General features: G+C 34.3%; 3 protein-coding genes and 2 pseudogenes across 3 annotated transcripts; 2 read left to right on the forward strand and 3 right to left on the reverse strand.

Moving 5' to 3' along the window:
* Positions 1 to 8,419: 8,419 nt before the first annotated feature.
* On the reverse strand, positions 8,420 to 9,394 carry LOC100725014 (olfactory receptor 52N1). Its single transcript, XM_003465328.1, has one exon. It carries the CDS (start codon positions 9,392 to 9,394, stop codon positions 8,420 to 8,422), a length of 975 nt encoding a protein of 324 aa, XP_003465376.1.
* An 11,701-nt stretch (positions 9,395 to 21,095) lies between these two features.
* On the forward strand, positions 21,096 to 22,058 carry LOC100715113 (olfactory receptor 52N2-like; annotated as a pseudogene).
* Positions 22,059 to 44,775: 22,717 nt separating this feature from the next.
* On the reverse strand, positions 44,776 to 45,853 carry LOC100724734 (olfactory receptor 52N2). The gene has a single exon (XM_003465327.2). It carries the CDS (start codon positions 45,807 to 45,809, stop codon positions 44,838 to 44,840), a length of 972 nt encoding a protein of 323 aa, XP_003465375.1. The 5' UTR covers positions 45,810 to 45,853; the 3' UTR covers positions 44,776 to 44,837.
* Positions 45,854 to 49,618: 3,765 nt separating this feature from the next.
* Positions 49,619 to 60,046, forward strand: LOC100724453 (olfactory receptor 52N2-like; annotated as a pseudogene).
* An 8,363-nt stretch (positions 60,047 to 68,409) lies between these two features.
* LOC100724175 (olfactory receptor 52N2-like) lies at positions 68,410 to 69,360 on the reverse strand. The gene has a single exon (XM_013147563.3). The coding sequence runs from the start codon at positions 69,358 to 69,360 to the stop codon at positions 68,410 to 68,412; it is 951 nt and encodes a 316-aa protein (XP_013003017.3).
* Between the last annotated feature and the right edge of the window lie 2,729 nt (positions 69,361 to 72,089).

The following is a 72,089-nucleotide window of genomic DNA, read 5'->3' on the forward strand; positions in this document are numbered from 1 at the left end:
ATTTTTTATTTTAAAGAGGTGAAAACAATAAAAACAATAAAGAATTTCCAAACAGGATAATAGGAAATTTACAGTGGTTAAAATGCATTGCATTTTGTTATCTTCAAAGTAGTTGCTCAGATTACAAGATATAGGTATGCAAAATTGATCAAAGAGTATAAGCACAAACTATTCTTTTCAATGAACTAATTGAAATAAGTAGCATAATTATCTTAGCTATCTTATGTGTGTGTATATATAATTTTTTTCTTTTCCTTTCTTTCTTTTCTCCTTTCTACCATCCCAGTTGTTCCTTCCTTTTGAGCAGTTTCTTTCCCTTTCACACTATCTATTGTACATCTTAGATCTTATTTCTCTTTTAGTTCCTCACACTAGGGAGACAATATGATGTTTGCCCACGTGAAGCTGATTTATTTAACTTATGAGTATAGTCTTGAGTTGCATTCATTTACCGACAAGAGCCTCAAGTTTATCTTTCTTTATGGCTGAGAGTATGCCAGGGCATGAAAATACCACATCTTTTTTTTAATCTATTCCTCATTTGATGGACATTTGAGTTGTTTCCAAGATTTATCTATTACAAATTTTGCTGCTATGAACATAGGTGTACATGTGTCACTGTGGCATGATGTTTTTAATTTATCTGGGAAAACACACAGAAGGCGAATAGCTGGGTTAAGTAGGATCTTTAATCTTAGGTTTTTGAAGCACATTCACACTGATTTCCACAATGGTTGTAATAGTGTATACTCCTAACTGTGGAAAAAGAAGGGTTCCTTTTTCCCACAGCCCCTCTAGTATTTGCTATTGGTTGATTTCTTGATGATAGCCATTTTTTTTTGGAGTGAGATAAATTCACAGTGTTGTTTTAATTTGCATTCATTTATAGAATGATCAGGTATGTTGAAATTTTTTTCAAATACTTATTTTCCATTTGTACTTCTTTATCTGGAAAGTGTGTATTCATATCCAGTGTCCATTTTTGGATTGGGTCTTTGTAATTGTATATTGGCAATATTTTAACAGCATTATATATACAGTGCAGAAACAATTAAATGTGACTTAAGTGTACATTTTTAAAACGTCATATGATAAATTTTGTGAAGTATGATTTTAATCTCAATGAAATGGGAAGATGTGCTTATATTTTTCTCTCTGTATGTATGTTTTATTTTTCCTGCAAGATAAAAAGCAAAGAATAGGAAACGTAGTAACATTTGACATAATTTTATTTAATTATTTTAATATATTTGTTACAATATACTCAGAACAGTGATTATTGCAATAAATATTGTAATAACTCACTTATAAAATAGAAAATAATGGAATTAATATCAGAATAGTGCTATCAAAATGTGTTATCAGAATGTTACATAAGAATTATTAATGTGAGAAAAGTAGAAATATATTGGAAGTTACATTACAGAACTTAAAAATTATTTTTCCAACTTTATTTTTATTTTTACACTTAAAAATCACAAGCTCTATTTCTCTATTTAAGTGTATGTGGAACTTGAATTATTCATTGTTTTATTGTTGTTGTTATCAAGATCATTATTATGATTTTAAAATATGGCATCTTTTTCATCCCTAAGATTTGCATATGTACTTAATATTTGGAGAATTTCTATGATGTCATACCATTCATTACCAATATCATTTGAAAATAAATTTCTTGAAAACCAGCACCCATGTTATCTAATACATTTTCCATGATTAATAGGCCATCTTGAAGAAGTACTAAGCACTGAATGTCTTTATTCATGAAACACATGAAATCGTGAAACGAGAGAGGAATGTGAAAGTGTGTGAATGTAAAGCGCTGTGTATTTTAATGAGTTCTACTTGTTTCCTGCATGATCTTAAGCAGAAAAAACAGTTCTGAAATAGAAAATCATGATTAGTCATTTAAATTACTAGGTCTTCGTTACCGAGTCCCACCCCCTGCATGTGGCCACACACACGCACGAGTATGGGCCTAAGCATATGAAGATCACACATTAATCAAATATGGAAGGTAGTAAGGATAGAAATCTCTCACTTTTTATTTCCTCCAATAAATACTATATTTAGTCACATACTAGCATTTATGTCCCCAAAGCTCTGAAATAAACCCTTGGGGTTTTCCTTTAAAGGTTTGTTTCTGTCCTATGAAAATAAGGGATTTAGGCTTCAAAGGTCTTCCCTGCATATGTGTATGTTGCTGGATTCTTCTGGGGAATTTTTATGTTTATCTTGAGGACCTGGGTCTGACTGAATTTGGTTTATGATTTTAACACCAAATTGAGTACTGAAGCACATAAAACAGGCAAATGAACTGCTGCCAGATTTTACTGTGGTAATTAGTTTTAGGCATATTAGCTAGAGGCTTTGTTATAGTGCATAGAAGCTAGAATATACCCTAATTTTCTTTAACATTGTCAGAAATCCAGATTTTTATTTCTTTTTAATAGTCTTATTTTTAATCTGTATACATGACAAGGGTTTATAAGAGAAATACATGAATTGGATTCTGGCAAAATACAAGGATGGTGGAAAATAAAGAACAGAGATGTGTCACAAACGTGTATCAACTCCCGAGAACCAACATGATTATTACATACTGCAAACACATACCAATAGAAGTTTTAAAAAAAGGCAGTCATGAATTCAGAGAAGAGAACTAAAATGAGTGAGATTTCATAACTTTCCAGCAAAAAGGGCTCCTAGGGATTCGAGTGCAACGCAAGTGTCAGGGCCTTTGCATTCTGAGTTCCACACAGTGCTGGCTTCACTGAGAAGTGGACACCTGATGTTTCCCATAGACAAATTTATCCAAGAACCCACCAACTTTCACCTTTTCTCAAGACCAGTGTGCCCATCTTACCTTAGGCTTTCAAACTTTCCCTACTGTCAAGTTCAAATTGTACCTCTTAGACATTACATACTGTCTGATTTTGTTGCAGAAAGCTTTTTTATTGATATTTTATTAATCATATCACTAGAAAAATGTCTCAACCTATCTAGTTCACTTATAACTCTAGTTTTGGGTGTGGTCAGCTTACACAATCAATCCTACATCAGAGAAGTGTACATTCTTCCCTGATATGTTGGTGCCTGTGTTCCCCTATGCAAAATTATTCGGAAGAGTACTTATTATTTTCAGAATCTATCTTTATGTGGACCTAGGGATGGTATGTCAAGCCAGTATGCTCTCACTTATACTCCACTCCTCAGCCCCTTAAGATTTAGTCGAGGATTACAGTTCAATAATACATTGTAAAGTAGAGATCCAATCTCAGATAAAATGTAAAATTATATCACAGTGAATGCTTCTGGAGGACCACTTGTATAAACAATAGAAGTCACCACAGTGACCTTAATTATAGCTTATTTAGGACTTGTGTCCATGTTTTAAAACATATACATGCACATATATAATTCTATCGAACTGAGAAAAAGCCACATGATGCATGAACAACTGTAACAGTCATTTGAAACAGGGTCTCATCTTGTAGTTCAGGTTGGCCTTGAATGCACTAGATAGTCCTGGCTGGCATTGAACTCATAGCAATCGTCCTGCCTCAGCCTCCTAAGTGCTCAAATTACACATGTGCACCCCAACATGCAGTTTACAGTGAGTGTTTAAAAAAATTTTTTAAATGCTATTATTGTAAAAGACACATTGCCATTAAACTCCCTCAAAATATTCTCCCTCACTTTAAACATTCTTATCCTGTCATTCTTGCTACTCTCAGACACATTTAAGTCCTCTTTGTGAGTGTATTTTCATGTACGCCTTAATATGCTAAACACATTCAAACTATTTGCAGCAATTTCTGTCAAAGAAGATTACAACATGTCCTCATCTACCTTATTTATCAGATCAGCAATTTGTGGCCTCTGACTCTTCCCAAAGTCAAAATATTGTGAATTGTAAATATTTTAACTGATTTCAAAAACTGAGGAATCCTGGACTATGACATTACGGATACTCAGGGAAGAGTTTCTCCAGAAATGCTTAAGAAAGTTGCAGCAGTAATGGATGTGATCACAGTGAAAGGGAGGATTTTGAAGGAAATTAATAGCATCGTGCTTTGGCTGAAATAATTTTAAAATTTCAACTTTTTAGATTGTGATCACACATCATAAATAGACTTTTGATAATGCCATGATGTTAAAATATCAAAAGAGATGAATTCCATTGATTAATATATCTCTTAATGCAAGCCAGCTTTCCTAATGGCATCATGTTACTGTGATTCAAAGGGGGATATCCATCCTCTTCCTGAGTAAGTCTGTATTTCTGATGAGAGTGAAGACTGAAAGTAGATTTGGTGGAGTAGGGCATAAGAGCACAGCAAAGAATGGAGCATTCCAAGATCACATAGTAGACAATGCCAGTGGCTAGTGAGTGGAAAATAAGAAACAACTACACAAAGTACTGTGATCTAGCAGAATAAAAACCAAGTTTCAGTGCCAAAAGCATTTCTCCTTTCTTTTTAGAAAATATTCCTAAATGGCTAGTTGCTATTTGTATCCACTTCTGTGGACTAAATCATTTTATTATTACACGGGTTGAGATATTTGAAGAATACCAAATAACATGTTCATTCTGTGTTGCTTTGCTATTACCAGAAGTTGTCTTCCGTGCTGTCTCTTACATCATCCTTCAGTGCAAAACAAGAAGGTAAACAGAAAAGATGAATAAAGAGCAACTCGATGCCTCTTATTTATCCATCACCTAAATAATGTTAACTCTTGTTATGGATTAAGAACTGGTGGTCAACTTAACACCAGCTGAATTACACCAGCATGGCATTGAGTGAACATGCTCCACCTGAGGAGGGTTGGCAGGATAAAAAGGTGGAGAATAAGGGAGGTGCTGAGGGTTGAGGCCTTAAGGAGGCATCGTGGGTTCTCCTGCGAGTTGCTGTCTGAGTTGTTGGTTGTAATGCCTGTAATCCCAGAACACTGGAAGCCTAAATTCAAGGCCAGCCTGAACTGCATAGTGAGACTCTTTCTCACAAAGATTTGATTTGGTTAAAGAGGTAACAAAGTCAAATTGTATAAAAATCAAATTAAAGTTTTGTGTAGTAAGAAAAAAATAAATAATAACTCTCAGAAACCAAATGAACAAGGATAAGTACTGGTGCATGATGTCTCTCTCACACACACACACACACACACACACACACATACACACACATACACACACACACACTCACACACACACTTTAAACACTGTGCTGATTGATGAATGCCACACATAAAAGGCTACCTGTTCTAGAACTGCACTTATGTGAAAACTCAAAGCAGGTAAATCCATAAAAGCAGAACACAAATGATTTATTGCCAGATGATGAAGCACAAAGAGAGACTCAGTAATGGTTGTTGAGGGGTTTTTTTTTAGCATTCCTTTAAAATATTCTGAAATTATGTACTAGTGATAGGTACATAGCATTGTGAACATACTGAAAGCCACTCAATTGTGTATTTTGAAGTGGTTAACATTTGAATTTTGTGGTATGTGCTAACATGGCTTTTATTTTAATAAAATGGAAAAATGAGTTAAAATTGTTCTCTGTGTAGTTGGCCATATGATTTCCTGTAAAGTGAAAAAATAGTTGTTTAAGAATATGAGGGGGCTGGGGATTTAGCTCAGCAGCATAAGCACCTGCCTTGCAAGCAGGCAGTTGTGAGTTCACTCCCTGGTACCGATAAAAAGAAAAAAGACAAAAAAAAAAAAAAACAAGAATATGAAAATAGTTTTAAAATGTGTAATTTTAGCTGAGAGATGAAATAAAACTAAGTGTTTGTCAACATACAATTCAACAAAGAAAATATTATATATCTGTATACAGATTATGGACTACTATGCACCTATTAAAGGATGAAACCCTGTCACAGCAACCTAGATGCACCTAAAGGACACTGTGTCAATTTAAATCACCTCGCCACAAAAAGACAAGTGCTGCCACATTTCAAGTCTGTGTGGAATCTAAAAAAGCTGATCCTTTAGAAATTGTGAATAGGACAGTGGCTACCAGAGACTGGGAAAAATGATGGAGGCTTGACAGGGGGCAGGCTGTGGCCAGGAGTGTTCTGCTATATCCAGGTAGTACCAGTGGCACTCACAGCTCTACTACAAAACATGCTGGACTTAACAGGCATGTGCTGCGCAGTTTCCAATCGTTGCAAGAAAGGATTTGAAGTGTTGTCATCAGTAAGGAATGGCAAGTGTTTAAGCATTTGATCACAAAACAATATGCACACATTGTACTCCCAATATCACAAACACACCTGTTACACAACATTCAAAAACAAAATTTAAGTTAAAAACATCGTATACTTGTTTGGATGAATTATTCCATTTTTAATTTAATGTAAATTCAAATGGCAACATTTGGCCTCTTGGACATATAATCTAAATGTCTCTGCTTTTTATCTTTAAAAGATTTTTTTTCTTGTTTGTTTGTTTTGAGACAGACCATGACACCCTCAGTTAAAGTTTTGACTTTAAACTAATAATTACCCTGCCTCAGTCTCCCAAAAAGCTGAGATTAAAGTCATGCACTATTATGCTTGGCTTTAAAAACTTCATTTTCTTTTTCTTAGGTAATTTTACTAGAATTTGTTTTGTCTGTGATAAAACTGATTTTCTATTCATTTATTCCCTTCTTTTCCACACAAATCCTTTTGTATTTGATCAGTACTGCATATTCTCAGATATCTCTGAAAAATATTGATCCTGGAAATATTTTAGGAATGATAAAGATGACGGTATGGAACCAAGAGAGAAGAAATTATAATCTGATCTGACTGTAAGGTAACCAATATTTGTATTCAGTATGTATATAACCATGGTAATTCAAGTATTATTTAGTAATGTTTAATTGTTGCAACCAAATTATAAATACATCCAGGAACACTTACAGAATCATAGCAAGTAGCAAACACTTGAATACAGAAATTAGAAATATATAAGTAATAAACTTTTAAATTTGGAGAAGAAAATGTATACACAAGTAATTTGTATGTGATTATATATGTATTAAACAATATCTTAATAGAGAATAAAAATTTGATTAAGTTTTATTGTGTATAATGGACTAGTTTGCTATCTAAGTAGAGTTCAAACAGATTTTTTTATTTTAAAAACAAACAAACAAAGGATAAAACTGATATAGAATTTCAAAATAAAGGATAAAATGGTACAGAATTTTTAAAAATTAGAAATTAATATATTGCATATTGTTATCAAACATAGACTGAAGTACAAAATAATCACTAGAAAGAACTGCAAAAGCATATATGTATACACACACATTTTTAAGAAGTCATTTCTGGAAAAAATAAAAGGACATTTTCAAGATAGAAGTTGAAATTTTTAATGTGATACTGGTTTTATTGCTTGTGTACAAATATGGACATAAAATGTCTACCAAGTATAACACACTTCTGAAAGAAAAGAACATATACATACTTTCTAAGCCATGTACCAAAAGTATAGGAGGCAAGAACTATTTCACAGTTAGGTAGTCACACTATGTGTTCAATACGAGTTGTGATCAATAAACATTTCACAGGAGAGAACGCGTGCACAAAAAGCACACATCCAAAGAGCAGCTTCATGTGTAAACGCAAAAATAGATACATTATTCCTGTTGTCTAGGTCAGGAACTGGAGAATGTCCCCCTTCTCTTGTCTCTCATTCTCAAACCTAAACACTGTCCTAAAGTGTGGCCTCATTCTATGCCTTAGATAAATGAAAATATATAGCATACACTTCTTGCCTCTTTCAATTATCTATATATTTGAATCAACCACAGTTTGTTTGTTCACTAGTTAGTTGAATGTTGATGGACAATGGAATTATTTCTGGTTCTTGGGCATTATCAATATGCTGAAATTTAGATCTGTTGCAATGTTTTTGTGAAAATATATCAAAATACACTAATTTGTTGATATACATGAATTGCATCTAGATACAGCTGGAAAACTTGGAATAGTAAGGAAAAGATAAAACTGAAATGCAAGAATAAATTTCAAATGAGTTCAGCAGGAGGAAACTGAGATAAATAAACTACCACAGATATTAATAAATATGGATTATATGTTGCCAGTGATTTAAACATTTTTAAATATTTAACTCCATTCTTAGAGACCTAACCACTATGTCACAACGAGTGCTTATTATCTTTCAGGACAGGTATACTTGTCTGTGAAGATTAAATGAAGTGAACATTGAAGTCCTCTATGAGGTCCTCTAAGAGCCTTTGAATTTTGCAACAGAAAACCTTTACTGGCATAAACATGGCTGTAGAAACATCTGAGCTAGGTGAATGTACTCCAAGTGGCCATGTATACAGTTTACTTTAGAGGATTCCTTATTGGTGTGGTGATCTCAACTTGGTTAATGCTAACTTCTCAGAATAGTCTATTTAAGTCTATAATCTGAAGAAAGATTATCCCTTTCTTTAAGTAAGAACCTAATGACACACTCTCGTATCTGCTTCGTTTTCACCCCATACACAATAGGGTTCATTGTGGGAGGCATGAGTAGATAGAGATTAGCCATAATGATGTGTATATGGGAAGGAATAGTGTGTCCCCCAAAGCGATGTGTGAAGAAGGTAAAGAAGGCTGGGACATAGGTGATGACAATGGCACAGATGTGAGCGGTGCAGGTGCTGAAGGCTTTCTGTCGAGCATCTGCTGATGATAAATTCACAACTGCCCGAAGAATCATAGTGTAGGAGATTGTGATGCACAGGATGTCAAAGCCCCCAATTAGGATGGCAACCATCAGACCATAAATGGCATTGACTTGAACATTCCCACAGGATATCTTGGCAACAGACATGTGGTCACAGTAGGTGTGGGGGATGATATTGCCCCTGCAATATGGCAGACCCTTGGTGAGGAAAGTGAAAGGGATGATAAGCATCACACTTCTGAGAAAAGTGAGGAGCCCAGCCTTAGCAATGACCACATTAGTGAGGATAGTAGCATAGCGCAGGGGATAGCAGATGGCCACAAAGCGGTCCAGAGCCATGAGCATGAGCACCCCAGACTCCATCCCTGTGAATGTGTGTACAAAGAACATCTGCACCAGGCAGGCTTTGAAATCTATTACCTTGAGGTTGAACCAGAATATGCAAAGAGTGTTGGGAACAGTGCTGGTACACATGAGCACGTCTGTAAAGGAAAGAAGGGCCAGGAAGATGTACATAGGTTTGTGCAAGGATGCTTCTGTGTGGATGAGGTATATAAGTCCAAAGTTTCCTGTAAGAGCAATGCTGTACATGGTGCACAGGGGAAGCGAGATCCACAGGTGAACTTCCTCCAGACCAGGGATGCCATTTAGGATGAATGAAGCTGGAGTAAAGCTGGTCCCATTTAGAAATGACATAATGACTGTTGGAAAATCATAATAGAGCTACTACTGAACTATTTCTGTAAGTAGAAAGAAAATAAAAAACAGAGCATAGCTAACAAGGTTATGCATAATTTTCTCCAGACTGGTCAAGTTTTTTTTATTGTGGATCAGTGACCATATGTATTCTAGATTTAATATTTGATACACACTCTGTTTGAGTCTATGTCCTGATCATGAGATGTTAACAAGACAAGTTGAATTTGGTCAGTTTGTCTGGATCTGTCTGTGTCTAGTTATCATGTAGTCCATTGCCCAGGTTGAAATAGATCTCTCACTGAAAAACAGGATGAACAAAGATTTTAAACATTTACTGTGTTCCAAGTGCTCTCATGTATGTTAGAAATTCCTAGACAATTCTGAAATGTTAGCAGACTTATGGGGTTCATCACTGAAAGCTAATCAAGTGGAACTAATGAACATATTTGCATGGCTTCAATATAGTTTGAGCTCTAAGTATCCTTTTTAAAAAGTTTCGAAAATACATAAATGAAGAAAAATATAAATCAACCCTTGTGCCAATAGCTTCCTTTAATTAAAATCAGTGAATGATCTTAAAAACATATTCCTCCTTAATGTCATTACAGACTAACTATCTGATTAGTGCTGAAGTAAATAGGTGATGAATCATTGTAGTAAATACATGAGTAAACAAAGTGTTTCTAAGATTAGTGAGTAGTCCAATGGACTCTGGAGTCCAATTCAATGAAAATAAAGATGCTTATCAGCTTTAGTGAAACCAAGGACATGCCATTTAGAACATGGTTCTTTATTTTCTAACCATATAACAATTTCAGAGAGCCATAGAGTCTAATTTTTCTGAAGGCATGTAATTTCTAAAAATAAGTTTTCTGAAATAAAGAAGAAACTTAATATATTTTTAAAAGTCTACTGACTAAGAGGTATTAAGGAGGTCAAAGATATTCATGAGTAGTAGAATATTTGATGTGATGTTATGTGATGAGGAAAAGCAAAGCTGTGAATGTGCAATGGATGTACACACAATGCAACAGTTTGAAGATGTGGGCTACACTGAGCCAGAAGTTGCAGATCAAAAGTAATAAAAACAAATAAAGAAAAAATAGTGTGATGATGAGAATCATCCTTAAAAGAGGACACTGGAGGAAAAATAAACAGGCTGATTTTTTAAAAATCAATGTTGATTTATAATATCTAATGACATAGACAATTCTTTTTAAGGAAACAAGAGACATTTTTGATAACCATTGGGATAACCTTGTACTCTGTTTTACATCATGTGCTATGTCTGTCCTTGGTTTTGACTGACAGCTTTGTTTTGCCATATTTGACTTTATTCTCTTCCAAAAAAAGTAATAATAACTAAGGAGTAATAAAACCCAAAATGTGTAAATTTCATTGTAAAAAAGAGAGGGGGAAAAAGAGTTCTAAAGGATACAACAGCAAGTGTATTTAGGGGTGTTAAATAGCTGACCATATTAATGTTTTTGGTTGGATCATTGAACACAACTGTTTGCAGTCTCATTGTTTGAATATCCACTTTGTATGCTTTGATACTGTGATTTGAGCAACTATCTCTAAGATGATAATATGTAATCTATTAACTGTGATTTCTTACTTTCTTTTTTTTTTGTAGTTCTGTATTACTTGTACCCTTGCACCGCTTTGTTTTGTTTTTTCTCTTTTTCTTTTTAAATAATTTTTTAAAAAAATCAATGTTGAAATTTATAGCACATCTTAGTACATAAGAGGCACACCAACAGGATTTCTATTTGAAATTTAAGGTTGTACAAAATTGCCTTTCCTTTCATAATGTGTTTATTGATTTTATAGCCTTATTTTTCAAAAGATATATACTAAACAGATTACTTATAGGTTCATTTTGAATTGAAAAGTCATTAAAACATCATGACTATAATGGAAGTAATTCCCTGAAATTAAGAGAAGACAAGAAATAGAAAATTATGGAATAATACCTCATCACTCTCCTATTTATGCTAAGATAAATTCTTTTTTCTCAGGAGTGTTGTTATCTGTCACATTCAGCAGTATTACCTTGTAAAATATATTCCCTGTAGTAGTTGTATTTCAGTAGTTAAAATGTGAACATTGTATCCAACGTTTAAAAATAACCTACATACCAGAATATAAAATCAATCTTTATGCCCTATTAAAAGTTAGGAGGTAACATTATATGACAACTCTCTTATTCATTCTCCCATTCCTTTAATGTACCCAATTCCCTTAATAAGAAGAATTCAGCTCCATTTCAGAAATCTGCTTACCCTGAAAGCTACTGAAGTTTCTCAACAAACTGTTTGTATCCAAGGATTAAGTTACATTCATGTCTGTCTGAAGATCTTGATCCTGCAGGAAAAATACAAGATCTATATTGAGACTTTGGAGGGAAAATAGAAGAAACATTCTATTTTCTGTGAGTGTTTTCCAATAAGGAAAACTCAGTTGTTACTTTGTCATTCTACTATAATACCAGAGAACTGACTTCCCATAGATATGTGCATGTATAAATGGCTACATTATGAGAAAAAAATAAATTTGAGAATCAGATATATCTGGAAGTTAAGGGCACTGAGCCATTGGGAGTTGTCTTAAGATTTGTCCCTCCTTACAATCTAGAATTCCAGAGGGCATAACTCTTAGATAATTTAAATAGCAACCATAGGTCTGAATTGGTTTGAACTTTCAGAATTAAATCTATTGGGGAGATAGACTAACATCTAAAAGTATAGTTCAACATCAGGCACACAATTGGTACTAAAATGTTTCTTGAATATAAATGATGACATACTAGCAATTGAAATGTGTATGTATATGCATATATATACACTATATATTCATCAAGGACACAAAGAAACCATATATATATGATTGATAAATTCCTTTAATTATAACAGTTTAGGTATAAATTATTTGGGCAAAGCTAGATATAAACCATCAAAATGTCTGTGAAAATGAACATTTTGTTTTCTCCTTTGCTGTTCTAATGTGTTTTTTCTTGCCTTTTCAGTGGTTGGGATCTCCCTCCTGTGCAATATTTTCCAGGAGTGAAATAATAGATAGCTGTGGTGATTCCAAATGACTCAGGAAAATTAAATTTACTGAGGGTAAAGAAACTTGACTCCAAAAGATCATATGAAGATGTAGATTTGCAGCACAAGCAGAAGCACAACAGTGCAGCAGTAAAACTATTGTGAAATAATAGTGTATTCCTTATTCAGGATGGATATTTGGCTAAATGCCTATGGCATTCTTATTTGTATGCACCTACTGATAATAAAGCATCATCTTTATTTTCAAATATACTCCTATATATAACCTTGAAATGTCATTTAAAATACTTATTGCTGCTAAGAAAATCCTGGATTATATAAAATGATTAACCATTGTGTATAGGGTAGATTATTATGAATATCTTTATTTTTTTGTTTACAATATTGGTGATCAAATCTTTCCCATACTAGGCATACACTTTACTACTGAGTTCTACCCTCAGTCTTAGAGACTGTTAATATTTTTATGAATGGACTTTGAATTTTATAATATATTCTTGTATCTACTAACATGATCATATGATTATTCAGTTTTGTTAGAAGCATTGTTTTATGTTTATTTATATGAAATTCCCATGAAGTAAGACATTATAAAAATGAAGTTTATAAAATTTTAACATGTATATGTTTACCAATATGATATGAAATGTCATCGCCCCCAAATTTTCCTATACCCCTACTCAGTCAATCTCAACCACATTTCAAGACCCAAATATACACTGATTACTGTTTTGATAATGGATTGATATAAAAAGAACATTATGATCTACTCTCTCACATCTTGTTTTTTCATACAACATCATATTTATAATATCTATCCATTTTTTACAGGTGAATTACTCTTTCTAAATTCTTTTTTTTTATTATTATTTAAGAGGAAAAAGAGAAAAACACAAAACAAAACAAAGCAGTGTAAGGTTACACATAATACAGAACTACAAAAAAAATAACAGTAAGAAATCACCTGTTAATAGATTACATATTATCATCTTAGAAATAGTTGCTCAAATCACAGTATCAAAGAATACAAAGTAGACATTCAAACAGAGAGACTGAAAACAGCTGTGTTCAATGATCCCCCCCAAAAAAGTAATAAGAACTAAGGAGTAATAAAATCCAAAATGTGTAAATTCTTTATAGTAAGCCATTGTATGACTATACCATACATATTTATTGATTGTTTCACCTGTATTGACAGGTGTTCATTTGTTCATTTGTTTCCTGTTGCAGTTATCACAAATAAGCCTGTTGTGAATATTCATGCTACATTGGGGGTAGAATAAAAATGAGCACAAATAAACAATCCATTCTGCATCTTGAACACATAGACCTCTCACAACCTTCCAAAGTAATGGACACACCTTCAGTTCTGCCTTTAAAATGTCATGTAAACTCCTCCTCTGGACCTCTCCAGCTCAGTCATGTAGGAGAAGGAAGTTCTTGGACATATAGTTTCACCCTAAGCATAACAACACTGTGCTAATCACTACTGAGTTACTTCCTTTCATGCAGCATAACTGCAGTATTGAAAGCAGCATCAGCTAACATAAAGAAATTATTGAAGAACTTATGAAATTATTGAACTTATGAAATTATTGAAATTATTGAAGAACTTATGAAATTATTGAAGAACTTATTGAAGAACTTATGAATTTATGAAATTATTGAAGAACTCAAAACAGAAATACTAATAGAAATAAAGCAAGATATAAGAAGTTTAGTAAAATAAATGCTAAGCACATCTAAAGAAGACACAGATGGAAGAATGGAGGAACACAGAAAAAGGAGGGAAACTTTTGGTGAAGAATTTTTAAAAATCTAGAATACATGAAACAAATTCAAAGAGACTATCAGGAAATTAACAATCCATTGAAAGCTGACAAAATTGCTTGAAAGAAACTAATGATAGACTATCAAAACTTGAAGACAGGTTTGCAATGCGTGATTGCAAAAGGGAAGATCTCTTAAAAATAACAAGGAACATGATAGGAACAGCCATTTGGAGAAAACAAAACATCGTAATAGGTAGTGCTGATTTAATATCCTCTTGTTTTGAAGTCCCATCAAGCTTTTGTTCTTCTGTCTCCATCGGTTTTAACATGTTGTACCTTATTGGGTTTTATTATATGTGATAATATAAACAAAAACTTTTATAGACAAGGAGATTATACAGAAACAATTGTTCATTTTCTGTTAGTTCATTCTAAATACCCTGTAATACTGTCATTCTCTTGAATGGTTTTACATTGTCTTGATATGTCTGATGCTACAATATACGAAGTTATACCCAAAGATTTTAAGGGAAGAGACACTATGGTAACTACTATTATGTCAAGATTATCTTGTAGAGAAACACTATTTTGCTTAAATGGCTATGTTTTGACCTGCGCTGTTTTGTTGTTATGCCTTCAAATATCTCAATCTCCTTTTTATTATCTACTTTTTCTTGTTTATCCTTTTAAGTAAGGGAAAAATAAATTAAAAATAGTAGGATATATTATAGTAACACACTTTGATTTCCTATTAACTTGATTTGAAACTCTGTATTGCTCTCACCATCTTGTTGTGACTGATTTTCCTCTATTCTGTTATGCTTGATAGTACCAAGTTTGAAAGTACAGGCAACAACTATGAAGACAATACGATTCATTGTGAAGCCCATTCTGGTTGACTATTATCTTCTTTTGAAGTCCTCTAATATCTCCAATGTTTTGGTTTTATTGGTCTTATTCTTTACTGTTTTGTTCAATTTTATTATAACTGTTGATATAGGCAATTCTTTTTAAGATAACAAGAGGCATTATGGTAACCATTGTTGATCACCTTGTATTTTGTTTTTACATTATGTATTATGTCCATCCTTTTGATTTGACTGACTCTGTCCTGGTATGTCACATTTGGTTTTACTTTCTTCAAAAAAAAGGAATAAGAACTGTGGGAGTAATAACCCCCCCAAAAAAAAATAACAAGGAACAAGGAAGTAACAATACAAAGGTAAGAAGATGACAAGAGGATCTATAACTTAAGAATAAAAAATGTGAGTGAAGAACCTGGGGGTCAACACAAGTGAAATACAAAGGCTATTCACAGAAATAATTAAGGAAAACTTCCCAAGATTACCTATAAAGGAAAATCCATCAAAATCATGACAGAGTTCTCAACACAAACAATAAAATCAAGAAGACTTTGGAGCAAAGTATTCCAAACCCTGAAAGAAAATAACCTCTAATCCAGATTGTTGTACCCTAAAAAACTGTCTTTCAAAATTAATGGAGAAACAAGATGCTTCCATGAAAAAGAAGAACTGGAAAAGTTCATGACCACCAATCCAACCCTACAAAAAATACTGAAGGACATTCTAGAGAAAGAGCAAAAAAACACGAGGGTTTCAGAGAGGCCTCAATGACTTGAGCAGACAGTGGAATGAAGGGGAAAAGTATACAACCAATGTCAGAAAATAACATAGCAGAGTTGAGGTGGAGAAATCATGTGCTATGTTCATCAAAACATTGCCATGATCAGAAGTTGGGATGAGTTTTTCCAGTACTTCAATAAGAAATGAGCTCTTTTAGAGACAATAGAAAGAGAAACATGCTTAAACTCAGTAATGAAGCTACATAACTCATATACAAAATTCTTGTGAAGACATAAAAATAAAATTTTAGGTCCAAAACAAGACTCATGTTACTAAGTAAATCAATCAATGCATTTAATGCATAGTAACACATAGTAAATGATTTACTTTGAAATATAATTTCGTGATGTTATTTAACCAACTGACAATTTTGCTCTTCTGTTAACATAAGAAATGAAAATTAATGTGATCATATTTATATGAATGACTGCATTTAATAGTTGAAGCAGAGTTTTAGACAACCACTATAATCATTCATCAAATGAGGTAACTTAGCAGCAGCAGAAGGTTATAAATAACAAATTTAACATAATTCATAATTTCATTTTACATACAATAGAAAAAAAACTTCACTGGTATCATCTATCAAAAGCTGTTATTCTAAAGGCAGTAGGTGACTTATGCCTTCTGTCATGTTATAAAAAGTCATTAAACCTAGCGTCAAATGCACAAGTCAGCACTTTAGGAGTCTCATTTCTGTCAAGGAGATTTGCGCTCTTAGGAGATTCTGTTGATCAGTTGAGTATCTCAGGGAATGGTGCTCAAGAAGGAGTTCAGGTCAAGCCTGAATTGGAGAGCCTTTCTCAAAGAAATAGTAACATAAAGGTCTGAACCCTCTCACACCCATTTTATCTCACTTAACACTGAAAATTCTGCCTTTTATTTACCAGGAAACTATCCACAACTTTATATTCCTTTATTATTAATTAAAACTCATCCATTTCTCACTTTCATAAATACATAAAAGTTTTACTAGACAGGTTGGCACAAATTGTCATACTTTCTAAGCCAATGCACAACTTATAAATTCTATATGGGTAACTGACTGTTTTAATCTTTCATATCTATTAGTACACAGTATAAAATGTGCTAATATTTATAAGAAGTTTTACTTGATTTTTTCCTGCTTTTCATTAGAAAACATGAAAAAGAATTGTTTAAAGTATATGGTCATTCCAAGAGTTTTCAGCTTGAGAAACTTTCTACTAGAGCCCAGGATTTGGAATTGTGCAAGTCATTTGTTAGCTTACTTTTTAGTTTAAGCACTTGTTTACTAAACTCTACTAATATTATAACTCAACTAATTTCAAGAGAAGAGTTTGCCTACAAATTTTTCATGTACTCTGTACTCAGAAACGAAGATACATAGCTGAACGGCACTGCAAAATTTGTATACTCTTGCTCTTGGAGTCAGCTTTCTGATATAGAAATTTTATGGTATGTGTGTGCGTAAGTGTGTGTGTGTGTGTGTGTTACATCTTGAGTAAATGGGTTGGTTCCCTGCCAAAGGGAAAAAATATTCATGTTTTCTGTGTTTCTGCCCACTGTGGCTGCCTAGTCAAGAAGAAGGTTAATAGGAGACTAGATTTCTTCTCACTGCTTTCACATTCCTACAACTGCCACTCATTTCTACAGATACAATGGACCATATGGAAGAGAGGTCATGCTGTTCTTTGCTTCCCATCGAGAAATATATTCACTTTGGGAGAATTTCAGTCCAGTATTCTATGTTTCCTTAAGGGTAATCAAGATTTGCTGCATGAAATCACAACTGTATTAAATGGTGCATTTCTGCCACTGAAGAGAGGACAGGCAGAGAAGCCGTACATGTGATTAGTTCAGGGCTCACATAAAATGACCTACTTGATGAATGTGTACTGAGATTATTTACTATATTTTTTGAGACGGCTTTGAAACACATACATGCCATAGGAATACAGCTAAGACAAAAGCATGAAACTGAAATTGAGGAACCCTGGGGAGTCAGACATAATTTCATGTTTATAATTCAGTAGTTGGAAGAGACTATTTGAAAGACTCATCAGGGGAAATCTGTGAGTTTGTTTTCCCTACGTGCAAATGTACATAGGAAAATATAGACCTAAATATAATTTCCAGAAAACTAAATTTATGTACTAAAACTAAATTTACAAACTATCTGACACTTATGAGATATTTACCTATAAGCCCCTAAGGAAATTTTGTCCTTTTGACTGGAAAATCCCGGGAGAAAATATTGTTTATTTATTAGAATTCCTCAGTAGTGTTTTTCCGCACAAATTTTTTTGTTTTTGTTTTTGTTTTTGTTTTTGTTTTCATTTTTATCGGTACCAGGGATCAAACTCATGACTGCCTGCTTGCAAAGCAGGCGCTTATGCCGCTGAGCTAAATCCCCAGCCCCTATAAATGTTTTTTTTTAATCAGTAATGAATGGGAATATAAAAATAAATGGCATTACATTGATTTTCAATCATTTAGGAAATAAAAAATATATAAGATGATCAAAAATGTTAGTAAACAGAAGAAATTTGAGGCAAAATTTGAGTCAGAGTGACTGAATGTAGCAGGTAATGTATTATCGCTTCATAATTATGGAAGCAAAGAGAGGTGCAAATTTCTTTGAAATGAGAGAAGAAGTGTAGAGAAATCAAAAGCAGTCCAGGCAGAGGAGAAAAGAGATTCCTTGATAAAGATATGCCAAGTACCAAAGAGATAATGTTGCAAGAAAGACTATTTCTCATCTTTCTATTCAATAACAGTACAATTTTACTGCTCTTGGCAGGTGGAGTCTTTCTTAGGAAATGGTAAGTCATCTACTAATGGCATCTACTCATGAAAATGAATTCTAGATTAACAACTACTAATGAAAAGGAGTTCTAATATCTTCATAAGCTCATAGGTACTGTTCCTTTCGTTCAATCATTTCTAATGGCAATCAACTATCTTCTTAGGATATTTTATCTGCATGAATGAACAACATTGCTTCACCCAAGTATATAATCCTGTATCATTTGCTGTTCATTATGTTTGCCTTCGAGAATATTCGAATTAATAGAAAGACAACTATATCCATCTATTTCCTATACTTCTTAGTGCTTACCTGAATTTCATTTTTAAAAATCTTTCAAGTTGAAGGCATCTGGAAATCATATTTTCTTTCTTTAGGATACATTCTTACATTTCAATGTGTAGTTTAGAGGTTTTATGCACTAGATAAAAGACAAAACCTAAAAAGAAGCTTTGGAATTTATTTATCAATTCATTTATTACCCAATATTATTTCTTACATTGAGATATAGCCAAGAAGAAAATAAAACAAAATTCTGTGTCTAAAAATTTGCAATCTAGTAGGTGGGTACATAAAATTTTACTGTGGGATATAGAAAAATGTGGAAAGGGATATTCTATGTCACTATGAGTGAAAGCAAGGGAATTATGATTTCCTATTGGATAGTGGGAAGGTGTTACTTCTAGGAAAACTGAGCAGAGACCCGCAACTGTAGAAAGTGTGCACAATGATCATCACATGAATACACCAGGATGTGAGAGTGGCAAGCGGAAATGTCCTGACACACACAAGTTTGTTAAGTTTAAGAAACCTCCACTAGGTATGGGTGGGCAGGCAAAGGTAGAGTTATGAGACTGGAGGGAAATTGAAAGATTTAAAAAAATTTTAATGACCAGGGAAAATAATACATTGTTTATTTTGCTTTGAGTTAGGCATGAAGAAGTAAGGCATGGCTGCATACAGTTTTACTTTACATACATCTTCTAGAGTAAGATCATGATAACCTCATTAACAATACTGAAGGATAGCAATACATGTTGTGATCATTATATTACAGGTTGTATTGAAATTTTCTGAAATTTATTAAATATTATTTTGGGCAAGCTTTAAAAATAATCTGTTCTCATTTCATCCTGTTTCTAGATTTTACATTGTCTCTGTAGTATTTTAAGTTACCTGTATGTTAACATTTTAAAACTTATTTCAACAGCTATGATATGCACATAGAAAGAAAATAATACCCAAACTCTATGGTAAAATTGACGAGAAGGAGTGAGAAACAATAAAAACTGGGGAAAAATTACATGGGGATTCCCAAATATTGAAGTAAATGACATATATGCAATCATGTATGCATTTGTATGAAAATAGGTGCCTCAGATCAATAATATAATACAAAAATAACAAATATAAATTTTTAAAAATGTTAGTCAAAGGAGAATTTTCATAAAAAATCAAATGCTTAATATAGATGACCATATTATTAAGTTTTTGTTGGATCACTGAACACAACTGTTTGCAGTATCACTGTTTGAATGTCCACTTTGTATGCTTTAATCCTGTAACTTTAACAACTATTTCTAAGATGACAATATGTAATCTATTAACTAGTGTTTTGTTACTTTTTTTTGAAATTCTGTATTACTTGTACCCTTATACTGTTTTGTTTTGTTTTTTCTACTTTAAATAAATTTATTAAAAAATCAAATGCTATCTTGGCGTCTCCTTTCCTGTAATGGAAACCACTATCTGTAATTGTCACAAGCTTCCTCTTCTGTGACTCTGGAAATTGCGGATCAGGAAACTGATACAAATAATATTATGCCAGCTAATGCTATTGCTGTGGGTAATAATCTATCTTTTGTTCCTGAAAATAACTGAATTCTAGTATTTTATAGTTTTCAACAGAAAAGATTTAAGATTGACCAAATTTCAGAGTAAAGAATAAAAATGGAAAGTTCTTTATTTTCAAAAAACAGACTATAAGTGCTAGACACATGTACTAATTTTAAAAAGTTAATAAATTAAAAAATTGATTCCACTGTCTGAGTAAAATTGTTTATAGGTAAAATAAAAAATTATAATTGAATATATAATAGATGGATAAGTATCATGATGTGTATTTAAATTGCTTACAACTATTATAAGTATATGCATATCATACTCATTCACATAGAGACTTGAAAAGAATTAGTAGACAGGAAGTAAATTAAAGCTTAACAGTGTCACTGGCTAAACATGAATATTACAAAATTCATTCACATTGATCAGCTATAAACAGATACCACATAGAATGTATAACACATGCTTTTTAAGTTATAAAACTTGCATGCATTGTTTCTGAAGAAAAACAATTTCCCAACCTTCTCCTACACAGGATTCCTGCATTGGGACAGAAAGTAATGTGTCTCCTAATTGATCACCATGCATGAGGCCAATAGCTCCAGGCTGACACCAAAGTGCTTTATCCTCAGTGGGATTCCTGCACTGGAAGCTGCACATATTCTGGATCTCCTTGCCATTTTGTTTCATGTACATTGTGGTTGTCATAGGGAATTGTGGCCTCATCTATATCATTAGTCATGAAAATGTCCTGTACAGGGCCCTGTGTTACTTCTTAGCTTTGTTGTCTCTTACAGATGTTTCTGGGTGTACTTCATTTGTCGCCAGTATGTTATATATTTTTGGTTCAATCTCAAAGAGATTGATTTCAGTGCCTGCCATGTGTAGATGTTTTTCATCCATATGCTGACAAGCATGGAGGTTGGAGTGCTCATGCTCATGGCTCTGGATCACTATGTAGCCATCTGCTACATACTCTGCACTACTCCACCATCCTCTCCAATACTGTAATTAACAAAGCAAGGGTGGCCACTTTCATTCGAAGTGCATTGCTCATGGTACCATTTACCTTCCTCAGCAAGTACCTTCCCTCCTACAGGGGCAACCCCTTCACCACACCTACTGTGACCATATGTCTGTGGCCAAATTACCCTGTGGCAATGTCAAGATTAATGCTATATATTGTCTCATGGCTGCTGGGTTGATTGGAGGCTTTGATATGTTTTGCATTGCCATGTCTTACCCTATGATTTTCCATTGTGTACTGCATCTGTCATCTGAAGATACTCTCCAGAAAGCCTTCTGAACCTGTACAGCTCACATATATGCTATTGTCATCACCTACGTCCCAGCTTTCTTCAGTTTCTTCACTCATCACTTTGGAGGACAAACCATACCTCATCATATTCACATTTTATAGCCAACATCCATCTGTTGCTACCTCCTTCCTTCAATCCAATTGTGTACGCAGTGAAGACTTAGCAGATTCGTGAAGTAGTGATGAGAGTATTTTTCATAGAGAAAGATATTTTGCATATAAGATAAATCCATTATTTGAGTCCTTCATTTGTTATGAAAGATCAAGAAACTTATCAAGGGAGAGAAGAAAAGCAAAACTGAAACACCTGAGCTTATGAGAAAACACTATCAATAAATGTCCTGGCATAAAATTCATAAATCAGTTGTAGCATATTTCACCCAAAATGTCAAAAATGATGGAATTATAAGACAAAATAATTTCTCTCTTCACACAATTTACCTTTTCTTATGTTATTTTTTATTTTTAAATATAAAAGCAATGATACAGAATTTAAAACAGGCTAATTGTTAATATATTGTATAGTGTTATAGTCAAGGTAGTTGCTCATATTACAAAACATAAGCATGAAAAATTCATCAAACAACGTATGTAAAAACCATTCTTTTCTTTTTGAAAAATTGTATTTAAAGAAAGACAAAACAAAATAGGAAATGGGTAGAAATAATACATACTTTCAAAGAAAAAATAAACAGTAGTAAATCACTACTTGATGTTTACATATTGCCCTCTTACACATAATTGTTCAAGATACAAAAGTGGAACATATAAATGGGAATTCAAACAGCGAGACTGCAAATAGCTCTGTTCAACTATCTAATAAGAACTTAGTAATATGATTATCAATCCTATACACTAAAACATGCACACTTTTATTCATATCTTCATTTATGTTGAGATTAAACAAATCAAAGTAGACTAAAATCACTCTGAACAAAGAATAATAGTATTTCTGGATTTCACATCATGACACTGGAATCAGCACTGGGTACCGTAGTGTCTTTTTTCCTTCAAAGTATTTGTTAATTTCATCATGTGTCATAAGATCAGTTCTTGTAAACTGTTTATAGGTTTTACACAACCATGAGTCTGAACATGTATTTCTATCTTTTCTATATAACAGAGGGAAACAGAACACAGCAGAACAGAACAAAACATATTCCTATAGAAACATAAAGCTAAAAAGACATATAAAAGTGTTGTATCTTATTGGATTTTAATATATAAGTAAAAACTTTTATAGACAAGGAGATTATACAGAAACCATTGTTTATTTTCTGTTAATTGGTTCTAAATACCCTGTAATAATGTTATTCTCTTAAATGGTTTTATAATGTCTTGATATGCTTGGTGCTACAGTATACGAAGTTATACTCAAAGAATTCAAGGAAAGAGACAATATGGTAGCTATTTTTATGTCAGAATATCTTGAGGTGAAACACTATTTTGCTTAAATGGTTATGTTTTGACCTGCGCTGTTCTGCTGTTATGCCCTCTTTTATCTCAATCCCCCCTTTTTTAATTATTTACTTTTTTCTTTTTATCTTTTAATTAAGGGAAAAATAAATAAAAAATAGCAGGATACATTATAGTAACCTACTTTGATTTCCTATTAACTTGATTTGAAATCCTGTATTGCCCTCACCATCTTGTTTTGACTGATTTTCCCCTATTCTGCTTTGCTTGATAGTACCAAGTTCGAAAGTATAGGCAAAACTGTGAAGACAATAAGATTCATTATGACACCCATTCCGGTTGACTATTACCTTCTTTTAAAGTCCTGTAATGTCTCCAATGCTTTGGTTTAATTCTTTACTATTTTGTTCAATTTTATTATAACTGGCAATTCTTCTTAAAATAGCAAGAGGCAGTATGGTAACCACTGTTGATCACCTTGTATTTTGTTTTTACATTATCTATTATGTCCATCCTTTTGATTTGACTGACTCTGTTCTGATATGTCACATTTGGTTTTACTCTCTTCAAAAAAAGTAATAAGAACTGTGGGAGTAATAAACCCCAAAATGTGTAATTGTCATTGTACAAAAGAAAAGAAAAGAAAGTGCCCTAAAGGTTGTAACTGCATACATGTTTAAGAGTATAAGATAGATAACTATATTACTGAGGTTTTTTTTGGATCATTGAACAAAACTGTTTGCGCTCTCACTGTTTGAAAGTCCACTTTATATGCTTCAATTTTGTAACTTGAACAACTACTTCTAAGATGAGAATATGTAATCTATTAACTAGTGATTTCTTGCTGTTTATTTTTTAAAGTTTGTATTAGTACACTTTTTCTGTTTTTTCTTTTTCTCCTTAAATAAAAAAAGAAGTGCTGTACAAGGAGTTCTACCATGGTTACTGTATTGTCTCTTGTTATCTTCAATAGAATGGTTATATCACCAGATATAGTACAATTGAATATATCAGTACATGACAATATTAATAGAAATACAACATTGTAGATAGTGTAGAACTACAAAAACAGGTAGCAACCAAACCAGAATGGGTATCATATAGTGAATCACTGTCATTTTCAGTATAGACTTGATACTATCAACCTTAACAGTTTTGAATAAAATCTGTCAATAACAAACAGCAATCAAACAAATCAGATTTAACTAAGATCAGTCATGATATAACAGTATAAGTTATATAGGGATCCAGATTAATAGGAAATTAAACACGTTTACTGTGCTATATCATGATATTTTTTGGATACCTGGCTATGCCCTCAGATCTAGTGCTTGTATACAAACTGGGACAGAATAAGTTCTATCTAAGCAGAGTGGTGAGAGTAATATGGGTTTTAATTCTGGGTACACTATTAGCAATATCTTATGCTGTCTTTTAAAAGACTGTTATTCCCATTTCACTCTCCCAGGGTGTACTGTGCATTTTTGGGTCTCCTCCACACCCTCAGTTTTATATTGGGGGAGCAACCTGCTATTTAACTAAGTGGTTCTGAACCTTCTCACTCCTGGACTTGATCTCTAGTTATATTTCTTTACTATTAAAGCCTGTATTTCCAACCTATCCATAAATACTGGTATCCTATTACTCTCTGATTCCCTGTCACATAGAGTACTGTTTTCTCATATTTGATTTTTAGTCCATATTCCCTTCTTCAGGTTAATTATATTTCCTATAAAAAGCATCTTGGTAGACTCTACCTCTTGATCCACTCTACCTGTGATTCTCTCTTTATTTTTCCTTAAGTTAGTGTATCTAGGCCATCTATATTAGAAATTATATCCAACCTTATCTGCCTCATTTCTGTTGTGCTCTTTTTCTGCCTTTTTTTTTCTTTTTGTCTTCTTCATTTCACTTTCTTCCCCATTCATTGAGGCCTCTCTGCCACTGTTCCCGAAATCCTGGTACTTTCATCTATCTTTAGAATGTCCTGCAGTATTCTATGTAGAGTATGATTGATGTTTGTGAATTTCCCCCAGTTCATCTTTATCTTGGAATCATCTTGTCTCTCCATTCATTTCTAGAGACAATTTTTCAGGGTACATCAATCTGGGATGGAGGTTATTTTCTTTCAGGGCTAGGAATATTTCGCTCCATTCTCTTTTAGATTTGATGATTTGTGAAAAGAAGTCTGCCATTATTCTGATGGGCTTTCCCTTGTAAGTAATCTGTTTCTTGTCTATGACAGCTTTTAATATTCTGTTCTTATATTGGATTTCTGGGATCTTGATTATTATATGTCTAGGTATGGTCCTATTTTGGTTGTAGGTGGCTAGAGTTCTGTATGCCTCATACATCTGAATATCCTTTCCTTTTCCTATGTTTGGGAAGTTTTCCTTGATTATTTCTGTGAATAGTATTTGTAGTTTCTTTGTTTGTCCCCCTATTTCTTCATTCACATTTTTTATTCTTAAGTTATAGATTCTCTTGTCATCTTCTAGCCTTTGTATTGTTACTGCTTGTTTCCTTGTAATTTTTAAGAAAATTTTCCCTTCATGATCCCACATTGTAACCCTGTCCTCCAGTTTGGATAATCTATCTTTAGTTTCTTTCAAGCAGCTTTGCCAACTTTCATTGTAGTTTAACTCCCTGGTAATCTCCTTGAACATGCTTCATGTATTCTAAGTTTTTTTATACTCTATCTCTTTTGTTGTGCTCCTCCATTCTTCTGTCTGTGTCTTCTTGAGAGGTGCTTAGCATTTCTTTTATTAATCTATTTAGGTCTTGCCTTACTTGGTTAAATATTTCACTTTTGAACTTCTCTATGAGGTTCTGAAGATATCTCTTTATATCCGCTGTTGCCATGTCTGATATTGCATGTTTGCTGTCCTCAATCTACTTTACATTTACCATTCCTGGATCAATGTTCTCAGGGTTGGGGGCTGAGGACCCTTTCTTGTTGCTTGCTCTTCTCATGCTTTTTGTTCCTTCCATTGAGGTGTATATAGGAGGCCCCAATTTCTTTCTTTGTTGATTACAGTTCATCTAAAGCATGCTGATTAGGTGCTCCTGCCCATTGCAGTGTACTGTGGAACTACAAACAGGAACAGCATATGCTGGGCTCTCCCTTCTGGCTTAGTCAAGCTGCTGAGGGCTTCACTGCATTAGGGTCTACTGCCAGATGTAGGAACTTGGTTTGGGCTACCCTGTTGGGTCTCAGCCCAAGACATGACCCAGGCTAAGCACACCCCATCAATCCTGCTTGAGAAAGGAGCAACTGACAGAAGTCATGGCTGCTCCTTGTTCTTGCCAGCCTGCCCCGCCCCAGAATGTCATCTGTCAGAGCCCCTTTTGTGTGGATTGGTTTTATTCCTGTCACTCACTGCAGGTCAATGCAGGTTCCCCACCAGCTCAGCTTTCTGTTTGGTGTGCTGATCTCTGACCTCAGTGTGAGTGCATCTCCAGTGAGTTGATACAGCAGGCTTTCAGGTAGATTAGCAAGTCTCAGCTGCATGAGCTGAAACTCTGCAGCAGGAACACTAAGCCTTTAGCTGTTCCAATAGTATCACTGGGACTGTATGTTTAATTTGTTTCTCTCAGCTTAGTTTGTTCCTGGTTTGGGAGGACCTATCTCAGTTGGTTCAGGACTCCCCATGCTGTATTATTTTTGCAATCTAAGTTGACTATTTCAGGGAGCCTCTGTAGCTTGCTGTTATCTATATTCCATCTTTATCAGAATCCCCTAACTGTTCTCTTCAATGAAATAATAGCAAGTAGTAGTACAATTTTCTTAGCTGCTATTTATATTTTTTTCCATTTCTTTTGTTTCTCCTTTCCTTGATTCCAGTTGTTTCTTTCTGAGCAGTATCTTCTCCTTTACAATTTACCTTTAGTAATGCTTCCTGGAATGTACATGGGGAATGTGATGGTTATAATATTCAGATAAAGTCTTGTCAGTGAAAATATTTGTTGTGGATACTGTCAGAGATACAAGAGAACTGAGGAGAGACACAGAAGGGAATTAGGAAGGCACAAAACAAATTTTACTAGTGTCACAGGGAAGCAAAAAGCACTTCCCCAAAATGACTGTGTGAATTCAAAGGGTCCTGTCATTTTTTAAAAATTTTATTTAAAAGGAAAAAGAGAAAAAACAAAAGAAAACAAAGCAGTGTAAGGGTACAATTAATACAGAACTACAAAAAAAGTAAGAAATCACAAGTTAATACATTACAATTATCATCTTAGAGATAGTTGCTCAAGTCACAGTATCAAAGCATACTAAGTGGACATTCAAACAGTGAGACTGAAAACACTTGTGTTTCAATGACCCAACCAAAAACATTAATATGGTCATCTATTTAACACCCCTAAACACACTTGCAGTTGTATACTTTAGAGCATTTTCCTCTCTTTTTTACAACAATATTTACACGTTTTGGGTTTTATTACTCCTTAGGTCTTAATACTTTTTTCTGGAAGCAAATAAAGTCAAATATGGCAAAAAAAAGCTGTCAGTCAAAACCAAGGATAGACATAGCACGTGATGTAAAAACAAAGTACAAGGTTATCAACAGTGGTTACCATAACGCCTCTTGCTTCCTTAAAAAGAATTGTCTATCTCATTAGGTATTATAAAGTAGAACCAAACAATAGAGAACAAGACCAATAAAACCTAAACCTTGTAAACACTACAGGACTTCCAAAGAAGACAATAGTCAAACCAGAATGGGTATCTTAGTGAATCTTATTGTCTTCAAAGTAGTTGTCTATGTCTTCAAACTTGATACTATCATATAGAATGGAACAGAGTCTAATCAGTCAAAACAAGATAGTGGGAGTATAACAGGACTTCAAATCAAGTTAATAGGAAATCAAATAAGTTACTATAATATATCCTGCTAATTTTTTTTATTTTTCCCCTTAGTTAAAAAAATCATAAAAATAACCAAATAATTTTTTAATGAGTAAGGAAGAGATTGAGATAAAAGAGGACATAACAACATAACAGTACAGGTCAAAGCATGCCAGTTTCAACAACCTAGTGCTTCACCACCAAATAACCCAATTGAATAGTAGATACCATAGTGTCTTTTTCCTTGAAATATTTGAATATAACTTCATATACTATAGCTTCAAACATATCAAGTCAGTGTAAAACCATTCAAGTGGATGAAAGCATTGTAGGGATTTTAGATCCAACTAAAAGAAAATAAACAATGGTTTCTATACTATCTCCTTGCCTATAACAATTTTTGTTTATACTATCACATATAATAAAATCCAGCAAGATACATCATGATAAAACTAATGGAGACAGAAGAGTCATAGTTTGGTGGGGCTTCAAAAGAAGATGATAATAAATCAGCACTAGCTGTTATGATGACTTATTTTCTTCAAAATAGCTGTTCATTTCATCACAGGCAATCTTATCAAGCAGCCGAGAATAAAGCTATTCCAATTAATAAGTGAAAACTTTATAAGGCTTCAGGCCGCATAATGGGGAATCATGGTTACCACTTACTTTTATATATTTGAATCATTACTTACATTAGGGAAAGTATTCGGTATTCACACATGAGAGATTGACTTATTTCACTTATGAGTATGGTCTCAAGCTGCGCCCATTTATTGATTAGTATCTCAATGTGATCCTTCTTTAAAGCTGAGTTGTTCTCCATTATATAGAAAAACCACAACATTTTATCCATTCCTCAGTTGATGTACACTTGGGCTGTTTCCAATATCTGGCGATTACAAATTGTGCTGCTATAAACATAGGTACACATACATCACTGTGGTATGATGCTTTCAGTTCTTCTGGAAATATGCATAGAAGTGGAATAGCTGGAACAAAGGGACTTCCAATCCCAGCTTTTTGAGAAATCTCCAAACTGACCTCCACAAAGGCTGTACCAGTCTACACTCCCACCAACAGTGTAGGAGAGTTCCTTTTTCCCCACAGCCTCTCCAGCATTTGTTGTTGTTGGTTTTCTTGATCCTGGCCATTCTTTCAGGAGTGAGATGAAATTTCAGTGTGGTTTTAATTTGCATTTCTCTAATGACCAATGATGATGAACATTTTTTCATGTATTCATTTGCCATTTGGATTTCTTCATCAGAGAATTGCGTATTCATCTCAGATGCCCATTTTTGGATTAGATCTTTGAATTTTGGGGGGTCTGAGTTTTTTTAATTCTTTATATGTTTTAGACAAAAGTCCCTTGTCTGAGGGGGAGTTCACTAAGATCTTTTCCCAGTTTGTGGGTTTTCTTTTCACTATGCTGGAGATTTCTTTTGACATGCAGAAACATTTTAATAGGAGGTGGTCCCAGTTATTGATTCTGAGAAGTATTTCCCGTGCGGTTTGAGTCTTGTTCATGAATTCTCTACCTACCTCTATGTCTTCAAGGTTTCTACCCAATTTGTCTTCCAATAGATTTAGTGTTTCTGTTTTAATATTCAGATCTTTGATCCATTTAGATTTTAATTTAGTACATGGTGATAGGCATGGGTCTAGCTTTAGTTTTCGGCAAATGGAGAGCCAGTTTTTGAAACACCATTTATTAAAGAGACTATCATTCTTCCAGTGAACCTGCTCGGCTCCTTTACCAAAGATAAGGTGGTTAAGTGTATTTGTAGTTGCGGTTGTATCTTCTAATCTATTCCATTGATCTTCAGCTCTGTTTTGATTCCAGTACCATGTTGATTTTACTACTGTTGCTTTGTAGTATAACTTCAAGTCAGGGATTGTGATGCCTCCTGCCTTGCCTTTGCTGCTTAAAATTGCCTTTGCAATTCTAGGTCTCTTCTGGATCCAGATGAATTTTTGGAGTGTTTTCTCTAGATTTATAAGGTATGTTGATGGTATTTTTATTGGGATTGCATTGAATCTGTATAACAGTTTTGGGAGAATGTCCATTTTCACAATGCTTGTTGTTCCTATCCATGAGCAAGGGATGCCTTTCCATTTTCTGAGATCATCTTAAATTTCTTTTTTCAGTGTATTATAATTTTCCCTGTACACCTCTTTCACTTCTTTTGTAAGAGTAATTCCTAAATATTTCCTTTTTTGCTTACTAGTGTGAAGAGTGTGGTTTCTCTTATTTCCCTCTGTGTGATTTTGTTGTTAATGTATAGGAATGCTATTGATTTCTGAGTATTGATTTTGTATCCAGCTACATTACTAAATTTATTTATTATATCTAAGAGTCTTTCAATGGAGTTGAGGGCGTCTTCTATGTAGAGTATCATGTCATCTGCAAACAATGATAATTTAACTTCTTATTTTCCTGTCTTTACCCCTTTTATTTCTCTCTCTTGTCTAATTGCTCTGCCTAGTACTTCTAGTACTATGTTGAATATGAGTGGCGATAAAGGACATCCTTGTTCTGTGCCTAATTCTAAAGTAAAGGCTTTCGATTTTTGGCCATTTAACATGATGCTGGCTCCTGGTTTGTCATAAATGGCCTTTATTATATTGAGGTAAAGACCATCTATTCCAATTTTCTGTAAAGTTCTAATCATGAATACATGTTGGACCTTATCGAAGGCTTTTTCTGCATCTATAGAAGTGATCATGTGATTTGGCTTTATTGATATGGTGGAATACATTTATTGATTTATGTGTGTTGAACCATCCTTGCATTCCTGGGATGAATCCCAATTGGTCATTGTGTATAATCTTCTTGATGATTTGCTGTATCCTGTTTGCCAATATTTTATTGAGGATTTTTGCATCTGTGTTCATTAGGGAGATTGGCCTATAGTTCTCTTTTTTAGTTTGGTCTTTCTCAGGTTTTGGTACTAGAGTAATATTTGCTTCCAGGAATGACTTAGGAAGGATTGCTTCCCTTTCAATTTCATTGAATAGTTTGAGGAGTGTCGGCATTAGGTCTTCTTTGTATTTCTTGTAGAATTCTGCAGTGAATCCATCTGGGCCTGGGCTCTTCTTTGTAGGTAAGGACTTAATTACATTTTCAATTTCACTAATAGAGTTTGGGTTATTCAGCAGTTTTACATCCTCTTGATCTAGCTTTGGTACTTCATACGTTTCTAGGAATCTGTCTATTTCTTCTGTGTTATCAAACTTTTGAGAGTAGAGGTTTTGAAATAGGTATTGATGATCTTTTGTATTTCTGTAGAGTCTGTAGTGATTTCACCTTTTTCATTTCTTATTGCATGAATTTGAGCTTTTTCTTCCCTTTTTTAATAGGATTGGCTAGGGGTTTATCAATTTTATTTATTCTTTCAAAGAACTAACTCTTTGATTCGTTGATTCTTTGGATTGTTTTCTTAGTCTCTATTTCATTGATTACTGCTCTAATTTTTATAATTTCCTCCCTTCTTTTGGCTTTGGGCTTGACTTGCTCTTCTTTTTCTACCTGTTTGAGATGTAGCATCAGGTTATTTATTTGTATTCGTTCTGTTTTCCTGATGTGGGAACTCCGTGCAATACATTTTCCTCTGAGGACTGCTTTCATTGCATCCCAGAGATTCCGGTAAGTTGTGTTTGTATTTTCATTTTCTTGTAGGTATTGTTTAATTGCCTTTTTAATTAGCTCTTTGACCCACTGATTACTCAATAGTGTGTTATTCAGTTTCCATGTTTTTCTGGGATTTTTGCAATATCTTTTATCATTAATTTCTAATTTCAAAGTGCTATGAACTGATAACATGTAAGGGATGATAACAACTCCTTTGCATTTGTTTAAATATGTTTTGGGGCTAATATATGGTCTATTTTAGAGAATGATCCATGTACTGCTGAGAAGAATGTGTATTCTGATGTTGTTGGGTGGAACATTCTGTATATCAAGTCCATTTGTTTACAGGTGTGATTCAGTTCTGTAATTTCTTTGCTCATTTTCTGTCTGGTTGATCTGCCACTTGGTGTCAATGGTGTGTTAAGGTCTCCTGTTACAATTGTATTACTGACAATTTGAGTTTTCATTTCTGTTAATAGTTGTTTTATATAACTAGGTGCTCTGGAGTTTTGGTGCATGTATATTTAAGATAATTATCTCTTCCTCTTGGAGTTTTCCCCTAACAAGTATCTACTGACCTTCTTTGTCCTTTATGATGATTGTTGGTTTAAAGTTCACATTGTCTGCAAACAGAATGACAACTCCTGCTTTTTTTTTTTTTTTTTTTGAATTCCTGTTGCGTGAAGTATTCTTTTCCACCCTTTGGTCTTCAGTCTGCGATTATCCTTCTGGGTTAGATGGGTTTCCTTAAACAGCATATGGTTGGATTTTGTTTCTTGATCCATTCTGCTAGTCTGTTCTTTTGATTGGTGCATTGAGACCATTTACATTAATGGTTATAACTGTCATATGCTGGTTTATTGTTGACATGTTATCTCTCTGCTGTTGCATCTTTATTTTTCTGTTCTGTTTAATTATCTGCTTTGTGTAGTGGTTTTTTCCCTTTGTGCATCTAAACTGTCTCTCAATATTTTTTGCAAGGTTGGCTTGGTGTTCATGAAGTTCTTCAGCTATTCTTTGTCATGGAACTATCATATTTCACCATCGATTTTGAATGATAGTTTTGCAGGGTACATCAGTCTAGGTTGGAAATCATTTTGCTTTAGGATCTGGAATACTTCACTCCATGCTCTTCTTGACTTTATTGTTTGTGCTGAGAAGTCTGCTGTGATTCTGATAGGTTTTCATTTATAAGTGATCTGTCTTTTCTCTCTGACAGCTTTTAATAATCTATTCTTGTGTTGGATTTTGGGGATGGTGATTATTATATGTCTGGATGTAGTTTTATTTTGGTTATGACTATTTGGAGTTCTAGAGGCTTCACTGAACCTGATGTTGGTTTCTGATCTCATGCTTGGGAAATCAGCTATTACTTCTCTAAATATCCTCTTAACATTCTTTATGTTGTCCCCTTCTTTTTCATTAATCCCTATGAATCTTATGTTATTTTTCTTTGCGTCACCTTGCAGTTGTTGAATTATTTCCTGATTTCTTGTTATTTTTAAAGGATCTTTCCTTTCCTGTTCACTAGCTGCAATCCTGTCTTCAAGGTCTGAAATTCTATCTTCACTTTCACTGAGGTGGTTTTACAGCTTTCAGTGGAGTTTTTTATTTCCTGTATATACCTGTGCATCTGCTTTTTGTATTCTGTTTGTTTCTTATATTGCTCATCTAGGGATTCTATCTTTTTGTTTATTTCCTTCAATTTTTTAACTGTGTTTTCTTGGATATATTCAGAATCTCTTTCATTTCTTTTATCATTTCTTCTTTTACCTGGGAGATTATTTCAAGTTTGAATTCCTGTAAAGCTTCATGGAGTTGCTTGTTTATTTCAGTAGCTATTATGTCCAATATTTGAGGTGTATGGCATATGTTTTCTTCTATATACATCATTCCTAGGGTTTCTTGAGATGGGCTGGAGGTTTGAGGTTGTAATTTGGTCTTTCATTTTGTCATTTTCCTATATTTCTGTGTTTCAAGTGTTATTTGAAAGCTTCCTCAGGTTCTGTTGGAAATCCACTTCTATGTTCACAGCTCCTGCACCCAGTTTCCCCAGGCCACTGGGCCTCTGGAACCAGTGACCCTCTTCTGCCCGTTTAGAACTCCATAGTTCCAGATAAGCTGGGTTCCAAGGACACTGTGCACCGCCCTGCTTGCCTGAAACTCCACAGTTCTCCAAGAGCAGCTGGAATGGGGAGGCAGATGTAGGCGCCTGGGGCCCACTTAGCCACTTCACTGCACCTGGAAGGCTCGAGGGTCCCGAACAGTCTGGGCTTGGGGCAGAGTGCACTGGGCATTTGCCGCAGGCCTCTGGGCCTCTGGAATTGGTGATGCTCGCCTGCTTGCTGAGAAATCCACAGTCCTCCAGACACACGGGGAGGTGGATGCAGGCACCCCAGACCTACCCAGCCCTTACTCTGCACCCAGACAGTGCAAGAGTCCCAAATAGGCTGGGCTCCGTGGGTAGTGTGCGCCAGCCTGCTTGCTGGAAACTCCACAGTTCTCCAAGTGCAGCCGGAATGGGGAGGCAGATGTCAGCACCTCAGACCCACTTAGCCACTTCACTGCACCCAGAAGCCTGGAGGGTCCCGAACAGTTTGGGCTTCGGGCACAGTGCCAGGTCCTGTCATTTTTTAATCTACATCGATATGAAACATATTACTTTAGGGAAGTAAGATCTTTGCTGCATGCTATTATTGATATTCTACTGCCTGAGCAATTCTTTGGCTTTCTCTTAAAGTAACAGTATACTATATAGAAGTAACACTAGAATAAAAATGATTATTTAGCATTATCACTATCTGAGAAATATTCCTTAGAATTAATGTCGATTAGTAGGTTTTGATATTTGTTAGAAAAGTTAAGTAAAGGAACTTGGAGAAAATCTAAATATTTCACCAAATTAGGAAATCTGGGATCAACTGCTTTACCTGAGTATAAGGTGCAAGGAGAAAGAGCAGAGTGGCTGGGAACAGTACAGAGGAGCATCACATTCAGATTCCTGGACAACAGGAGGAGAAGAATGAGTGCCACATGAGAAGGGTGAGTGTGAGAAAGAGTGAGACTGAATCAACAGTGGGAAAGAGGAGGAGCACAACCTGAGGGAAAATTGAAATGAAAGATAAAAGGTTCTCAGGAAACTGATATAAATAAAGTGAGTAAAGTTAGTAGATTGGTGAAAGCTATATTCTTATATGCTAATATGAAGAATACATTTTAACATGCTGTACGTGCTCTGACAGTTATGAAGCATATTAAATACATAGTGTATTTTTGCAATATAATTTTACATGTCTGGAAGCAAAACCTGAACTTTCTTTATGAAGAAGAGCTTAAAACTTATTGAAATTTTAAATGTGTCTTTATGCAATATAAATTACAAGCTTATCATCATTAAAGTTGCTATAACTTTAAATTGTATTTTTGGATTTGACAAGTTGTGCTTACTGTAGAATTTCCATAAAGCTACATGAAACCATGCTCAAAATAATCAAGAAATTGCTTTGATTTCTCTGCCACTTTTAAATATCCACTCTTCATTAAATACTATAGTAGTGTTTCATATGCGTTATTTCATCGAACGTTCATTTAAAAGTGATAAGACCAGCATAAATTTCTAAAGTTCATGAGTAAGACATATGAATGACACAAAAATCAAGATTTGATGAATCTTAGAATATTATGTTTAAAATTTAATAACAATAATGTTAATAGACCCATGCCATGGGATACAGAATGGAAGAACAACAAAAATACAACTATGTAAAATTAAAACATATTACTTAAAATGTGAAAAAATAAAAAGCAAGAATAAAATCTGTTTGAAGTCTGTGAGAAACAATTCTAAATCGATTTTGACATTTCTTCACTAAAAAATCAAAAATGGTTTTCAGAGTAACAAAGTAAATTAACCTTGAAAACTAAGGTTCAAAACTTAATTTGAGAAGCCAGGGTACATCTTTAAGAACTTTAAAAATAGTTGCAATATTTTCTTAATATTCATGGGGGAAGAGAGAGAGACAGAGACAAAGAAAGAGACATAGATAGAGAGAGAAGTAAACTGAAGGAAAACTGGCAAGAGAGTTCCCTGAGGAATTGCAAGAAATGCCTAGCTTCAAATTTCACTTTAGAGAGGTCGGTGATTTTAGTGAAAAAACCTGATACATCGGACTTGTTGATTAGATCTACAATCAAAGTTCTAGATCCAAAGAATTCATACCAAGATTTTAATTTATTGAATATACATTTTCTTTCAAACAATAAGATGTATTAATATCCCCTAGGAAAATAAGAGGGAGGAAATATCAAGGTGCTGTCATGTAAAGTGAAAACTGTTTGTTCCTACGGAATGTCAGAAACATTTATCCAACCATTGCAGACTAGCCCATAGGTGGATTTACAGGGATAAATAAAATGGACAATAGCAGAAACAATCAGGAGGACATGAAAAATACATTGATGACTTTCTCCTACCAATTTCTACTATTATCTGTGCTGTAAGTTTTCAGCCTAGGCAAAACCTAGCCCAGAGCATAAGTGGGATATTATATTACCTCAGTCTTTACTTAAGTTTTGTCTCGAATTATCAGTAAATAATAGATTTATATTCCCTTGAGTGAAAAATGACACAGATGAGCTTTGTCTTTCAAATAAACTTTAGAAATATTTCAAAGCATTTTTTGGAGAAGAGCTGATAAATTAACAAAATTTCACCCGAGGATTTAACCACTTTGGAAACATTAGAACTTGAATCTCATGTTTCTCTCCACAATAATCTATAACAATTTAAGGAAAGAGATGTGTTTTGTTATGAGCACTTCCCTTGATTTTTTGGATTGTGTTAGAGCAATTAAGATATATAGAAATTAGAATTTTGGGCATAAATATATATGTATGTGGAGAGTTTAGGATAGATGTCTGCCTATCTTTCTACATTTTGGTTTTTCCACTTGGCATCTATGGTGGTACTTTAGTTTACAAAAATAACAAATTCAAACCAGTATTATCCATTAGCCTAAAAATAATTATGTTATCTTTTTACTTAGTTCTTAAGAATCTTCATTTTTAAAAAATTAAGTGTATTGGTACATTTCAGATATGCATGATGATCACAGTCTTCAGATGGAATTTGTACCTGTATATGATGTCTTTATTATTTTTTCCATTTCTGTACTCTCCCTTCAATACCTCTTCCCTTTCTTATTTTCAAACGCTTTGTTTCCAGTGTTTTATTCTCTTCTCATTTTTTCCTTTTTCCTTTCTTCCATTCCTCCTTTCTTCTCCCTACTTCCCCTTCCCATTTGAATATTTTCTTCCTATTTCACAATATATATTACAGGTTTTGTTCCTTATTTACACTTTTGGTTATTCACACCAATGCAATATTTACACATGTGTATCTCATTTATCTCACTTAGAATTAGGGTCTCAAAGTGCATCCATTGACCTAGAAATACATTGTTTACCTTTCTTGATGACTTGATATTTTTCCATTGAGCAAAAAAATCCAAATCTTCTTTATCCATTCATCAGTTGATGGGTATTTGGGCTATTTCCAACATTTAGTTATTACAAACTGTACTGCTATAAACATGGGTGAGTGCATTTTGTTTTGTTTTCTTTTTTTATTTGTTTTTTTCTTTTTTTTTCCTCTTTCCTGTATTTCTTGCCTTTTTGGTGTTTTCATATCTGTGAACATTTTTTCATATCTCGCTGTTTACTTCAATATTCTCTTGTTTTATCCCTCATTCTTTCTCTTCTGTACTCTTCTCCAGTTTCCCAAAGTTTAGATGATCATCCTTAGTCATTTAGTCTTGCTCCTACTATATTTTCTTCATTTATCTATCTATTTCTCCCCTATCCCTTTTAGCAACTCGCATGGCAAAATCTCTCTACTATGGGGTAAATTTACTGTATACAAGTTCCAGGTTTATTGTGAATCTTGTTCCTATGGCCAACAATATCAACTTGCTAGTTCCCATAGTTGGTCAGTTTCCAGATTGTGTTGATGGTATTATTATTGCTAATTGTACTACTTTAGGCATGGTGTCATACCTGTTAGAATCAGGTTATTTTCTCTTGTATGAGAGTATTATGATGGCCCAGTGTCATAACCATCACCAAAGTACAGTATCAAAAGAATTGATTCTAAACCAAATGGAAATTCGTCATCCCTAATAATTTGAGAAAGTAGAGCAATATGAGGGGTGCAAAGACCAGGAGTCAGCAACACCTAGAAGACATGTCTGAGAAATACATGTTTCTTATGGATGCCTCCATAGTAGTGATAAATCTACCTACCATAAGCAATTTAAAAGCATCAACACATAAAGAAATTTAAAATTAAAAAATACAAGGCAACAAGACAGAAGCAAAATACAAACTCAGACCTCCAACCTACACAGGACAAGTGCAGTAACAAATAGAAAAAAATTGAAGCCATCCACCCAAATTTTCTGAAATTGTGGCAGCAGATAAAAAATAAAAAGATGAATGAGGCTATTGAGAAAATCAGATCAGAACATATCTCACATTAAAAAAACAGATGATTATAATGGAGGACTTGCTCAATGAATCTAGAGCACACATAGAGAAAAAATAGAAGAGCTTAGGAAAATGACAGAAACAATGAATGTTCAATATAGAAAATAAATACAATCCATGAAACAGATTCAAACAGATATCCAAGAGTTTAAACATTCCACTGACAGTATATGCAGCTGAGTGAACCAAGGTGCAGACAGAATGTCAAATCTAAAGACAGTGAGTATGAAAAGAAAGATGTCAAAAAATAGCAAGGAAGGGCCAAGAACTTAGCGCAGCAGCCTGCTTCGCACTATGAGGTCATGAGTTGGACGACCACTGGTACCAAAAAAAAAAAAAAAAGAGGGGGGGAATAATCATGAAAAATCAAACTAAAAGCTGTAAGATGATGCAAAGAAGAACAGAGGAAGATTGATTGGAGTCTATGAAAAAGAAGACAACAGTTCAAACAACACAAAAGTCCCATTCACAGAAGAAATGCCAGAAAACTTTCCAATGACAGAAAATGAATTTGACCTAGAGATGTTTGATATATAAAACTCCAATTAGCCATGCCCCACATAAGTCTACAAGGTAAAGCATAACCCAGAAATTCAGCACAAGATAAAACTATTAAGCATTTTCAGTTTTAAAATTTAACTACTATTGTATTATCAACTACTCTGAGATCAACTTTTATTAGACTTAACATATGACTAAGATTGTACAGTGGTTGTTACTCTGTGCCTGGCTTATTTACTTATCATAACAATCTATATTTCAATACATGCTGTTCCCAGTGGTAACATTTTCACTTTTTCCATCTGAACAATTTCATTGTGAATATGATTACATTTCTTTATGCATTCACCAATTGACAGAAACTTAAGTCGATTTCCTTTCTCAGATTATGTGAATAGTGTGGCAATAAACACAAGAGTCAAAGTGGCTATTCTGTAAGATGATTTTATGTCTTTTGTATATATACCCATTAAAGAAGTTTTAGATCATATGGTGAATTTTTTTAAAAAAAAGTATTTTTGAGACACTTCCAGAATAGCTGTACTAATTTTTATTCCTACCAAAGATGTGCAAGAATTCCTTTTTTGACATCCTCTTCAGCACTTATTAAGTTTAGGTTTATTAATATTTGTCCTTCTTACTGAGGTGTCTTTAGTGTCCTTCTGGTTTTGAATTGCATTTCCTTGAGATTAGTGATATTGAGCATTTTTCCTTGTACTCACTGCCCCTGCTCATATGCTTTTAGGAAATACCTGTCTTGAGATCTGTAGCCCGTTTTTAACTGGGTTATTTTACATTGTGCTACTGAATTTTTGTACTTCCTCTATAACCTGGACATTAAACCCTAGAAAATTGTTCATTATGAAAATTTTATTCCCTTCTCGAAGTTGTCTTTACATTTCATTAAGTGTTTTCTTGAATGCATTGAAAATTGTAGTTTTATATAATAACTTTTGCCTATTTTTACTTTGATTTGCTGTACTTTTGGGGTTTTCTCAAAAAATTTTCTGCCCATTCCAAAGTCCTGAAACATTTTTCATGTATTTTATTCTGCAAGTTTTAGTTTTGAATTTAAATTTCTACTACATTTTCATCTTGTTTTTAACTGGTAAAAGTAAGTGCCTAGTTTCATTCTTCTGCTTGTGGGTATCTAATTTTCCTACCATCATGTCTTTTTTCCCCTTTTTTTTAAAGAAAAAAGAAAGAAAAACAAGGCAAAACAGAAAAAATGGTAGAAGTAATATAGAATTTGACAGAAAAACATTAACACTAAGAAATTACTAGTTGATAAATTACACATTGTTCTGCTGGAAATAGTTGTTCAAATTACAAAATCAAAGTGTAAAAAGTGGAAAGACACTCAAATATTGACAATGCAAACTATTCTGTTCAGTGATCTAATGGAAATTTAGTAATATGGTCATTTATCTTACACACTTAAACATACATACAGTTATATCCTTTCCTTCTCTTTCAGTTTTACAATAACTACTACATATTTTGGATCTTATTGCTATTTCAGTTTTTATTATTTATTTACACTACAGAGACAATGTGGTATTTAAAAATGTAAGTCTCATTTATTTCACTTGTGAGGATAGTCTCAAATTGCCTCCATTTACCAATAAAGGCCTCAAGATCATCCTTTTTATAGCTGAGCAATATTCTACTGTATAAAAAAAACCACATCTTTTTCATCCACTCTGAAGTTGATGGGCATTTTTGTTGTTTCCAAGATTTAGCTATTACAAATTGTGCTTCTATGAACAGGGATGCACATATAATACTGTGGCATGATCTTTTCAATTTGGGGGGCAAAATACCAAGAAAGAGAATAGCTAGGTTGAATGGAACTTCTAATTATAGTTGGTTGAGAAATCTCCATATTGATTTCCAGAGTGGCTGCACCTAACACCATATCTTGAAAAGATTGCTCTATTTTCAGTGTGCATTTTTGATACTTCTGGTGAAGATCAATTGACTGAAGACACCTGGATTCACTTCTGGCTCTCCATTTTATTTCATTGGTCTATAGTTTCATACTAGTTAATGTTTCACAATAGTGGTGTGGGCCAGGATAATTTGGTCAAGATCCAAAACCATGATAAAAAGACATCTTTATTTCCATGTTTATTGTAGCATTATTCAAATAGTTCATGAGAGACAGAAACAACCAAAATGTCCATCAGATTATGAAAGGAGACAGAAAGTATACCCTGTATGCACAGTAGCTGAATATTCACCCCCTCCAAAGAGAATGAAATTCTGTCATTCATTGTAGCATAAATAGATTTGGAGACCATTATGTTACAAGAAATAAACTGATAATAATAAGAAAACTATGGCACCTACTTATTCATACATGGAATATAAGAGAAAAAGTGCTATAGAAGTTGAGATCAGAAATATGGTTACCAGAGAATAAGAACAGTAGGAAGGAGAGAAGATTGGGAAAGTTTGATCAGTGGGTACTACATTGCTGTCTATTACCTGTAAGAATTTCTGGTATAGCACTAAAATGTAGGGTGATTATACATTGTAGTACTTCATTGTGTATCTTGAAAATGTAGAAGAAAGATTTTTAAATTTTTTTACCATCAATAAATAATAAATGTTTGAAACATATAGTTATACTAATTAAATGTTATACATTGTATTCGTGTAACAAAATACCACATGGTATCATATTATTATGCACATGTTCATGTTTTCAAGTTAATTTAAAGTAAATTTAACTAAACTAAAAAGTTTTAAAAAGATACAAAGACTAATAAAAAATGAATGAATGAAATTTTATATTTGCTAGTTAAAGTCATAGATATGTGGAGATAAAAGAGTTGAATTTTTAATGAATAAAATTGATCCAAGGTGAGGTATGTTTGAATATTATTTTAGGAAGAAAATTATCAAAAATTAAACTATTTTAATATGAAGATAATAAAAGTATCTTGAATATTACAGTGTCCACAATGAAGCATTAATTTGAGCAAGGAATTGTTTAGAGAACAAGTACAGGTTCAAAAATAACAGAAGTCACATTTAGATATTTATTTTATTTTCCCTACTTGGTTCATTCTTAACATTACATCTGGCAACTGAAATATTTCCTTCTCAGCAACAAACTTTTTACTCATTTTGTAGAGGGTAGTTCCTGGACAAATACTTTCAATGTGCCAATCATGTGGAAAGCAATATCCTAACATTTGAGACACCTCAGTATGTAAGCAAGAAGGCAAGGATCCTTACTCTCATGGTATTAGTAATATAAAGAGGGGGTTCTGAGGAAGGCATTTAATAAACAGTAAGCATAATACATATGTAAATCAATTTAAAAAATTATTATCTGTGAAAAAATAAAATAGAGATCATTTAGGGCACGGAAAAATGACAATCAGTATAGATATTAGTAACATAGAGGCTCTTGAGCAAGCAATTAATGATCCCATTCACAGAGGGAACAAATTCAGAGGTTACTATATAATGTGCTTCATTGCTCAAATTCCTCCTCAGATTCTTTGTAATAGTACTTCATTGGGATAAGTTAGAAAAAGAGAAGAAAGGGGCATGGAGTTTAGCTCAACAGCATAAGTGCCTGCTTGGCAAGGTCGTGAGTTCAATCCCTGGCACACACAAAACATAAATAAATAAAACAAAACAAAACAAAAATAACATAAAAATGGATGGGAAAAAAAAGAGTACAAATGTTTGGTCATGTGATGATGAGCACATATGAAATACTATGTAGGACTACATATAATCTGATAACAGACCTTTGTATTTTGATGAGCCATTCACTCAAAAGAACCATCCCTTCTGCCCATACAGGGACTTCCCCAGAGACTTTGCACTATGTCAGTTTAAAAGTATGCTAGATACTCTCCAGATTTATCCCTAATTATGTAATATACTGTAAGCATTAATACTGAAGCCACTGGAACCAGGTTGCCTGGTTTTAAATCCACATTTTATCACTTGCAACTGTGACTTTTATTAGGTTATTAACCTTCCAAAGTATCAGTCCATCTATCTGTAAAATAGGCATAAATTAGTGCTACCTTCATGCCTGCTTTCAGGAACAAATGAACATACAATTCCTGGAAAAGTATCTGGAAAATAAGTACTATCTATGTGTTGTCAGTGTAATCTTGAAACCACTTTGTGTGTGAGAGAGAGAACAGTGAAAACTTTGAAAATAAGTAATTACAGTGGAAGACATAAGAAATCTCCTGTTTACAATAGGAATTCCTTGAGTCATGAGAAGAGCCTGAGTGGTAGTAGAAAGTAGAATTTTTAGAGGAAAAAAAAAAAGAAGAGGAGACAAACCTTGAGAAGTAGTGGTTAGGTAGAAACAAGAGATGCTCAGGAAAGTGACTAATGGGTACCGACTGCATAGAGACTAAGGGTCATGCTAAGTAGTTGGTATTTCTGAAAGGTGAAAGGTGCCACATGCATGCCTAGTGTGATGTCAAGACACACAGCATCTGGCAAGGCCTGTGTCTACCTCCGTGCCCATAACTTTTGCATCTCCTCCCTTTTAACACTTTTGGATATATAAACAGCATGATTTTGTTACTCTCAGTATTTTGCACATGATTTTTTTCAAACAATCCTCATATGCTCTTTCATAAGCACCCATGTCATTCAAGATTTATTTTATATCCTACCTCTCATGCAGTCTTTACTTACTATTGTCCCCATTTTCAATGATGTACAATGTCTTGCTATACTTCTATAGAAGTCAACAAAGAGTGATAGTCCCTACTAGCCTAGAAACTCATTAGAGTTTTGTAACCAGTTGTATTTCTCAGTACATGAAATGGAGGTAGGCACATCATAAAAGGTAGAAAGAAAAATACGTTGGTTAATATTGGCAAAAAAGTTGTGAGAGGTGAGTGAAATTTCATCCATAGAAACTTTGGAAACACTTGGAATGATTTCTTCCCAAATTATAATATTCAGAAAGAATCAGAGTTGAAAATAACTCCTATAACAGCACAATTTATTAAATTCTTAGTATATATCAGAAAACAAGGAGCAAGCTTTTTATTAGAATATTTTACTGGCCAGATATATGTTGCAGTAAAGGTGTAAGTCAAAGTTCAGAAAGATTAAGATTTGATTTTCTAGGATTAAGTCCAGTCTTGTCAAAATCTAGTTAGAAATGCAGTGTTTAAACTGTAGGGCTAGCTAAATCCAACACTCAGATCATCTCCACATCAAGTTTTTCCTACTAACTTTTTTCTTGTCCACCTGAGATCCAATTTTTTAGAAACTTTCCTCCCTTTTCACATGGGTGGCATCTCATGTCTCTTATCAACGTCTGGAGTGTCAATACCCTGAGGCCTGGGACTGTAGCATATTCAACTCTGGTTCTATTTAAAGTCATAGTATAAATAACAATATTAAATAAGTTACAATCTCAAAATAACAAATGAACAAAAGAGTGAATAAATAAATGATTAAATATACTAGTAACTGAAAAAATTTGCTCGTTTGATCATTAGTATGACAACTATATTTCTATCCATTTTAAATGATGCTCCCAAACTTATAACAAAAAATGAGAAAAAGAATGTTTACATGTTCTTGGATGAATCATAGGTCCTTTTAAAGGTTAACAAATAAAATTGGTGGATTCTAGAGCCATCTAAATTTAGTGCATTTGAACCGATAATAGGAAATTGCAATATTGGGTCTGTGTCTAAAACATGTTCAATCCAATAGGATGTGCCTTAAGGAAGAGGGTATGCTTACTCATGTTAGAACAGCCTCCTCTCTACTCACACAATGTGTAGATTAGCCCACTCAACGCGTTCTTATACTGTTATTCTCATTGGATATATTATGCGATAAACATTTGGGAAAAACATAAAATTACAAACTATAGTTAAGTTATAATTCTGAATTTTCTACTTTGGCAAATCTTTGCTTACAAGAAATGTTTCATAACAAATACCTGCAAAATTTGAGAAAAAATTATGTAACAGAGTGACAATACCCTGTCCTTTACCCCTTTGAGGAATTTCTTTTTCACTATCTTCTTATCTCCATGCCAAGAAATCTACTTTATGCATCATTTGCTTTAGGTAAAGCCATTCTTTCCCCAAGTAAAAACTTGATTACACCTTCCTGAATCTGCTTGGTTTTGACACCATAAATAATCGGATTCATGGTAGGAGGAAGTAATAGATAAAGGTTAGCCACGATGATGTGTGTGTGGTGGGGAATACTGTGTCCTCCAAAGCGATGAGTGAAAAAAGTAAAAAAGGCAGGAACGTAAGTGATTACAATAGCACAGATATGAGACGTACAGGTGCTAAAGGCTTTATGGCGGGCATCTGCTGATGACAGACTCACTACAGCCCGCAGGATCATCGTGTAAGACACAGAGATACAGCAGATGTCAAACACACCTATCAGGAGAGCAACCATCAGACCATAGATAGCATTGACTTTGACATTGCCACAGGAGACCTTGGCCACTGACATGTGGTCACAGTAAGTATGGGGGATGAGGTTGCCCTGGCAATAGGGCAGACGTCTGGTGAGGAAAGTAAATGGGATAATGAGTATCACACTCCTCAAGAAGGTGGCAAGACCAGCCTTGGCAATGACAGGGTTGGTGAGGATGGTGCCATAGCGTAAAGGATAGCAGATGGCCACATAGCGGTCCAGTGCCATGAGCATGAGTACCCCAGACTCCATTCCTGTCAACATGTGGACAAAAAACATCTGCACCAGGCAGGCATTAAAGTCAATCTCCTTGAGGTCAAACCAGAATATGCACAGCATGTTGGGAACAGTTGTGGAGCACAAGGTGACATCAGTGAAGGACAGCAGAGCCAGGAAGTAGTACATAGGCCGGTGCAGGGCCTTCTCATGGCCAATGAGGTAGATGAGCCCACAGTTTCCCAGGACAGCAACAATGTACATGAGGCAGAATGGGAGGGAGATCCAGATGTGTTCAGCTTCCAGGCCAGGAATACCATTCAAGATGAAGAATCCCAGGGTCAGGCTGGAGCTGTTGGCTCCAGACATTTTGGCTGACAGGAACAGATCATCTTATACTCTTTCAAGGTGGCAATTTCCTAGGCCAGAAAATAAATGAAAGTTATTTATGGGTTTGAAACCCGATACTCAATAAACAAACAAACAAATAAATAAATAAAAACAAGAAAGTACAAAAAAGAAGGAAGAAAGAAGTGAAATAGTTGTTTTCTGAAATAACTTTGAAATGAGAAGTGATTTCTTTGGAATTAATATGTTATTAGCCCATCTGTATTTAATACTTAATAGCACATATGACATTCTCAAGTTGTTTGATCACTTTATATCTCCATTCTCTGAATCTAAAAGGAGAAAATAATTATACCACACCAGAAAGTTTTCAAGATTATTTAGTAAACTAACTTTATGTAATTTCCCAAATTGGACATAATGAAGACTTAAAAAATGTTAGCAGTAATCATGGCTGTTCTTTTACTAGTAACTTAGCTTTTACAACAATTTTGGTCATTTCACGACACCAAGCTTATCTTAATTAATGTTCATAAATTATAAGTGGAGCTGCTCAGTCTGCTCTAACTCAAACACCATAGTGAATTTTAGTGTAGGAAAAGCGAAAGAAAAACTCAGAAGCTCATTGTAGGAATATCCACTGTGGAAAGCAGCTGCTTTTGCTCTCAGCTTCATGTGACTAAGATATAGTGCTATGTTTTACATAGAAAATATTTGTAAATACCCCTTAAACCTGGAATGAAGTCAGGAAGACTCTTACACAGTTAAATCTCTGAATGGCTCTTGCTAACTCTAAATTGAACAATGCTGTGGCCATCTGCCAATAAAACTAATAAATGTGGAATGATACTTTGAATATCACTGCTCCTTCTATGGTAACGAGACAGCACCAGGCACAAGACTGGCAGGAAAAATCATAACATAGAATATTGTAGAAATAAGAACTTTCAGATCTGAGTATCTGGCTTGTGAATTAAAGTTGATGAGCCATCTCAGAGACTCTCATGATATTCTAAGAATTAAACCATTAAACCTCACTCATTAAAGCACAAAAACTCAGCTTTCTGTGTTTTCTATTTTATTAGTACATGTTTGCAGTACACGTGGTTTAAAATTATATTGAAAAATATGTTCCTGTGTATACTTCAGCTTTATTCTTTTTTATAATCCCCTTTCCTCTCATCTCCCTCTTTCCTCCTCTAGATCTCCTTTCACCAATTTTGTTCTTGTTCATATCATTACTCTTATCTCAAGTTTATGACATATAATATTATATTCATTTTCTTCCTTCATAGAATATAAATTTCTGTCTACAAATTCCCTTTTATATCCTCTCAAGAGCTAATAATGTTTATGGTTACTGTTATTAGGTAAGTTATTCACCAAAGTAAGGCATATCTGAAAGAAGAGTAATCAGATGTCCAAGTACATGTTTTAGATAAGTGTGATGATAGACAGCTTTTACGGTATTCATACTATAGAAACAGGAGTACTCAGTTATCACAGAGTAAGTGGTAATTCTTATTTTCAACAAGAACTAGTCAGGATTGAGCAAGAGCTAAACTTTTCTTTGAACAATTTCAATAACATGTTTAAGGGGAGCAATGGTACTACATACTACCCTATACTTGTTAGAGTTACTAAATGTCACTTACTCTTCAGTAGTATGTGGTATATAATAACTAGTGCACATCAATGATCATAATACTTGTCAAAAGAATGTATATCTTAAGACACATGATTTATTTCACATACCTTTGTCAGTTATTTTTCATTTAAAGAGAGATACAAAGTCCTCTCCACACAATGTGTTAATTATTTCCATATAGATTAATTCTACTCAAACCTAGTTGTTATGTGTATATGCTGTTGTCTTTACTCATAGAGATGAGGAACAAAGAGCAACAGGGTGACTCAACATATATAAGCTCACAAAACTTAAAACTGATAGAGCTAATGTTCAAATCAAATTTTGATCCAAGACTTGTGCTTAATCAGCCCAGTTTACTGATTGTAACATTGAGGAACAGTTTCACAAGGTAAACATACCTAACTCAAGTCACGATGACACAGGAAGAAGCAAACTTTCAAGTGGGAGAGAGAAATGTTTATTGATAATCGTCTTTTAGGAAACAGACAGACCACGTATGACATGTGTCACAAAAATTCCTAGCTAATGGAGCTCTCTACTCATGAATGTCTGGCTGTGACACAGTCAAGCTCAGATCCCTAGACTTGTTCACACAGAGGTTATATGGTGACGTGAGTGGCAGGAGAGGATTTTTATACAGAAGCTTCTTCCAGTAAGTCCTTTCAAAACCCTCAAATACTCGTCTAGTCTTGGTTACTTTCCTCTTATGAACAGAGATCACTCTCATTGCAAGTAATATAGTCACTCATCACTTAATGCAAAAATTAACTTCATACTGCCTGGACTTCACTATCTCCAGTGAATTGGGAAGTACATTTACATTTATTTCACAATCACAGAGACACTTTTTGCCTTCTTGTTCCCAAAATAATCAACAATCTATGTTAGTTGGAGTCAAAAAGAAATTCTGAACTTTCCATTAACCACTAACTTGTTCATATTTTTGAATATCCTGAAAATATAAAGCTTTGGGGATCTTCCCAACTCACCAGAGATTTAAAGGAGACCAGAGCAGTGTGCATGACTGAGGGTGTTGAGCACCAGGCTTTCTGCAACCATCTGGTTGAACCTCTACTGGCAACGTGGTGCCTTTTGAGTGCTCTTCAGAATCCAGTGTAAGAGCCTGATTGGATCTCCACAGTTCAGTGTCTCTGAAGGCTCTGAGAAAAAAGGAAACATCCTTTGGGACCTTTGAAATCATTTATACAATTAATGGCTTTTAAGCAAGGGAGAAAGTACCGAAAAAAAGATAGCAGCAGTTTTGTACATATTCTCCCAGGTGTGAATTCTGACCAAGAATTCTGAAAGTTATGAGAATCATATTTTTTAATTACTTGACCACAATATCACTCTTACCACCCACTGTGTGTATAGGTAACACCTAAATATGTATATACACAAATTAATAAGGCCACATCCGAGCAACATACCATAATTATACATATTATTAAAAAAGAGAAAGTGAAAAAGAATTACATACATTACATAAGAGTAATCTATAAATATTCTATATTTAACTTATAATTTGGCCTGAGTTTATTGGATAAATTGATGGGTACGTAAATTCAGATGGTCATGCATACATATACATGTTTACATGTGTGGGAGTTTGTAGTAAAACAGTGTCACATATATTCATATGTTCTGTTATCCTAATTTTCCTCATGACATTATTTTTTGTATTTTATTTATTTATTTATTTATTTTGATGCTGGGGATTGAACTCATGGCCTGGTGCTTACTAGGCAGGCACTTACACCGTTCAGCTAAATCTCCAGTCTGATTTTTTTGTATTTTAAAGAAAATAAAAGCTAACAAAATAAAATAGAACAAAGCCAATCAAATAAAACAGTGAAAGTGGTACAGAACTCAAAACAAGACAATAGAAAATTGACAGTAACTAGTATAACATATTTTGTTATCGTCACAATAGTTGTCCATACCATCAGATGTAGTAAAATCAAATAAAACAAAACAGAATAAAACCAATTAGAACAGAAAATTAAATAAAACAAAACAATAAATCAGAACAAAGCTAAACAATGAGAATATTGGATTTCTAAAACAATACTAAAGGAAATCCCTCATATTTGTAAATTGTTATCCTCCCTAATACATGCTCAGACTATTTGCAAAGTCTACCAAATATTAAAAGCACTTGGTTGCTTTTGTACCTCGAATGCTATCAACTCAGTGTCTCCTCCCAACCAGCCGATTGCTCACACAGGTGGCAGTGGTTCTTGATTCTCAGCCTCCACGCCAGTTGGCTGACAGCAAGGATGAACTGAATTGTCCTGCGTGGTTTGTATGCCTGGCAGGAAGGGCAAATTGGCTTCTTGTTTTACTCCTCCCAGATCAGCGTGATTTCTGCTGACTCACTGGAGGGGTGGATTGGCTCCTGTCTTCCCAGAAACTGTACCTCATTATGTTATTTGAAGGAGAGTGATTCAGAAGGTATTAGTACAGATCAAAAGATTTTTGTCATTCCCAATGGTGAATGTGTGAGACTTTCTGTTACACTCAGAACAAATGTTATTAAGTAATTTTTTCTATTTTTTTATTTTATTTAAGGAGAAAAAGAAACAAAAACAGAAAAAGGGTACAAGTTATACAGAATTTCAGAAAGAATAAACTACGAAATAACTAGTTAATAGATTACATATTGTTATCTTAGAAATAGTTGTTCAACTTACAAAATTAAAGCATATAAAATGGACTTTCAAACAGTGAGACTGCAAACAATTTTGTTCAATGATCCAACAAAAGTGAGTAATATGGTTATCTATCTTATACACTTAAATATATGGGTTCAATGAAATGCTATCTCAGCAGTAATGAAGGTTCTACTAAACATATTGGCAGATACTCACTTTCCACTCCAAAGCACGTATAGAAATTATGTATGGATAACTGAATTGTATTCACCATTCACATTTATGCATTATTCTACCATCAGTACACAGAATAATATGTGCTAATATTTGTAATAAATGTTACATTTTTTCCTTGATCTTCATTAGAAAACACATCCAAACAAAAAACAAAGAAAGAAATTAAATATACGGTCCCTTAAAGAGTTGCCAACAACAACAAAAATAGATAGCTTTCAACCTGAGAAACTTTCTCCTAATTCCCAGAATTTGAAACATTATCATTTTCTAGCTTACTGTTTAAGAACTAGTTTACTAAACTCTACAAAATTGTAACTCAGTTCATCTCAAGAGGAAAATTTGCATATAAATTTTCCTTTATTTTCTACTCAACCAATGAAGCTAAGTAACACCTCAAAACAGCTTTTCTAATAATTGAGGCCCCTTACTTTGTGATGATATTCTGTAATATGGAAATTGTGGTACCTGTGTGTGTATGTGTGTGTGTGTATGTGTGTGTGTGTGGGTGTGTTATTTGCATTTGTAAATGCATTGGTGCATTGGTTCCCTACCAAAGAGAAAAGAAATCCACATTTTCTGTATTTCTACCATTGTGGCTGCCGAGTCTAGAAGAAAGGTGTACTATGAAACTAGGTTTGTCTTCACTGTTTTCAATTTCCTGTAACTGCCACTCATTTCTATAGATACAATGTGCTATATGAAAGTGTATATTCACTTTGGGAGAATTTCAAATCAGCATTTCATGTTTTCTTAAGGGTAACCAAGAGTTACTGAGTGAAGCCACCACTGTAATGAATAGTACATTTCTGCCACGGTAGAGAGGTCACAGGCGAGAAGCCATACATGTGAGCAATTCAGGGTTCATGTAAACTGACATAATTGCAGAAGATATATGGTAATGAATCTCGAGCGCAGGAGTGACTGAAATTATTTATTGTATTTTTGAGACAGCTTTGAACCACATATGTGCCACAAGAATAAGGTTAAGACAAAAAGTTTGAAACTGGAATTGAGGAACCCTGGGGAGTCACACATGCTTACAATTTAGTGGTGGCAGAAATCATTTGAAAGACTCATCAGGGGAAAGCTGTGAAAATCTGAGAATGTGTTTTCCCTATGTGCAAATGTACTCTAAATATAGATCTAGTTTTCAGGAAGCTAAATTTATCTCCTCTCTGTTGGACAGTTACGGAATTTTCACCTGTGGATCCCCAAAGAAAACTTGTCATTTTGTATGGAAAATCCCCAGAGGAAATACTAAGTTTGTTACTTAGGGTTCTTAAACATGATATCACATCATCTTCTGAATGTTATTTGTAATGAGTGTCGATATAAAAATATTTGCTATCAAGGTGATTTTCATTCATTTAAGAAATACATAAGGTGCTCAAAAAATGTAAGCACAAAGAATTTGAGTCAGAGGGTGACTAAATTGAAAGGCAATAATTTATCTCTCTCTTTAGACTTGTGGAAGCAAAGAGATATGAAAATTTCCTTGAAAAGGGAAAGAAATGGCGGGGGAGCACTTCAGGTGGTAGACAAAGGGGATTCCTTGATGCTGATATGACAAGAATCAAAGAGATAATGATGCAAGCAGGCATATTTCTTATCTTTTTATGTAATAGTAGAAAAATTTCCTTGCTCTAGGGAGGTGGAAATATCTCACACATTATATCTGCATTCATTTGCATTATTACATATAATGCAAATGCATTAGTGCAGGAGTTGCAATGAATTTGTTTCTACATACAACTTCATAAGCTCACTACATATCTCCTGTTCTCTTAGCAGAAGAATTTCTGATCATGATGATTTAACTATTTCTTAGGATTATTTTATCTATGTGAATTAACAACATTGCTTAACCCAAAGCTATTGCCCTGAAACATTTGTTGTTCATTATGTTTGCCTTGAGGATATGCAAATGAACACAAAGGTAATTATATACATCTATATCATGTACTTCCCAGCACTTAATTGCATAAATATTATGTCTTAAACTATCTTTCAAGATAAAAACACTTGGATATCATGCTTTCTCCCTTTGAGATGCTTTCTTACTTCTATGTGTGTGGTTTAAGGATTTGTTGTGTGAGTATGGTGATAAAACCAAAACAAATGCTTTGGAATTTGCTTATTATACAGTGTTGTATCTTGTGCTGATACATGTCTGTGAAGAAAATAGTCTGAAATCCTGCGCAGTTTTTGCATTCTGGTCATAGGTAAAACAAATCATTTAATCATTGTTGAATACAGAGAAACTGGAAAGGGATAGATTATGCCAATATAATATCAAATTATGACGTCAAATTGCATAGTAGGGAAGTGTTAGCTTCAGGATAGATGAGCAGAGACCTGTAACTGTTCAAAGTATATGCTGGGATCACTGAAGAAAGAACAAAGCATGCTGTAAAAACAGCAAATGGAAATGTTTGGAAACACACAAATTTGTTATGTTTAAGAAACCTCTAGTTAGGCATGGATAAACAGGAAAAGCCAGAGTTACAAGAGTGGGGGAAACATTATAATACTTAAAAGTATCTTAATTATTTAGGATTTGTAAGAACAGAAAACATGGTTTATTTTTGCTAAGAGTGAGGCATGAAGAAGTAGGGTTTGGCTACACATGGTTTTATTTTACACACACTTTCTAGAACAAAATTATGCTAACTTTATTAACAATATTAAGGTTAGACATATATACCATGATCATTATATTCCAGGTTGTGCTGAAATTTTCTATAATTTAATCAATATTTTTGTGCAAGCTTTAAATACAATCCATTCTCATCTTCCTGTTTCTAAATCTTTTTCATTTTTACGCATTGATATTTTAATAGATTTTTTATTTTAAAAAGCAAAACAGAAAAAAGGATAGAAATGATACAGAATTTCAAAAAAGATAAAGTTTCAGAACTAACACTAGTTAATATATCATTTATTGTTATCTCATGACTAGTTGTTAGGGTAAAAAATCTAGACATGTGAGTGATCAATCAAAAAACGACAGCACAAACTATTCTTTGGGATTAATTAACAGAGATTAGTAGTATAGTTATCTATCTCAAGACCATATGCATAAGTGAAATAAATCAAAGTCACATTTATAAATATTGTATTGCCTCCCTAATATAATAATAATAATAATAATAATAATAATAATAAAAGATTTTATATTATCTCTTTAGCGTTTCAAGTTATTTAATGCTATATTTTTGAAAGTTGCCTCATTGACTATGGCTTACATACAGAGAAAAAAATGGTACCTGAACTCCATTTAAAATTCTCTAGAAAGAATGAGAAGCAAAAAAGGAAAAAACTGTTACATTAGGATATTAAAATACTACAGCAGATAACATAAAATAATCTGTGAAATTGCAATCAAGTATGCATTTATATGAAAATGCGTACCTCAATTCAACAGTATAAAACAAAAACAACAAAGTCAAGTTTTAAAAGATATTAGTCAAAGAATAATTTTCATAAAATATCAAATGCTATCTTGGGGTTTCCTCTTCTGTAATGGAAACTAATATTTGTAAAGTGTCACAAGCTTCTTCTTATGTGACTCTGGAAATTGTGGCTCAGGGAAATGACATAAATACTGTCACTCTGGCTACTGCAATTGCAGTGGGTAATAATGCATGTTTCATCTCTGCAAATAACTGAATTATAGACTTTTATGATTTTATTTGACCCACTTTCAGAATAAAGAATAAAAGTGGAAAACTCTATTTTCAAAAACAGACTAATAGTACTAGACACACATACTAATTTTAAATGTTAATAAGTGAAAAAGGATTCCACCTTCTGAATAAAATTGTTTATATGTGTTTGGAGAATAAAAATAATACACCAAAAAAGGAAAGGAAATTATGATGGACTATGTAATACAAAGATACATAACATGATGTTTCTTTAAATTGCTTATGACTATTACAGGTATCATGCGTATCCACAAAGAGATTTGAAAAGAATTAGGAGGCAGGAAGTAAATTAAAGCTTAGCAATGTTACTGGCTAAATATAAATATTACAAAAATCTTTCACATTGATTGGCCAGAAACAGATGCACAAAATATATAACCCTTTTTTAAAAATTTTTTCTTACTTTTTTATTTAAAGAAAGACTAAACAAAACAGAAAATGGATATAAATATTACATACATTCAAGGAAAAAATAAACAGTAAGAAATCACTAGTTGATGTTTACATACTGTCCTATTACAAATAGTTGTTCAACCTACAAAAGTGGAACATAAAAAGTGGAAATTCAAACAGCGAGACTGCAAACAGTTCTGTTCAATTATTCAACAGAAACTTAGTAACACTTAGTAAACTTATCAATCCTATACACTTAAACATACATGCCGTTATATGTATCTTCATTTATGTTGAGATTAAACAAACTAAAGCAGGCTAAAATCATTCTGAACAAAGAATAATAGTATTGCTGGATTTCACATCATGAAACTCCAGGATCAGCACTGGGTACTGTAGTGTATTTTTTTTATTTCATTTAACGAAATACTAAACAGAAAATTGATGGAAATAATACATACTTTCAAAGAAAAAAAATAAACAGTAAGAAATCACTAGTTGATGATTACAGATTGTCCTCTTACAAACAGTTATTTAAGATACTAAAGTGGAGCATATAAAGTGGGGATTCAAGCCAGGTGTGGTGGCTCATGCCTGTAATCCCAGCACTCGGTAAGCTGAGGTGGGACTATCGTTGCAAGTTCGAGACCAGCCTGGGCTACAAAGTGAGCTCGAGGCCAGCCTGAACTGCATAGTGAGAACCTGTCTCAAAAAACACAAAAAAAAATCAATAAATATAAAAAACATAAAGTGAGGATTCAAACAGTGAGACTGCAACAAGTTCTGTTCAACTATCCAACAAAGACTTAGAAATATGGTTATCAGTCCTATACACTTAAACATACATGAAGTTATCCATATCTTAAATTAGGTTTAGACTGAACAAACCCAAGCAGGCTAATATCACTTTGAACAAAGAATAATACTATTGCTGGGTGTCACATTATGACACTCCAGAATCAGCACTGGGTACTTTAGTGTCTCTTTTTCTTCAAAGTATTTGTTCATTTCATCAGGTGTCATAAGATCAGTCCTAATAAACTGTTTATAGTTTCTACACATGCATGAGTCTTAACATGTATTTCTATCCTTTCTATATTAGAGGGAGAAACAAAACAAAGCAAGACAAAACAAAACATATTCCTATAAACACATGAAAAGAATAAGACCATTATAGAAGGAGTTCTACCATAGTTCCTGTGTTGTCTCTTGTTATCTCCAATAGAATTGGCTATATCATCATATGTAGTATAACTGAATATATCAGTACATAACAGTATTAAGAAAAGCACAACTTTGTATATAATATAAAACTTCAAAAACAGGCATTAATCAAACCAGAATGTGCATCGTAGTGAGTCTTGTCATCTTCAGTGTAGTTGCCTATACTCTCAGATTTGATAGTATCAATTATATCAGTTTTGAATAAAATCTGTCGATAGCAAGCAGCAATCAAACAAGCCAGATTTAACTAAGATCAGTCATGATAAAACAGTATAAGTCATACCGGGCTCCAGATTAAGTTAATAGGAAATAAAGATGATTACTGTGCTATATCCCGATGTGTTTGGGACAGCTGTCTGTGACCTCAAATCTAATGCAAGTAGACAAACTGGGACAGAATAAAATCTATCTAAGCAAAGTGGTGGGGGTAATTTGTGTTTTAAATCTGATCCACTATTAACAATATCTTCTGCCATTTTTTAAAGACTCTCCCTCCCCTTTCACTTCCCCAGGGTACACTGTATTTTTAGGTCTCACCCAGACCCTTGGTTTTAAATTGGGGTGGGCGGCAACCTGCTATTGACCTAAGTGGTTCCAAACCTTCTCTCTCCTGGACTTGATCTCTAATTGTATTCCTTTACCTATTAAAGCCTGTCTTTCGAATATATACACAAATAATGGTCTAGTTTCCCCTATTACTCTCTGGTTCTCTGTCACATAGAGCATTGTTTTCTCATATTTGATTTTCAGTCCACATACTCTTTTTCATGTTAATTATATTTCCTATAAATAGCATCTCGTTGGACCATGCCTCCTGATCTACTCCATATGTGGTTCTTTTTTTTTTAATTTAGTATATCAAAGCCATCTATATTAGAGATTATAATCAACCTTCTCTGCCTCATTCTGTTATGCTCTTTCTTTGCTGTCAGTTTTCTGCTTGTCATCTTCATTCTGTTTTCTGCTACATTCATTGAGGCCTCTCTGCCACTGTTCCTGGAATCCTAGTACTTTTCTCTCTCTCTAGAATGCCCTGCAGTATTCTCTGTAGAGTTAGATTGGTAGTCACGAATTTCCCAAGTTCTTTGTCTTGGAAGCATCTTGTTTCTCCATTAATTTCTAGAGACAAATTTTCAGGGTATGTCAATCTGGGCTGGAGGTTATTTTCTTTCAGAGCTTGAAATATTTTGCTCCAGGCTTTTCTTGACTTGATGGTTTGTGTCAAGAAGTCTGCTGTGATTCTGATGGGCCTTCCTTTTTAGGTGATCGGTTTCTTGTCTCTAACTGCTTTTAATATTCTGTTCTTATATTGAATTTCTGGGATCTTGATTATTATATGCCTATCCATATAGGCATATATGGTTGTAGGTGGTTGTAGCTGGGCTGGAGTTCTGTAGGACTCATACATCTGCATATCCTCTCCTTTTCCTGTGTTTGGGAAGCTTTCCTTAATTATTTCTGTGAATAACCTTTGTAGTTCATTTTTTGTATGCCTGCTTCATCACTTACATTCTTTATTCTCAAGTTGTAGATCCTCTTGTCATCTTCTGGCTTTTGTATTGTTACTGCTTGTTTCCTTGTTATTTTTAAAATTTTTCCTTTCATAATCACACATTGCAAACCTGTCCTCCAGTTTGGATAATCTATCCTCAGTTTCTTTCAAGCAGATTTGCCATCTTTCCATAGAGTTTTTAATTTCCTGGTAGTCTCTTTGAATCTGCTTCATGTATTCTATATTTTCTTTATATTCTTCATCAAATGGTTCCCTCCTTTGTTTGAATTCCTCCATTCTTCTATCTGTGTCTCCTTGAGGGTTACTTAGCATCTCTTTTACTAAGCTTCTGATATCTTGCTTTACTTGGCTAAATATTTCACTTTTGAACTTGTCTATGAGGTCCCAAAAATATCTCTTTATGTCCACTGGTGCCATGTCTAATAATTGCATGTTTGCTGTCATCATTCTCCTGTGTATTTACCTGTCCTTGTTCAATGTTCTTAGCATTGGGACTGGGGGACTTTTTCTGTTGCTCCCTCTTCTCATCTCTTTTGTTTCTTCCAGAAGACTTCCAGAAGAAAGAAGACCCAGTTTCTTTCTTTACTGGTTAAAATTCTTCTGAAGCATGCTGGATAGGTGACCCTTTCCACTGTAGTGTGCTAGTGAGTTACAAACAGGGCAGCATATGCTGGCACCTCCCCTCCAGATCAGTCAACCTGCTGAGGCCTTTACTGTATTAGTGTGCGCTGCCTACCCTCCAGGTCAGTCAACCTACTGAGGCCTTCACTGCGTTAATGTGTGCCGCTACCATAGGGAATTGATTTTGGATAACCTATTGAGTCTCAGCCAGGTCATGTGATCCAGGCCCAGCTCACTCCAGGCCTGTTCAGGAAGGGAACAACTGACTGAAGTCACTGCTGCCCCTTGTTTTTGCCAGTCCTGCCTGTCCCAGAATCTTGTCTGTTGGAGCCCCCTTCTCTGTGGAATGCTTTTATTCCCATCACTCACTGAAGGTTCAATGCAGGTTCCCCGCTAGCTCAGCTCTCTTCTTGACTCACCATCCCCCAACCTCAGTATGACTGTGTTTGCAGTGAGTGGAAGCAGTGGGATTTTGGCTGGTTCAGTAAGTTGCCGCTGCTGGGATTCAGGCACTGCAGCAGGAGCACTGAACCTTCAGCTATTACAGTAGTAGCACCGGGACTGCATTTTTTATTCTTCTCCCCTCCATTTCTTCTTTGCACAAGAGAATCCATCTACCTCTGTTTGGGGCTCCCCATGCTGAACTATGCTGAATTCTAAGTTGACTATCTCAGGGAGGCTCTGTAGCCTGCTGTTATCTATCCTCCATCTTTGCTCCTCCCCCAACATGTTTTTTAAATTGTAAAACTTTCATTTCATTTTTTATGTCTGATTATTCTAATTTGGAAGAGGCAGAAATATCAGGTTTTGCACAGTAGGCAGATGCTCAAGTAATTACATGGACTACAGGACAATGGGCACATTTGAAGTATTTCTAGGAAGCAGATCCACTATGAGAATAGTTTCAAGGAATCAAGTTATTTATGTTTGTTTTACTGGTTTATTTACTTTTCAACATGTTGTTTAAGCAGAGTTCATAATTTAGAATATGTTAGGAGGAGAGAAGTAGTGGTGACTGGCCTGTCCCAAGGAATAGGCACAGTTAAATAGTTTGAACAATGAAACCAAGCCATGCAAGGACTGCAACAATGTGCATCACCCATGCATTCTTAAAAAAATGTAAGAACACTCAGGCTCAAAGAACATAGTATGGGCACCAAAAAATGAGTTTTTCATCTAAATTAAAGGTTTTTTAGCATGTAAAATATATGCCCATGCTGTCGTGGGAGGAAAACAATTTCCCAACTCTCTCCTATATAGGATTCCTTCATTGGGACAGAAAGTAGCATGTCTCCTGGTGTCACCATGCATGAGCCAACAGCTCCAACCTGACACCAAAGTATTTTATCCTATGAGATTCCAGGGCTGGAAGCTGCATATATCTGGATCTCCTTGTCATTTTGCTTCATCGTACATCATTGCTGTTGTAGGGAACTGTGGCCTCACCTATATCATTAGTCATGAAAAGGCCTGATACTCACCCACTTATTAATTCCTAGCTTTGTTGTCTCTTACGGATGATCCTGGGTGTATTTGATTTGTTCCCAATATATTATGTATAATTTGGCTCAGTCTCAAAGAGATTGATTTCAGTGCCTGCCTTGTGCAGAAGTTTTTTTGTCCACAGTCTGACAGGCATGGAGTCTGGAGTGCTCATGCTCATGGCTCTGGATTGCTATGTAGCCATCTGCTACCCTCTATGCTACTCCACAATCCTCCCCAACACTGTAAGTACCAAAGCAGGGAAGGGTGGCACTTTCATTCGAAGTGCATTGCTCATGGTACCATTTACCTTCCTCAACTAGCACCTTCCCTACTGCAGAGGTAACCTCCTTCACCACACCTACTGTGACCATATGTCTGTGGCCAAATTACCTGTGGCAATGTCAAGATTAATGCTATATATGGTCTCATGGCTGCTGGGTTGATTGGAGTCTTTGATATGTTTTGCATCGCCATGACTTACACCATGATTATCCAAGCTATACTAGATCTGTCATCTGAAGATGCTCGCCAGAAAGGCTTTAGCACCTGTACACCCTACATGTGTGCTATTGTCATCACCTACATCCCAGCCTTGTTCAACTTTACTCACTGATTTGGAGGACAAGCCATACCTCATCATATTCACATTTTTATAGCCAACAATCTGCCCATTCTTACCTCCTACTTTGAATTCAATTGTGTATGGAGTGAAGACCAAGCAGATCCATGAAACAGTGACCAGAGTGTTTTTCAGGGAGAAAAACATTTCTTGATGAGATAAATCCAGGACTATAGTTCTGCATTTATTATAAAGATTAAGAAATTTATCAAGAGAGGAAGAAAAGCAAAATTGAAATATCTGAGCTCATGAGAGGACACTGTTGAATGTTCTGGCACAAAATTCATAAGCCAGTTGCAACATATTTCACCCAAAAAATGATGGAAACAATTTGTGTGCACTAATTATATTTTTCACACAATTTACGTTTAGTGAGACTTCATGGAATGTACATAGAGTGTGTGATGGTTAGAACATCCAACTTCCAGTAAATCTAAATGAATATCCTTGCGTAACATGAGAGTCTCAGGAAACTTGGGAAACAGCTGCCAGGAAACTGGGAAGGCTGGTATTATACTTTCCAAGTAGCACAGGGAAATAGGAAGCACTTTCTCTAAATGTTTGTGCTGAATTCTCAGGAACTGGTTGTCTCTTCTATCCATAATTATGTGACAGTTACAGGAATTTAGAAGAATAAAATTTTTGCTACTTTTTATCTTCAGTATACTGCTGCCTGGGTGATTATTTGACTCTGTATCAATGTACCAATGCACTATAAAGAAATATACCTGGAAAAAATATTCAGTTAATATTATCACAGTCTGGGAAGAACTCCTTGTAGTTAATGTCAGGAGGATTTTGAAAGACAAAATGAATAGGATTTGATGTCTGTTAGAAAAAAATTTTAAGTAGAAGGCAGGGAGCTTGGAGAAATGTGACTACAAGGTAAAGGGAGAAAGAGTGGAGTGACCGGGGACAGTAGAGAGAAGCACTGCATTCAGATTCCTGAACAACAGGAGAAGAAGAAATGAGCTCCAAGTGATAAGGGTGGGTTCCAGAAAGAGTGAGACTGAATCAACAGTGGGAAAGGGGAGGAACAAAACCTGAGGGAAATTTGAAGTGAAGATGGAAGGTTCTCAGGAAATAGGTGTAAGTAAAAATGGGTAAAGTTAATAGTTACCTTGATGAAAAGTATATTCTTATGTGCTAATATGAAGAATATGTTTTAATATGCTGTATATGATCAGACAGCTATGAAATATATCATGTATTTTTGCAATATACGTTCACATGTTTGGAAGGAAAACTTGTGGGTTCTTTATAAAAAAGAACTTAAATTTTTTTTAAATTATAAAAGTGCTATTATGCAATATAAATTATAGGCTTATTATCATTAAAGTTGCTTTACCTTTAAATTGTATTTTTGGGTTTGGTAAATTTTGTTTATGAGTGGATTTCAATAAAATCACATGAAAACATGTTCAAATAAATCAAATTAATTTTCCTCCTTTATCATTGTTTAATATTCACTTTTAAGTACTGTGCTAGTGTTTCATATGCATTATTTCATTAAGCATTTAATTGAAAATCATAAGGCCAGTATACCTTCTTGCATTTCATGAGTAAGCCACATGTAAACCATTCTATACAGAAGAGAATGGGATAATGATAAGAATGGCAATAGTGAAAAACTATAACACAATGTTTAAAATTTGGATAAATAAAAGTTAATGGAATTTATTTCAAATATGTCAGTAGCAATTTCCCCATTTTCTCCAGTAAAAACTAAAAAATAGTTTTCAGGGTAACAAAACCCATTAACTCTGAAAACTAAGACACACAATTTAATTTGAATAAGCAGATCAGAATGTTGAGAAATTTAAAAATATTTGTAATGTAGATAGTGATGGAGGACAATTCTACTTAGTATTGAGAGAGAGAGAGAGAGAGAGAGAGAGAGAGAGAGAGAGAGAGAGAATTGCTCTGACAAGAGAGTAAACTAGAGAAGCTATGGCAGATGCCTTGCTTCAAATCCCATACTGCACTCCAGATACCCACGGCTGGAAAGCAGAGATCAGTGAACCTATTAAAAAAGACCTAACGTCAACCTTATGCATTTTCATTAGGTCTATAATCAAAGTACTAGATTCAAGGAACTGACATTAATATTTCAACTGATTGAATACACATTTTCTTTCAAACCTTGACAGATATTAGTGTCCCTAAGAAAAGAAGAGGGAGGAAATAGCAAGGAGCTACAAAGCTAACGAGAACTGTCTTGCTCCTATGGAATCTCAGGACCATTCAGCCAACCATTTCAGAATAGCCCATAGACGGATGTACTGAGAGAAAGAAAAGGGGACAATGGAAAATGAGACAAAAAACAAAAAATAAAATAACAACAAAACATGACTAGCTTCCTTCTACAAGTTTCTATTGTTACCTGTGCTGTGAGTTTTCAGCACATTTATAACCTAGCCCAAAATGTAATTGGGATATTAACTCAGTCTTTACCTTAGTTCTGTCTCTTATTGTAGTGAATAGCAAATTTATTTTCCTTTGAATGATAAATGCCATAGATGAAGCTTGTCTTTCAAATAAAATTTAAAAGCTTATTCTGAAAGTAGTTTTGTAGAAAAGCTGATAAATGAACAAAGTTGAGCTAGAGGATTCAACCACTTTTTGGATGGATTGGACATTAGAATTTTGAATTTCCCACATATATCTGAGATAAGAATTCATAGTCATTTAAGAGAAGCAGTTTGTTACTAGTAGGAGATTTTTACCTAGGTAAAAATCTAGGAGAGCAAACATGAATATTTACAGATGGGGAGATGTTTTGTCAAATGTATATTTTTCCTCCTCTGCTCTCTATATCTTTTTTCTTTCATTTAGTGTCTATGTTGGTAATTTAGTTTAAAGGGTAAATAGATTCTAACCAGCATCGACCATTAGTCCACTGTATTTTTTCCTTCATTTCCTAAGGCTTTTTAAAAGCTTTCTTTTAACTGGTACATTAAAATTATACATATTAATGGGAGTATAATATAAAGTTATTATATCAACATAATACATAGTTACAACATAAATGGCTCTAGCATATAAAATTACATTAATATACTGTATATTTAGTATGTCATAATATAGGTATACCATTCAAAGTTTTGATATGTATATATATATGTCATTTTATAATTAGTCTGAACATATTTTTCAAAACATTTATCATTTATTTGCAGTTAAACATTTCAAAATATTTTATGTAGATCATAGATATGTGTAGTAAATTATCTTATTGAGGTTAGTCTGTCGTGCATTGCCACACTACATTCTACTCTTGTCGAATCCTAATTTACTACCTACTTATCTAATTTTCTTTATATGCCCATTCTTTTGAGCCTTCATTAAGCAACATTCTACTATCAACTTTTCTGAAAACAAATTTCTTTAGATTTCACTTATGACTGAGATTATGCAATTAGATTTTGTTCTGTGCCTGGCTTATTTACCTATCATAACTATCTCCATTTCCATCCACATTGTTCCAGGTAGCAGGATTTTAATTTTTAATGGTTGAATATTATCGCATTGTAACTTTGAACATTCTTTATGCATTCATCAACTGATGGAAACAAATTGATTCCCTGTCTCAGCTTTTGTGTATAATATAGCAATAAACAGAGGAGTGAAGATGGTCCTTCTGCATACTGATTTAATGTCATTTGTACATATAGTCAGTTGTAGAATTGTTAGATCATATGGTAATTCTTTTAAAAAAAAACTTTTTTGAGGAATTTCCATGATAGCTGTACTAAATTATATTCCTACTAACAGTGTGCAAGAATTCCCTTTCTTAACATCTGCTCTGGTACTTTTACCTTTAGTCCTTTTAATACTTTTCACTCTTACTGGGATGTGGTACTGTGTTCTCACAATTGTGAACTGCTTTTCTTGAGCATTAATGATGTTGAGGATTTTCCCTTGTAACACTACCCAGTTGTGCATATGTTTTTGAGAAATACCTCTTTTAAGATCTGAGGCCCATTTTTAACTTGATTATTTGACATTGTGCTAGTGAAATTTTGGAGTTCTTCTATATTCTGAACATCACTTTCCAGTCACATACCTAGTGTGAAAACTTTATTTTATTCTCTGGGTTGTCTCTAAATCCACTGAGTGCTTTATTGAATGTTCAGACATTTTTAGTTTTATATAATCCCACTTGCCTATTTTTCACTTGATTTCCTGTGTTTTGAAGGTTTTATCCAAAATATCCCTGCCCATTTCAAAGTCTTGAAGCCTTTTTCACCAATTTTCTTCTGGCAGTTTCAGTCAATTTAAATTTGTATTGTATTTTCAGTTGATTTTTTTAACTGGTGAAAGATAAGAGTCTAGTTTCATCCTTCTGCTTGTGGATAACTAATTTTTCTAGTACTGTATCGTGAAAAAACTGTTCTATTTTCAATGTGCATTTTTAACACTTCTGTTGATAAACAATTGACTAGAGATACCTGAATTTTTTTCTAGCTCTCTATTCTATTTCATTGGTCTATATTTCGGTTTTCATACTGGAAACTGCTTCAGAACAACTGCATGGGCCAAGATTATTTTGTCAAGGCCCAAAAGCATGCCAAAGAGATATCTGCATTCCCATGTTTATCTCAACATTATTCACAATAGTGAAAGAGAGATATAAACAACCAATATGTCCTCCAGATAATGAATGGAGAAACACAGTATAGCCTGTATGCACAATAGGGCAATATTCAACAAAAAATGAAATCTTGTTATTTATAACAACATAAATAGAATTGGAAACCATTGTGTTATAAGAAAAAAGCTGATCATAATAAGAAAATTAATGTCACCATATTATTCTAACATGGAATATAAAATAACAGGTGATGTAGGAGTTGAAATTATAATGGCTGTTACCAGCAAACAAGAAAAGTAAGAAGGAGAGAGGAACAAAAAAGTTTGATCAATGGTTATTGCATTGTGGTCTATTAACAATGGGAGTTTCTGGTGCACTGTAAGGTGACTATACATTTCAGTATTTCATTGAGAGTCTCAAAAATGTGTAAAAATATTTTATATATATTCACTATTAAGAAATAATAAATGTTTGAGATACATATATTTAGCCTGATTGAATGTTATGCAGTGAAGTCGGACATGGTGGTATATACCTGTAGTCTCAACACTCAGGAGTCCTAAAATTAGTTGATTTTCATTGAACTTGATGACAATATCACTCTCAACTCACCTCATCACCCACCACTTATATATGTACATGAACAAATATGTATATGTGTACACATATATAAAATACCAATGTTTTATGAGTTTTAAGAAAAAAAGAATCATACTTGCATAGTATATAAATTTCCTCTATTTAGTGTATGTATGATTTGCTTCTAGATGTATAAATTAATGGATATATAAATTCATGCAGATGTGAAAACATACAAATATATGTTTGTTTTCAAGAGTTGAACTAAAACAATGATACATACATATTACTACCTGAATTCCCCTTGTTATGTTTTTGTAAAGAAGACTGATTCTGAAAACACTAAAGGATGAATTAAAATGATTTTCATTAAGGGATGAATTAAAATGATTTTCATCATTTTAGATGGTGAATATATGAGGCTTTCTGCCACCCTCTGAAGAAATGTTTAAAATAATCTTTTAAGACTTCATTAAAATTATGTCATACACCCCACTCTCCTTATAATTGTAAACTGAATACCTGAAAGCAGGAACTGTAGAATAGTACAACCATTTTGCAGAACAATTTGATTTCTGACCAAGTTACACATGTACTAACTTTAAAACTTGGCAATTCTATTGTTAGGTTTTGAATAAAAATAAATGAGAGTATTTTTCACCAAAAGATATAAAAATTTTCATGCAACTCAAATATTAATAAATTGACCCAGAATATATGGTATATTTATGCAATGGCTTATATCTCAAAAGTATTAAGGAGAAAGTTCTAAATATACATTAATCCAAAATCATTTCATTAAAAATAATCCAGACACACAGCTGTATTCTATAATTCAGTTCTGTGCATTTCAGTACAGATGAAGAAAACATCAGTTGATAGAAATAAAAAGTGATATCCTCTCGAAAATGGTAAAAATTTAAAGGAGAAAGAGAGATTTCTGGTGCATAAAAATGTTCATTTTCTTATCTTAGGTGGCATTCTACAAATGTGTGCTAGTTCTGAAACTGATTAATTGAAAGCTGAAGAGCTGAATGCTTTATTGTGTATAATATACTTTGCTAGGAAAAATCCTACAAACTATTGGTGTGATTGAAGTATAGAAGTATATGTGATAAACATTATATTAATGAAATTTTAAAGGCATTTTTTCTAAGATTGGACCAAACACAAAGCTCAAACCATAATCACTTTTATTTAGCATTGGTTCCATATAATGAAATCAAGCCAAAAATGGTAATGATTGAGCATAAATAATTAAAAGTGGTGATTTCTTTAGACACCTCTGATGCTAGTTCGCAATTTTGGTGCTGTGGATACTAGCAGTGCTGACAATGGTGAGTGGCCTGAAGTAGTCCAGGCCCAGGTGCTGCACAGGAAGGCCAGTGGCAGGACTTGCAGCAATCTCTCTGTGCTGTGTGCCCTCAGTTCTGGCAATAGCATGTTGTTAGCAAAGTGCTGTGGTGTGGCATAGATGGGACGGCAGCAAGGGATGAGGTGGCAGCAGGGGATGAGTATTGCTCTCTTCTAGTAAGGTGGTACAGTACACTTTGGAATGGGACCTTGGCCAGAGGTGCAAAAAGATGTCCTTGGAACCTGCATCAGAGACACCTGGGGATGAGATGTGGGTTGAAGCCTTGTCATAGAATTATTCAAGCTCCAGCAGCATTGGATGTGGACAGGGAAGTGGTGGGAACCTATGTTTCCACTGGTTTACTTGTTTTGTTTTTGTTTTTGTCTTTTGTAACTGGTGTTTGAACATAGTGCAGGGGGAGAGACTTTGAGAACTCCGTAAGTACAAACCTTCAACGCTGTCACCAGTAGGAGTCCACACATGGGTAGCACCTTTGTTTTTAGAAGACATTCACCTCAATCTACTGGTTCTTAAAGTAGCACTCTTTCTTTCTCTCTGTCTTATAAAACTTGTCTGTCACACAATTGAGAATCATAGTCACTTTGCCCTGTCAGGTACTTTCAGGTGCTAGGTATCTCCCAAGTCAGTGCAGTGCAATCTCTATAGATTCTCTTTCAACAACAATATTTAAGGATTTCAGATTCACAAACTTTCAAATTAAGATTTTAGAACACTTTTCAAGATGGCTCATAAATTCTAAGTACCTGGGAGTTTACTGGCAGAATGTATAAAATCCTTTATCAAAGCAAGGCTACTGTGCAGAGTTCAGGGCCTTGCTGAAGCGGGCCACAAACTCAGAGGGACTGTGGAAGTTTCCAGCGCCTGGGACTGCCAGTGTTTGGACTTTTCCTTGCATGTAAAGGGGAGATCTTCCACACATCAAATTAGTTGTGAAACTGGGTGTATCAGGGTGTTTTGTTTATCTTACCACATTAATGTCCCAGTCTGAAGCTTAGAAGCTTTAATTTTTCTATTGCTGGTTCCTCTGTTCTTCCATGGTATCTCACCACAAGTGCACCTATACACATGTTACTTTGAGTCTTATAGTAGAGACAGGCAAATGTTGAACAGTCTACTCAGTCATCTTGACTCCCCTTTCCACATTTTATTTATTCATTCATAAGTTAATGGACACTCCATTTGTGTCCATTTCTTGGCTATTGTAAATAGTACAGTAAGGACCATGTGAATGCAGAGATGTCAGATTTTATGCTTCTATTTTTTGTTTATCAACCTATATCACTTAGGTCATATTAATGTCAACATATGAATGCTGTTCTCTCTGATAACAGAGAATAGTAGTATCTGAAAGATTCAAGATATTTCTCATGGGGCTGGGGATTTAGCTTAGCGGCATAAGTGCCTGCCTTGCAAGCAGCGGTTGTGAGTTCAATCCCCAGTACCTATATAAAAGAAAAAGACAAAAAATAAAATAAAAAATATTTCTCATAACCTAACAAAGCTGTGAAAAGAAATTTAGAGAAAAGAATATTAGGAGTAAAGGAAATCACTAAGGCAAGTTTCAAAGTCCTTTTTTTCAATAACTGGAGGAATTGTCTTTTAACAAATTTCCTTCAAGAACAAATGTTCACAGGAGAAGAAAATACGTACATCTTCCTGGCGTGCATTTGAGACTTGTCCATCATGCAAACTACATTAGGAATATATGTAATTTTATTGTTCCAAAAAAACTTAAAATTCACTGATAGAATGTTTCTAACAGACAACTCAAATTTAGACTCTTTTCTTTAAAATTTTGTTTTTATCACTTACAAGTTTCACAAAAATAGAATTCAATCAATACTATATCAGATATCCAATGAATATTGATTTCTACAATGACAGCTGTACCTTTAGAATTTTACTCTTGTCTCTTCTAAAATAATATTATTCTTCATTTTTGATATTAGTTACTAAAACTATTCTGTATTTATGTATTTTTCTCCTTATAAAATAGCTTTAGCACTCCTTCCTGGATCTGCTTGGTCTTGACTCCATAAACAATGGGATTCAGAGTTGGAGGGCACATCAGATAGAGATTGGCAATAATAATGTGGACATGGTGGGGAATGCTTTGTTCCCCAAACCGATGAGTAAAAATGCTGAATAAGGCTGGAACATAAGTGATAACAATAGCACATAGGTGGGAGGTACAGGTGCCAAAGGCCTTCTGCCGAGCTTCTACAGATGACAAACTCACCACTGCACGCAATATCATGGTGTAAGACACGGAGATACAAAACATATCAAATCCCCCAATCAAAAGGGCTGCCAAGAGTCCATAGACAGCATTGATCTTAACATTGCCACAGGAGACCTTGGCCACTGACATGTGGTCACAGTAAGTATGGGGGATGAGGTTCCCCTGGCAATAGGGCAGGCGTTTGGTGAGGAAAGTAAATGGGACAATTAGCATCACACTCCTCAAGAAAGTGGCAAGACCAGCCTTGGCAATGACAGGGTTGGTGAGGATGGTGCCATAGCGTAAAGGATAGCAGATGGCCACATAGCGGTCCAGGGCCATGAGCATGAGCACTCCAGACTCCATCCCTGTCAACGTGTGGACAAAAAACATCTGTGCCAGGCAGGCATTAAAGTCAATCTCCTTGAGGTCAAACCAGAATATGCACAGCATGTTGGGAACAGTTGTGGAGCACAGGGTGACATCAGTGAAGGACAGCAGAGCCAGGAAGTAGTACATAGGCCGGTGCAGGGCCTTCTCATGGCCAATGAGGTAGATGAGCCCACAGTTTCCCAGGACAGCAACAATGTACATGAGGCAGAATGGGAGGGAGATCCAGATGTGTTCAGCTTCCAGGCCAGGAATACCATTCAAGATGAAGAATCCCAGGATCAGGCTGGAGCTATTGGCTCCAGACATACTGGGCGACAGGAGGAGAACATTTTATGCTGTTTCTCAAAATGAGTTGCTGCATAAAAGAAGGAGAAATAGGGTTGGAGACTAGATAAGTGTGGCTTGTGTGGACAATATGACCCACAAATACCATGAACATTGACCTTATGTTAACAAGGATTTTTTTGAACTTTTGAGAGTTTTCAAACTCCAGTATCTAAAAGTCCCTCCACAAGACAACCACATGCTCTTCAGTGCCCCACTGCAAACTGAGTAACTAGCTACATTTTCTATATTTCTCCCTTAGCATGCATCTCACACCCTACATTATAAACCATGAGCTGGACGCATCCTTCATGCAAGTCATTTCTATTCTCTCCTTTCAGACTCTTCTCTGCTTTCTTGTACCTAAGACCTTGCACTAAAATTACAGGAGTGTATTTGCAGGAGAACCCTAATCTTTTTAAGTCTATAAACAATTTAACTTTCCTATTTTAATAGTTCCTCAAAAATTGACTATTTTGTCCCATCTTGATGAATATGAAGATTGAGCTTTCATTTAAAATCCCTCATTATTGTCCCTGATAAGTTGCACAGATAATATAAAATAGATTCTTAATAAAGCATACTGTTTGGGATCAAATAGATATTTGATGTATAATGACTTGCTATATCTAGTATTCAAACTCTATCTGATCATTAATATATTCTTTAACATTTTTGATTTTCAAAGGATGTTATTGATAGGAGACAAGAAAATATTTAGCCAGGTGTGGTGGTGCATGCCTTTAATCCCAGCATTGAGGAAGCTGAGTCAGGAAAATAACTGCCAGTTAAGGGCCAACCTGGGCTACAAAGTGAGCTGAAGAGCAGCCTGAACTCCACAGCAAGACCCTATTTCACAAGCAAACAAAAAATAGGAAAATGTTTGAAGTTCTAAACCATTAAAAAGCTTTATCTAATTTCTATAATTATTTTATTAAAGACAGATTCATCTGAATACAGCATTGTTTCTGTGCTTTTTCACTTTTAGAAAACTTAATTACATATCTATTCTCAATATTAGATTTATTGTCAGGAAAATCTACATATTATTGATTGAACTGACCAGACAGTACAAAAATACTGTCATACCTTTGAATTGCTATTCCTTTTAAACTAGTAGGATGAATTGACTGGAATCTAAACAGCTTAGAGATTCTGGGGTGTTTGAGGAAATTTAAAGTTTCTTAATGATTACAATGTTTCTTTTACTTAAAAACAGAAGAACAATGTTTAAATTCTGTAGTTGACATTACAAAGCAAAGCCATCAAAGCACAGTCAAACGCATCGTGGCATGCAGATAACTAAATAGACACTTGTAGCATTGAAGGTGGACTACAAGGCTGTGAAGCAAAGATTGCAGGAATCTGAGTTCCTGCAAAGATTGCAGGAATCTGAGTTTTCTGGAAGTCACTGCTATAACCTTTCTTGCTGGTTAAGTACACAAAACTTCCTAAGGTGGAAGTGCAAAAGAACTACAAGTTTCAGGGATCCATGGGTTCTCATTCTTAACTGATGAGATCTCATATAAAATATACTTTCTAATAGAGGAATTCTCATAATGCTGCTTCAGAAATATTACCTTATGGAGAAATCATCATTTCATGATCCTATACCAGAAGAATCTAAAGTTTAAAATTTTTATAAAAAAAGGTTGAAGCTTTGACAATTTTCCCTTTTATGTAAGTATAATACATAAATAAAATATAAACAAACATAATATCAGATAGTATGTTTATATATATGAACTTGACATTATGAAAAGCAAATAAGTCTAAATTCAGAGTAAAAGAATCATTACCCCATAAAAAGTGAAAAGGATAGAGAAATATACTGTTTCTTACTGCTTTTTGTTAAATGTTCCATTTGCATTTTCCCAAAATAAATACTCCTGAAAATTTCCAAACTCACCAGGGTGCCACGCACAGCCACATCCTTATGCGTGGCTAAAAAATCCTTATGAGTTTGTTGAATACTGGAAGGACATCTCCTTACATAGGATTTTTAATTTCCCTGGGGACTCTTTCTTAGCAAGCCATCCTAAAGCTTACTGAGTCTCCATAATTAAGTGTCTCAGTGGGCACAGTTTGAGGGAAAATGAAATTTGTGTCCTAAAAAAAGAGATTTTACAGTTTTGAGTAGAAAAAAATAAAATATCTCTTCTCAAATGTGAACCATAGCCATCAATCAAATCTGGTTGACATTCATATGCCAGTTTTTAAGAATGTTGTTCCTCGGGGCTGGGGATTTAGCTCAGCGGCATAAGCACCTGCCTTGCAAGCAGGCAGTAGTGAGTTAGACCCCTGGTACCGATAAAAACGAAAAAGACCAAAAAAAAAAAAAAAAAAAAAAAAAGAATGTTGTTCCTCATATATCGTGAGGCAGAAAATTTAGAAACTAAAGAATAGTATAATGAAAAGTTAAAAAGTCTCTTGTAATCAGATCATTAACATATGTTATATACATGACCAACTTCCCCTGATAAATATAATAAGTGTGTACAACAAATATTTACTAATAAAAATAAAATTTAAAAAAAACCCTAAATACAGACATAACACTCTAAAAAGTTTTCTTTAGTTCATTCCATCATTTTCTAATTTGTGTGTAATATTCTGGGTTTTTTTAGGAAAATAAATTTCATTTGATATGGAGTCATATACAGTTTCTTTCTCTAATATTATCTTGTGGACATATTTTCCACTTACTATGT

This window comes from Cavia porcellus, unplaced genomic scaffold, assembly GCF_034190915.1.
Source record: "Cavia porcellus strain 051 isolate PalLab524CR breed Dunkin Hartley unplaced genomic scaffold, mCavPor4.1 scaffold_9, whole genome shotgun sequence".
Taxonomy (NCBI): Eukaryota; Metazoa; Chordata; class Mammalia; order Rodentia; family Caviidae; genus Cavia; species Cavia porcellus.

Coding starts and splice junctions, on each gene's coding strand:
- LOC100725014 (XM_003465328.1), bottom strand. CDS start 9,394: ATGTCATTTCTAAATGGGACCAGCTTTACTCCAGCTTCATTCATCCTA.
- LOC100724734 (XM_003465327.2), bottom strand. CDS start 45,809: ATGTCTGGAGCCAACAGCTCCAGCCTGACCCTGGGATTCTTCATCTTG.
- LOC100724175 (XM_013147563.3), bottom strand. CDS start 69,360: ATGTCTGGAGCCAATAGCTCCAGCCTGATCCTGGGATTCTTCATCTTG.